This window comes from Pseudophryne corroboree, chromosome 1 (genome assembly GCF_028390025.1).
Source record: "Pseudophryne corroboree isolate aPseCor3 chromosome 1, aPseCor3.hap2, whole genome shotgun sequence".
Lineage (NCBI taxonomy): Eukaryota > Metazoa > Chordata > Amphibia > Anura > Myobatrachidae > Pseudophryne > Pseudophryne corroboree.
This window is the reverse complement of record NC_086444.1, coordinates 237167261-237239349: the sequence shown is the minus strand read 5'-3', so window position 1 is coordinate 237239349 and position 72089 is coordinate 237167261.

Sequence of the window (72089 nt, the reverse complement as noted above, 5' to 3'; positions counted from 1 at the left end):
CACCACAAAAAAATAAATTATAAAAATGTTAAAGTTGATATTGTTACTGTATTTGTGCTGTTACCTTTTGATTAAAGTACCGTACAGTATGTGTGATGTTGGCTTTCTTATTACAATACAGTATGTGTGATGTTACATGTTCCAAATGATTTTGTCCGTAAATAAAGTGTTTCTTAAAATAAACATGACGTGGTTTCCAATGTTTGTATTCCCAACTTCCTGTACTGTATAAATTAGTACTACTGTATGATGGGAATTCAATTAAGAGTGGTATACTGTATGTAAAACAACTTGGTTAGGCATCTTGCATTTCATATTTTAATAAAAACCACAGGAAACTTCTATTTTTAAAAGTTTATTGAAGAAAAAAAAGGTGTTTTTTTTTAAATAAAGTTTGAAAGTTAATTAAAACAAAAAAGTAGTTTGTTCTTCGTTACATTCTTTTCTTGTGTATATAGATATCTGTGGGGAAAAAAAAAAAAGTATTAAAGTAAAGACACTCATGTTCATTTGTTTTCCAAGAAAATTTGTGGAACCACACAGCCCAGCAATAAGTCATGCTGGGCTGTGTGGTTCCACAAAAGGCATGCGGTCCAAAGTGAAATAGTGGTGTCAGTGGTCAGCACTTTGACACGCTAACATTTGTGGAACCACACAGCCCAGCAATAAGTCATGCTGGGCTGTGTGGTTCCACAAAAGGCATGCGGTCCAAAGTGAAATACTGTAGTGGTGTCAGTGGTCAGCACTTTGACACGCTAACATTTGTGGAACCACACAGCAATGCCTGACACACACAAAATGCCTGACACACACAAAATGCCTGACACACACATGCTGGAGGGAAAACACATGTTTGCCAAACAGTCGACAGCACATGTCGGCCAGATGGCCTACCAAACTTGCTCCAAATCACCCCAAACTGGCCAGAAAGCACCCCAGCACACTCAGGAGGTACACCACAGCTAAATTAGGAGAGAATTTCATTACAAACAGCCAGATCTTGCAGATTATCTGCCAGATAATTGTATGGTGTACAGTATGCCTATCTTATACAGTAGAAAAAGATACTATACAATGGAGTACAATAACAAACATATTTATTAAAAAAAAAAAAAAAATTAAAATGCTCTTAATAACAAATTAAAAAAGTGGTCCACTAAGAGGTGGACCACCACCCGCAGGAGCTGGATGGCACGCTGCAACTGTTCTGTGGGAAAAAGGACAAATACTGAATACTTTACAGTGTAGTAATGGCAATACAGTACTTTACTCTATATTAGACAATCTTGTTATTTACAATGTACAGTACTGTATTGTCAGTACAGTAAATCAAACACTACTGTATGCTGTCGAGGTAATTTAAACATTGCTTTAGTTTACCTCTTGTATAAGTGGGCTGCTGCCTGCCCGCTTCTGGGCCAGCCCACCTATCTTGCCCCTGTCTGGGGCCCCCATAAATCATTGGCACTATATTGGAGAAAAAAAAACATTTAGTCACATTCAAATACTAAACAATTATTACTGTATACTGTAGGTACAGTATTATACTGTATTGCTGGTATTCAAAATATAAAGTACTGTACAAGAGTTTAGCTTCAATAGGTCATAAACAAATTGTCAAAGGAATAAAACACCACAGTACAAATACTGTAGACATTTATGTATTAGCAGTCATGACATTTCATGACCGCTTCAGAAAAAAGAGGGTTACAGTACTGTAGGTGGTGTTGTAGGGAGTACTATCAATAATAGTGGACTGTACTCAGAGCCAGCCATAAATAATATGATTCCCTAGTCAAGTTTTTGGATGCTGCCCCCTTGCACAGATGCTATTTCCGCCTCTGACCCTGTACCCCTTTCCCAGCACCATCACCCCTCAACCATAGCAGTCCTCATTTTGGTGCTCCTCCAACCTACTGTATGTTTAAAATAGCAACAGTGTGCACATTCGGTGTGCATCCCAAAACGGTGCATGTTCTTGCTGGGAAGGGGCATGGCCACACAGTAATTCCCCAATCTGAAATGACGCCACACAGTACTGCAACTTTATTCACAACATATCATGCAATAGTGTCTCTACATTACTCCTCAAAGTATTCCCACTTATTCACATTGCATCACATCATATTGCTCTTTGTTCACATTAGACCACACAGTAGTGCCCTTGCTACAGTATATGTTACACAACAAAGTACTGTATACACATAATGCTGCACATTAGTAATGCATTTTGTATGCACAGAATATACTGTAGGCATGCTGCATATCATATTAATCAGCAGAAGCTGCTTGTGCCCCTAGGCATTTGGCAAGTATGCCTATGCCTAGGGCAGGCTCAGACTGGAGATCAGTACGTAATCCCGCTGGACGGGATCCCGGCAGTCAAAATACAGACGCCGGAATCCCGACCACACAATCCCGACAGGGGCGGCGAGCGGAAAGCAGCCCCTTGCATGCTTGCTTCGCTCGCCACGCGGTGGGCACGGTGCCTCGCTACGCTCTACACACTATTATATCAGTAGTCAGGAAACGCAGCATGCATTTGTGTAGTGAAGAGGGTGAAAAAGGAGAGAAAGTACAGTATGTACTGTAAGGTTATGTCAGAGGGTGTGAAGATGATCAGCTCAGTGTTATACATGTTACAGTAAGTTAGAATACAGTACAGTGCATTATGTATTTCTATTTTATTACCAGGTGTCTCCTCCACTGGTTGGCGACGGACTGTAAAAAGATAAAATACAGTTAGTCATATCAGTTGGACTTAAAGTAATGTTGGAGAAAAAAAATACTGTAATTGCAGTACCAACTATTGCTACTGTACAGTATATTTATTTACCAAAATGGTATTCTGGCTCGTCGTCTGTGGGTAAAAGAGAAGAATATTATAAGATACAGTATACAGTAAAAAGTATAGTAATAGTACACTAGTGTCCAGGCCTAGTGACAGGTGGGTAAAAAAAGGTATGCTTGTGACAGGCATGGTGATTCCAAGGGACCCCACCGAGACCATCAGAAAATTTGTGAGTGGCCCGTATGCCGGTGATTATGACTAGACTAAGGTAGCAACTCTTTTTTGCTTTGAATTATGCATACTGTACAGTACTGTACTGTATGTGCATATTGTACAGTACACTTAAAATATTTAGCTTGGGCCCTCCCACCCACCCTTATGTTGTATAAACAGGGTCTGCCACACGACTGTGGCTGAAATGACTGGTTGGTTTGGGCTCCCACCTAAAAAAGAAGCAATCAATCTCTCCTTGCTCAAACTGGCTCTACAGAGGCAAGATGTACCGGACTGGACTTACTTAATGGGTGCAGTGTGGTGAGGGACAGAGAGTCCTGGTCCTCCTCCTCCGCCACCGCCTGTGACAGTGTAGGGCCTGTGAAAGCAAAAATTCCATGAAATATACTTTTGTATTCTGTGTTGAATACAGTAAAGCAAAAATTCAGTCAGGAATTGGAGGAGGAGAGTAGATTTCGCACACAGAGACGAGAATGTCGAGGCCAGAATCAGGGGGTAGTGGAGGAGGGTTAGGATACCGTACCTCACCCTGTTGGGATTGCTGCAATCAGGATGCCACTGTCGGTCACCTGACCGCTAGAATCCTGACTGCTGGTCATGCAAACCCAACCCATTGGTTTAACACAATGTACAGTACAGTACAATACTTTAGTTTACTTACCAAGTTGGGGAGAGGGCTTCTTCTCCCCTTCCTCCTCACTGTCAATAATTACTGAGTGGAAAATAAAAAAATATTATAAACAAAATACAGTAGAGTACAGTTACTACAAAATTGCACAGTAGTACAGTGCTACAGGAGGCAGAGATATATTCATAATACAGTAGGAGCAGAATGACTGTCCAGTGGTAGGGGACATACAGTACTGTACTGTGCCTGTATTTAACTCGTGTTGGAGGAGAGGCGATTTCGCACACAGAGGCGAAAAGGGGTCTTCACAGTGAGGGAAATACTGTACAGTACAAGTTTGGAATTCCCTGCCTGAAAAGTAATAAAAGTGGACTTGGTCAATACTTTTAAGAATGGGCTTGAGAAAATCCTACTGTACTTACTATACTGTGGCTCCTCCGACTCAGAGTCCACGTAAGTGACATCTGTGTTGAATATAAAAAAAACAAAAAGAAAAGTCAATGGGATTTCTGCAATCAGGATACCGCTGTCGGTCACTTGACTGCTGGAATCCTGACCACTGGTCACGCAAACCCAAGCCATTGGTACTGTTAATAAATCAATGAATGTAGAATGTAGAGTACTGTACAGTAGATTACAATTCTTACCAGGCTGGCCTGAAGGCTCCCACATTTCCTCCTCCTCCTCCTCTGGCTCCGTATCAATAACGAGGCGGTCTGTGTGTACAAGATAACAAGTATTGTAAAATAAAAAAATTACAGTAATACTGTAGGAAACTAGTGTGTCTGTAACAAAAATAATGATTACCACTTCCGGAGCTCTGCTGGTCAGACGGTGGTGGTGGTGGTGGTGGTGGTGGTGGTACTGTGAGAAAAAACAACAGTGCTGTAAGTGAAGCTGTCAATTTGTAACATGTACTATACAGTATCCAGGACACATGTACAGTAGTGTAATGATGACAGTCGCACCAGAATTCTCGTTACACAATACCTGGCAGTGCAGGTGGTGGTGGTGGTGGTGGTGGTGGTGGTGGTACTGTGAGAAAAAAAACAACAGTGCTGTAAGTGAAGCTGTCAATTTGTAACATGTACTATACAGTATCCAGGACACATGTACAGTAGTGTAACGATGACAGTCGCACCAGAATTCTCGTTACACAATACCTGGCAGTGCAGGTGGTGGTGGTGGTGGTACTGTGAGAAAAAAAACAACAGTGCTGTAAGTGAAGCTGTCAATTTGTAACATGTACTATACAGTATCCAGGACACATGTACAGTAGTGTAACGATGACAGTCGCACCAGAATTCTCGTTACACAATACCTGGAAGCGCAGGTGGTGGGGGTGGTGGTGGTGGTGGTGGTGGTGGTGGTACTGTGAGAAAAACAACAACAGTGCTGTAAGTGAAGCTGTCAATTTGTAACATGTACTATACAGTATCCAGGACACATGTACAGTAGTGTAATGATGACAGTCACACCAGAATTCTCGTTACACAATACCTGGCAGTGCAGGTGGTGGTGGTGGTGGTGGTGGTGGTGGTGGTACTGTGAGAAAAAAAACAACAGTGCTGTAAGTGAAGCTGTCAATTTGTAACATGTACTATACAGTATCCAGGACACATGTACAGTAGTGTAACGATGACAGTCGCACCAGAATTCTCGTTACACAATACCTGGCAGCGCAGGTGGTGGTGGTGGTGGTGGTGGTGGTACTGCGAGAAAAAAAATAACAGTGCTGTAAGTGAAGCTGTCAAACGTAAATTAACAAACAACTATCACTGTAATTTACCATCCTCATCCCGTAGCGCAGCACGGGTATTCAGCTATCTACAATGTTATTTATACTGTGTGTTTAATATTTACAGTTAGTTTTGTAAACAGACATTCTTAACATCACGGGCAACCAGATCTCACAGGAAGTGTCCCACCCTCTCTCCCATCCGGATTGCAGCGAGTTATCTGTGATGGTCAGGACAGGGGGGTGGGACTATAGAAATCACTATGTACTAGTGTACACTACTGTATTTGACAATACTTACCAGCTTGGCGGCGCCTGTTCCGCCTCCTGTGCCGTCGTGCTACCAGCCCTGTAAAAATATATATACAGTATAATGGCAGCATACTGTACAGTCAATGAAATTCAACATTGACAGCATCTTTATGACATCACAATCAATGGAATTGTTCATTCTAGTACCCTGCACCTAATCACTCAGGAGGGCATAGTGTACTGTACTGTCTTCAAAACTTAAGGGGGACATTTCTAAATGTGACATACAGTACACTTACAGTATCGCTACAGTACAGTAGGTCCAGGGTATTAGACAGAACACTACCTTTATAGACATTGTAACACACATTAGCATTGCCCTTATAAACATTATGACACACATCAGCATGCAGCCCTCCCACCCTTAACCATCTCAGTACTGTTCATTACAGTATAAATTGATTCCATGACAGATGATGCAGCACTCACCTGAATTCATCTTATTCACGTCATGTCACAGTAGTGCAGTTTATTCACGTCACAGTACTGTCCTTGATTCACGTTGTGTCACACAGTAGAGCACCGTATTCACGTCACAGTACTGTCCTTGATTCACGTTGTGTCACACAGTAGAGCACCTTATTCACGTTACTGTACTGTACGTCACAGTAGTGCAGTAGTATATCCACATTACGTCACAAAGTAGAGATCTGCCACAGTCATGAACCTTATAACACATTATGCAAGAGTAATGCACGTCAGAACACATTAGGCCACTGTAACATCCCTTAGAATAATTTCTGCCAAAGTAACATCCCTTAGAACACTGTACTATCTGAAACACAAATTTCTGCACACTGCACGACACACTGCAATTAAACCACACAATGCACTGCACGACACTGCATAGTGTATGCACTGCGTGATATGACAAACTGCACATTACACTGCACATTTCCCTGCAAAATATGATACAATGTACACTGCACAAAAAACTGCAATTACCACATGTGTATACAGTACACTGCACGACAGTGCTGGCCCTAGCCAGATACAGATTAGAGATGAGCGCCTGAAATTTTTCGGGTTTTGTGTTTTGGTTTTGGGTTCGGTTCCGCGGCCGTGTTTTGGGTTCGAACGCGTTTTGGCAAAACCTCACCGAATTTTTTTTGTCGGATTCGGGTGTTTTTTTCAAAAAACACTAAAAAACAGCTTAAATCATAGAATTTGGGGGTCATTTTGATCCCAAAGTATTATTAACCTCAAAAACCATAATTTACACTCATTTTCAGTCTATTCTGAATACCTCACACCTCACAATATTATTTTTAGTCCTAAAATTTGCACCGAGGTCGCTGTGTGAGTAAGATAAGCGACCCTAGTGGCCGACACAAACACCGGGCCCATCTAGGAGTGGCACTGCAGTGTCACGCAGGATGTCCCTTCCAAAAAACCCTCCCCAAACAGCACATGACGCAAAGAAAAAAAGAAGCGCAATGAGGTAGCTGTGTGAGTAAGATTAGCGACCCTAGTGGCCGACACAAACACCGGGCCCATCTAGGAGTGGCACTGCAGTGTCACGCAGGATGGCCCTTCCAAAAAACCCTCCCCAAACAGCACATGACGCAAAGAAAAAAAGAGGCGCAATGAGGTAGCTGTGTGAGTAAGATTAGCGACCCTAGTGGCCGACACAAACACCGGGCCCATCTAGGAGTGGCACTGCAGTGTCACGCAGGATGTCCCTTCCAAAAAACCCTCCCCAAACAGCACATGACGCAAAGAAAAAAAGAGGCGCAATGAGGTAGCTGTGTGAGTAAGATTAGCGACCCTAGTGGCCGACACAAACACCGGGCCCATCTAGGAGTGGCACTGCAGTGTCACGCAGGATGTCCCTTCCAAAAAACCCTCCCCAAACAGCACATGACGCAAAGAAAAAAAGAGGCGCAATGAGGTAGCTGACTGTGTGAGTAAGATTAGCGACCCTAGTGGCCGACACAAACACCGGGCCCATTTAGGAGTGGCACTGCAGTGTCACGCAGGATGTCCCTTCCAAAAAACCCTCCCCAATCAGCACATGATGCAAAGAAAAAGGTTAGGTGGTATACAATTATGGACGGACTGCCTGCCGAGTGCAGACACAGAGGTAGCCACAGCCGTGAACTACCGTACTGTACTGTGTCTGCTGCTAATATAGACTGGTTGATAAAGAGATGTCGTAGTAGTATGTATGTATAAAGAAGAAAAAAAAACCACGGTTAGGTGGTATACAATTATGGACGGACTGCCTGCCGAGTGCAGACACAGCGGTAGCCACAGCCGTGAACTACCGTACTGTGTCTGCTGCGACTGGATGATAAATGATATAAAAAATATATATATATCACTACTGCAGCCGGACAGGTATATATTATATATTATATAATGACGGACCTGCTGGACACTGTCTGTCAGCAGAATGAGTTTTATTTTTATAGAATAAAAAAAACAACAACACACAAGTGAAGTCACACGACGAGTGTTTAACTTTTTCAGGCAATCACAATATAAGTATACTACTAACTATACTGGTGGTCAGTGTGGTCAGGTCACTGGTCAGTCACACTGGCAGTGGCACTCCTGCAGCAAAAGTGTGCACTGTTTAATTTTAATATAATATTATGTACTCCTGGCTCCTGCTATAACCTATAACTGGCACTGCAGTGCTCCCCAGTCTCCCCCACAATTATAAGCTGTGTGAGCTGAGCAGTCAGACAGATATATAATATATATAGATGATGCAGCACACTGGGCTGAGCCTGAGCAGTGCACACAGATATGGTATGTGACTGAGTCACTGTGTGTATCGCTTTTTTCAGGCAGAGAACGGATATATTAAATAAACTGCACTGTCTGGTGGTCACTCACTATATAATATTATGTACTCCTGGCTCCTGCTATAACCTATAACTGGCACTGCAGTGCTCCCCAGTCTCCCCCACAATTATAAGCTGTGTGAGCTGAGCAGTCAGACAGATATATAATATATATAGATGATGCAGCACACTGGGCTGAGCCTGAGCAGTGCACACAGATATGGTATGTGACTGAGTCACTGTGTGTATCGCTTTTTTCAGGCAGAGAACGGATATATTAAATAAACTGCACTGTCTGGTGGTCACTCACTAGTAAACTCTCTGCACTCTCTACACTTCTACAGTACTCCTCCTAGTCCTAAACTCCAGTAAATCTCTCTCTCTTATAATCTAAATGGAGAGGACGCCAGCCACGTCCTCTCACTATCAATCTCAATGCACGTGTGAAAATGGCGGCGACGCGCGGCTCCTTATATAGAATCCGAGTCTCGCGAGAATCCGACAGCGTCATGATGACGTTCGGGCGCGCTCGGGTTAACCGAGCAAGGCGGGAGGATCCGAGTCTGCTCGGACCCGTGAAAAAAACCATGAAGTTCGGGCGGGTTCGGATTCAGAGAAACCGAACCCGCTCATCTCTAATACAGATACAGCCGCAGTCACGCAAAATATAGGCATGCCGCATATCATTTTAATCAGCAGAAGCTGCTGGTGCCCCTAAGCATAGCAAATGCCCTAGGCATTTGCCTATTGTAGTTTGCCTATGCCTAAGGCCGGCTCTGCTGCACGATGTGATTCACTATGCATTACACTCACTGCACAATACCATATACTGAATGTACACTGCATGACACGCTGCAATTACGCAGCACGATACACTGTGATACATTGCATATACTGTACACTGCATGATACTGTACACTGCACAATCGTAGACCACGTGGATTGTAAAGAACTACTGTATATACACAAGTTTAAAAAAATAACAATTGTTTTTGTAAAACGCATGTCGATCTTTTTCCATGTCAACTTAACGACCATGTCAACCTACAGTAACTGGTGTCAACCAATTTCAAAAGCCGCACCATCTAGGTCGACGCAAAAAAACAAATTGACCTTTTGACCCGGGTTAATGTTTGGTCCTTGTTTAACCATTTGTTTACCACAAATACTGTACAGTGCTGTATAGACCGGATACCTGCTGCTACAGCAGCCCCTGCTATAATGTACTGTACCTGTAACTACAGTAACTTAAAGTACAGTAATCTACAGTAATGTACTGTACTTACAATCCCTTATGGCCTGCAGGCGTCGTGGGGTCCTCCTCACGAGGTCACTCCATCTCCTCTGGAGTGACCTCACCGTTCTCCTCCGGTTGTAAGTCCGGAGGATATCCCTGCTGGCCCTCCTATAAGCTCTCACCTTCTCCTCGTTGCTGGCGAGAGTTCTGTCCCGCCAGCGAACGAGGAGACGCAGCTCACCCAGAGCATAGGGACGGTCCCGTACAGCAGCCATGACCGTCCTTATGCTCAATGAGCGTCTCAGACGTCGTGCGCCTCAGACGTCGTGCGTCTCAGACGTCGTGCGTTCCAGGCATTCAACGTACAGTACTGTAGTTACTGTACTTTGTGACAGTTTCCCTTAGTTTTAAATATGCCCTTTCTTTGACCACAGTATTTTCCACTGTCTTGCCCTACGCCCTTCCCTCCTGGGAGCCTTCACAGGTCTTATGCAATACACAAATACCGAAGATGCACAGTCCGTCAGAATACACTCATTTCATTCCCGCTGTTTAGGTGCATTTAGCGTAAAGAATCGCTCCTGCAGATGTACTTTGATTTATGTGAAACCTGTGTGCATCCTTCCATTGACTGTCTTACAATGTAAATAAAATAATACAGTGCATTATTACAGAAAAAAAAAAAAAAAAAGAAAGAAAGCACATCAGGTCTCGAACCCAGGACCCCCAGCGAGGGAGGTGGGAGCCTTCACCCCTAGCCCACGACGCCTCATGAGAGATTTCCAATTTCATGTGTGAAAGTACTGCAAACAGCGCCCGGCCCCCGCCCCATTGCTGTTGGTTTATGCCTTAGAGGACTCGGACGCTCGCATTTGTAAAGCACAGTGTTTTCCTCCGCCTCCTGCTAGCCTGTTGCCCTTCCCCCATGGGAGCCTGCACAGATCATGCAGTAGACAGGGAGGGAATGCAGGTCATGTGCAATACACAAACGCCCACTGTAGTACTGTTTTGCTCACTTACAGTACTGTACTGTAGGTTGCATTTAGCGTAAAGAATCGCTCCTGCAGATGTACTTTGATTTATGTGAAACCTGTGTGCATCCTTCCATTGGATGTACTGTATTGGAGAGAAAAAAAAAAATGTTACAGTGAATGTCACGGGAACACATTAAAAATAAGGTTGGCACTTCCTTCCCATTGGTGTTGGTTTACAGTATGCCGTAGTGTACTCGGACGCTCATGTAATTGCATTTCAAAGGCACAGTATTTTCCATCGTCTCCCCCCTACCCCCATCGCCCTTCCCCCCTGGGGGCCTGCACAGGGAGGAAATTCAGGTCCTGTGCAATACACAAACGCTGAAGATCTACAGTACTGTTTTGCTCAGTTGGTAGCGTCAGAATACACTCATTTCATTCCCGCTGTTTAGGTGCATTTAGCGTAAAGAATCGCTCCTGCAGATGTACTTTGATTTATGTGAAACCTGTGTGCATCCTTCCATTGACTGTCTTACAATGTAAATAAAATAATACAGTGCATTATTACAGAAAAAAAAAAAAAAAAAAGAAAGAAAGAAAGCACATCAGGTCTCGAACCCTGGACCCCCAGCGAGGGAGGTGGGAGCCTTCACCCCTAGCCCACGACGCCTCATGAGAGATTTCCAATTTCATGTGTGAAAGTACTGCAAACAGCGCCCGGCCCCCGCCCCATTGCTGTTGGTTTATGCCTTAGAGGACTCGGACGCTCGCATTTGTAAAGCACGGTGTTTTCCTCCGCCTCCTGCTAGCCTGTTGCCCTTCCCCCATGGGAGCCTGCACAGATCATGCAGTAGACAGGGAGGGAATGCAGGTCATGTGCAATACACAAACGCCCACTGTAGTACTGTTTTGCTCACTTACAGTACTGTACTGTAGGTTGCATTTAGCGTAAAGAATCGCTCCTGCAGATGTACTTTGATTTATGTGAAACCTGTGTGCATCCTTCCATTGGATGTACTGTATTGGAGAGAAAAAAAAAAATGTTACAGTGAATGTCACGGGAACACATTAAAAATAAGGTTGGCACTTCCTTCCCATTGGTGTTGGTTTACAGTATGCCGTAGTGTACTCGGACGCTCATGTAATTGCATTTCAAAGGCACAGTATTTTCCATCGTCTCCCCCCTACCCCCATCGCCCTTCCCCCCTGGGGGCCTGCACAGGGAGGAAATTCAGGTCCTGTGCAATACACAAACGCTGAAGATCTACAGTACTGTTTTGCTCAGTTGGTAGCGTCAGAATACACTCATTTCATTCCCGCTGTTTAGGTGCATTTAGCGTAAAGAATCGCTCCTGCAGATGTACTTTGATTTATGTGAAACCTGTGTGCATCCTTCCATTGACTGTCTTACAATGTAAATAAAATAATACAGTGCATTATTACAGAAAAAAAAAAAAGAAAGAAAGCACATCAGGTCTCGAACCCTGGACCCCCAGCGAGGGAGGTGGGAGCCTTCACCCCTAGCCCACGACGCCTCATGAGAGATTTCCAATTTCATGTGTGAAAGTACTGCAAACAGCGCCCGGCCCCCGCCCCATTGCTGTTGGTTTATGCCTTAGAGGACTCGGACGCTCGCATTTGTAAAGCACGGTGTTTTCCTCCGCCTCCTGCTAGCCTGTTGCCCTTCCCCCATGGGAGCCTGCACAGATCATGCAGTAGACAGGGAGGGAATGCAGGTCATGTGCAATACACAAACGCCCACTGTAGTACTGTTTTGCTCACTTACAGTACTGTACTGTAGGTTGCATTTAGCGTAAAGAATCGCTCCTGCAGATGTACTTTGATTTATGTGAAACCTGTGTGCATCCTTCCATTGACTGTCTTACAATGTAAATAAAATAATACAGTGCATTATTACAGAAAAAAAAAAAAAAGAAAGAAAGCACATCAGGTCTCGAACCCTGGACCCCCAGCGAGGGAGGTGGGAGCCTTCACCCCTAGCCCATGACGCCTCATGAGAGATTTCCAATTTCATGTGTGAAAGTACTGCAAACAGCGCCCGGCCCCCGCCCCATTGCTGTTGGTTTATGCCTTAGAGGACTCGGACGCTCGCATTTGTAAAGCACGGTGTTTTCCTCCGCCTTCTGCTAGTCCTCCATTCCCATTATGCATTAGCGAACTCAGACGCTCATATATTTTAAAAGCACGGTGTTTATACATTGTACTGTACATTCTTCCTTTTACACAATTACTGTAGTTGCGTCTCCATACACATACAGTACTCCATACTTTTTCCACCGCCTCCCGTTACGCCTACAGTATTGCCAGAGCTGTAGATCAATCCGCCGCTATACTGTACGATCGAAAGTACTGGATTAGTGGAGCATTAGCCACACAGTGGTGGAGATGTGTAATGCATGATGAGTATCTAGATCGCCTCAACGCGCCTGCCTGTGATTAAACTCAGCTATCGCATTAGCGTGACTAAACGCCCGTCTCGGCGGAGAAACAGTCAAGATAAAGGTGGCTACATCTGTATATACTGCAATAAAAACTCACTCTGAAATGTGAGAGGCAACACGTCCACCTTGCTTGTGTCTTGATGCACCATTTATCATCATACACCCACTCACACAGGCTGCAGTCAAGGGTTTTAAATAGGCAGTACAACAATTACTGGCAGTATTAGCATAATTGACACCTGTGCGAATTACCGCACTGGAAAATACACGCAGCTATAAATCGTTAGACACCTGTGCAAACACACATGCCACCAGCAACATGGCTACTCGTGAGCAGATGGCAGCAGAGATGGACCAGGTGCAGCTGCAGATGTCCGCTTTGACACATAGGCGCCTAGCGTTGCGGAGGCAAATGCTGGAAGCTGCCAGTGCGGATGTTGAAATTGCAGGACCCAGTACTGTACAAACTCCATCTACTGATACCCAGGAGTTAGGATTGAATCCCCTGCCAGACATAGATACTGGGGAAACTGAGGGAGATTCAGGCCTACCATCTCAAACACAAAGTACACAATCAGCTAGTGAAGAGGAAGATGGTGAGGAGGGACAGGACGATAGCTCACAGGCTACATCCAAAAAAAAAAAAAGACAGCCCCCCTTCACTAAGAGTTACGTGTTTTGGTCACACAGGCCATGGAAAAAATTAATCGAGGCAGCAAAAACATGGGTGCTGCATCCAAAAATCGAATCTGGAGGGACATCACTGATTCTGTTAATGAAGTCGGCTCAATAGTCCGCACCTCACAGGAAGTTAGAAGACGGTAAGTGTATATTGACACACCATTTTCTGAGCCAAGTATTATTAAAAACTTAGCTAGATGTGATGTTGCCTATAGCAACCAAATACATAACATGTGTACTATCAATTAAAGCAGGTATTCATAACTTTTATGTCCCTTGCCCCTAATTCTAATCACATATGTAGTTGGGCCGACTTCAAATCCCACCTGAAGGGCAAGAGGTCTGCGGAGTGGAATGCCTCGAGGGCAACAGGGGGAGGTCCAGCTGCCACTGTGGAATACACAGATCTTGAGGAGATGGTGATGGACTGTGTAAGCTATGAGGAGGGGTTGGGGTGTCTCATATAGATAAGGACCTGCCTGAAATACTGAATGCACATGACTTGCCAGGTAAGTTTACACACACATTCCTAAAATACTAATTTAGTGGTTCCAAAAGTCTCATGTTGTTTTTTTCTGCACTTTTTCCACTCATTCTTCTATTTGCTTTGAACATAACACAGTACAGGTGGGTGAGCAGGTAGAGTCACAGGAGGGTTATGTGGCTGAGGCTGAGGTGGGGGGACCTAGTGTCTCTGCCACTGTGGGACCACAGATTCCATCCATCCAGATTCCAACTGGCCCCCCCACCCAACCCTCTGCTCTCCCAGACATCCTGTCTCAAATTGCCAGGTATGGTGAGAGCCTGAATGCTTTTCAGGACAGGATGATCCGGGAGGTAAGCCAGATACCTGTCCGGCTCACTGAGCACAGAACCAGTGTGGAGCAAGGTGTAGCTCTACTCTGCCAAGGTCTGGCAGAGATCAGGCAGGGCCAAGAGCAACTCGCCTCCTCCTTCCAACAAATTGCCAATTCCATTCTGCAAGGGCTCCAGGACATCGCTGTCTGCCTTGCCCACAGTGGCAGAGAGCCAGCCACATCTGCTCCCTCCCCTCCCTCTGCCCAGGAAGAACATCCCACTGGGCAGGGCCCTCGAAGGTCGCTTCGCAGACCGAGCCGTGAAGAACAACATCAGGCGGGGAAAAAGAAGAGAAAGTGATGTCTCTCCAGATGGGCAGCACCCATGTTTTACATGTTGCCTCAATGTTGTTGTTTTTTGCTTGTGTGGCCAGAATGTACAACTCCCTCAAAGTGAAAGGGTATATTTGTGTTTATTTAAATTGTAGCCTGTGAGTTATTTTCGTCTACACCTGAGCCATCTTCCTCTTCCTAGCGTGCTGTGTATGGTTGTGTTTGTGTATTGGTTCCAGAATCGACCTCAGTTCCCCTAAAAGTTTCATCTGGCTGGGGGTTCACAACATATACTTAGTAAATATTAAACATCATATTTTGTCAGAAGATGGTGTCACCATAGTACTGGGTTCTGCTATGTCAAATTTTGCACTGGCATCTGCTTGTTGCTATGTCCATCTTTGTATGTGATGCTCATTTGTAGCCATGATGTGTTGCTGCTTTACTTTATTTTTTGAAGTAAAAAAAAAACAAACAAAAAAACTTGTTTGTGTGTTTTATTAAAGGTTATGCACTCTGGAAAACTGTGCCCTGTAAACTTTAACATGGCATATTGACATTTGTGGAACAAGGGAACAATCAGAATATTCATACAAACATTGAATATTATAATGTAAAACATGTATGCCTTGCACAGCACTTAAGTGGCCATATATAAAAAAAAAAATTGGAACTTGGGTTACTAGGGGCAACATGGCATAGTATTAGATATGGACACATATTCCCACAAAAAATAAAAAATGGTATTAAGTAACATTAAGTGTAGGCTGCATTATGTTGCTTATGTTATTTGGTATGTACAAAGGAATATGTCTATGTCGAGAAGATTTAGCTGATGTAGTTTATAAGTTGGTTTATTCACACTTTATTAAATTTAATAGTATTAAGCATATATTTAAAACATGCAGTTAACATGGCATTTAGTACTGATCCCATTTAACCAAATAAATCAAATACAGTGCATTATTTGTGAGTGTGTCAGATTTATACGTGGTAACAATAAAAATGTTATGTGGGCATACAATTGCTGTTTGTAGTCTTTTGTAACTGCAGTGTTTGGCAAGTAATTGGTCAACAGGTGAATTCATTGGCCAATTAATTGCTAATTAGGGCAGACACACTTGTAACAGTACTTCGCAAGTGCTGAGTAGCTGCAGACTTACTCCTCGGCTGCGACAAGATAGCGAACATTTGTTGTGTAATTTTTACCATCGGCTACGCATTTCTGCACAAAACACGCCTACTGCCGGTTGCCTACTCCCACACAAGCAGCCCACTTTCACGCCCATTTCGTTAGATAGCGAAGCCGAGCCTCTGTCACGCCTCCATCACTTCCTGTTTTCGGTGATGTAGTACGAGCTGATTTTCAGTTAGTAATTTTGCACAAGCGTCGTGTCGCTCCCTTTGCGCACGCGCATTTCTGCTTTCGCGCATGCGCAGTTTGCGATTTTTTGCCGTTTGCGATGCGATGAACTGCTGCGAACAACTCGGAATGAGGGCCATGGGCCTGTGTGTCCCCAGCATTATTAATAATAGTGATCGGAAATAGGTGAACTGTTTTTCTGGTTCCTAGTCAATGCAACAGAAGAACTGTTAACATTGTTTTACAAAGCATTTATCACTTCAGGGAGAATGCGTTATATTTAAAGAGTACCCAACATGAGCATGTACGTAGACCAGAGGCGTAACTAGGGTTTTTGGAGCCCAGGGCAAGATCAATAATGGCGCCCCCCCAAAAAATAAAAATAAAAAATAACTACAAAAGGAAAGTATGTGCACATACCACCGGTGTCACTGTATATAAAGATGTCAGGGTGTGTATGTATAAATGTAGGTGTGGTGGTCGAAGTGGAAATTTTGGAGGGGGGAATGAAAAAGTGTAGATAGTAATCATGTTAGCGCCGAAGGCGCTCGCGCTCCAGAATAGGGGGCGTGGTCACTCAAAAGAGGCGTGTCCTTCAGTGTAGTAGGACCCCTTATACTATCTAGTACTGGTGCCCCTTTTACATTATAGCACACGGTATGAGCCAAAATTCTCATTATTGCACACGGTATGAGCCAAAATTCACTTTACCCCACATGGTATGAGCCGAAATTCACATTATAGCACACGGTATGAGCCAAAATTCACATTACAGCACACGGTATGAGCCGAAATTCACATTACCCCACATGGTATGAGCCAAAATTCACATTACCCCACACAGTATGAGCCGAAATTCACATTATAGCACACTGTATGAGCCGAAATTCACATTATAGCACACTGTATGAGCCGAAATTCACAATATAGCACACGGTATGAGCTGAAATTCACATTATAGCACACGGTATGAGTCGAAATTCACATTATAGCACACGGTATGAGCCAAAATTCACATTACCCCACATGGTATGAGCCGAAATTCACATTATAGCCACCGGAGCCCGCACCCCCAGCGTTTGCGATGCGATGAACTGCTGCGAACAACTCGGAATGAGGGCCATGGGCCTGTGTGTCCCCAGCATTATTTATAATAGTGATCGGAAATAGGTGAACTGTTTTTCTGGTTCCTAGTCAATGCAACAGAAGAACTGTTAACATTGATTTACAAAGCATTTATCACTTCAGGGAGAATGCGTTATATTTAAAGAGTACCCAACATGAGCATGTACGTAGACCAGAGGCGTAACTAGGGTTTTTGGAGCCCAGGGCAAGATCAATAATGGCGCACCCCCAAAAAATAAATAAATAAAATAAAAAAATAACTACAAAAGGAAAGTATGTGCACATACCACCGGTGTCACTGTATATAAAGATGTCAGGGTGTGTACGTATAAATGTAGGTGTGGTGGTCGAAGTGGCATTTTTGGAGGGGGGAATGAAACAGTGTAGATAGTAACCATGTTAGCGCCGAAGGCGCGCGCTCCAGAAAAGGGGGCGTGGTCACTCAAAGGGGGCGTGTCCTTCAGTGTAGTAGGACCCCTTATACTATCTAGTACTGGTCCCCCTTTTACATTATAGCACATGGTATGAGCCGAAATTCACATTATAGCACACGGTATGAGCCAAAATTCACATTACAGCACACGGTATGAGCCGAAATTCACATTACCCCACATGGTATGAGCCGAAATTCACATTATAGCACACGGTATGAGCCAAAATTCACATTATAGCACACGGTATGAGCCAAAATTCACATTACAGCACACTGTATGAGCCAAAATTCACATTACAGCACACTGTATGAGCCGAAATTCACATTATAGCACATGGTATGAGCCAAAATTCACATTATAGCACACGGTATGAGCCAAAATTCACATTACAGCACACTGTATGAGCCGAAATTCACATTATAGCACATGGTATGAGCCGAAATTCACATTATAGCACACAGTATGAGCCGAAATTCACATTATAGCACACTGTATGAGCCGAAATTCACATTATAGCACACTGTATGAGCCGAAATTCACATTATAGCACACTGTATGAGCCGAAATTCACATTATAGCACACGGTATGAGCCGAAATTCACATTATAGCACACGATATGAGCCGAAATTCACATTATAGCACACGGTATGAGCCGAAATTCACATTACCCCACATGGTATGAGCCGAAATTCACATTATAGCCACCGGAGCCCGCACCCCCAGGAGCGCGCGGGTAGGGCCGGTGCCGCTGAAACCCTGTCGCATGGGGCGAGCGGGCCGTGCAGGTACCGTTGGCGCCCCCCTCTGCTGGCCCTGTGCTAGTTATGCCTCTAGTGTGATCTATGTCACTGTGTTGTTGAACAAATAGGATAGACAGCCTGCCGCTATACATGTCCCTTTAATTTCCACACAGATAATACATAGACAGGCTACCTTGGAGCTTAAAGCATAAACACAAGTAATTGTATGTCCGTGCAGCCCGCATAGTAAGGGGACGGTAGATAGCTATTTGTAATACATGCTGCGGTGTGACAGAATTAGCAGCTTCTATCAGCTGTCCTGCACAGGGTCAGAGGCAGAAGGGTAGTAAGCGAGAGTGCCGGGCTGCAGGGACAGAGCCAGTGGAAGCGTAACCTACCAGCACCGACATAGCTCTATGGCAGGTGGAGAGGGTGAGCGCGGAGTACAAGCGCCAGGAGATCATCATCTCACCCGGGTGCGGCGCCGGCCAGGCTCCTCTACAGCGCGGCGGGCACACACTGCCCTCACAGCCGGCACACAGAGGCGCCCCAGCCAGGCGGACATGCTGCTGCAGACAGGTGAGGTCACTTAGATTGCACACACACGCACAAGATATGGACTGCAGGGGGCGGGGAGTAGGGGGAGGCTCCTAGCTGCCGCTGCCTGTACAGTGTGACAGGCACAGCAGCTGGGGGAGACAGGGAGAGCGCCGCGGGTAGCGCTGGCGGCGCCGAACCCTGTCGCATGGGGCGAGCGGGCCGTGCAGGTGCCGGTGGCGCCCCCCTCTGCTGGGGCTACCACTGTGCCCAGGGCACTTGCCCTGCTCGCCCCATGCTAGTTACGCCTCTGACGTAGACAAATGTTTAAAGTATGAGTCGTAGGTTTTTTTTCTCTTTATCGTCTGGTATTTGTGTCTCCAGACTTGATTATTTACTTCATTTTAATGACAATAATAATACTACCACTAATAAAATGAATAATAGGGTTATATATATATATATATATATATATATATATATATATATATCACTTTTTCCCAACAGGACTGAAAGTGATTTACATTTGCATTTATAAAAAAAACCCCAGAAGATACTGTACAAAATAAACACAAAGTATCAATAGCAGACAGAAAAGAGAGCTAAACATTTTTACTTTTTATATTAACAGATTGGGTATCTGCACACTCACTATGTATTTGTTTATTGTATTTCTTGTGAGTGTATGTGATTCATATATTAATTATATATTTGAGTAAACAGTTGAGTTTGTTTTTGAAGGTTTCTATAGTGGCAGCCTAATGAACAGTTCCAGGAAAGAGTTCTAACCAGTCAGAGCTGCAAAATAAATGCTCTTCCTTCAGGTGAATTAAAGGAGCTTCTAGGTATTGCTAATAATTATTCATCTGCAGATTACAGTAAAGGCCCTTACACACTAGAATATTTTTTCCATAGATATGAGCAATAATGATGGTGGTGAATGATCAAATTGTTCCGATTGTTCAAATCGTTGCATGCAGCTCAATCCCCTCAATCCCAGAAGAGCAGATTGTTCATCATTCAGATAGTTTGTAATACCGCTTTTACACCGCCAGCATATAACACGGGTTATTGTACATGAGCGTGCATAACCCGTGTTGCTGCTCGGTGTAAAATGGCAGAGTTGGAATAATCCGGGTCGAGTGACCCGGTATTCCAACTCGAGTAGTTTGCATGGTTGAACACATGTAAACTGTGCAGTGTAAACAGGAGCCGGATCGCACGACCCGGCTTCCCGTTTACAATGAATGGATGTGATCTCCAAGCGCCGCCCCCGTCACGTCACTGGCAACGTCACCAACCCGGCAATATGCTGGGCTGGTGACTTCGGTGGAAAAGGGGGCTGACACGGGTCGTAGCCGGGTAGCTCCCGTGTCAGGCTTCCGGCTGTAACCTGCGATTTAGATATAAAAGAGGTATAACAGAGCTCAGTGTGTACACTCAATCTTGTTTGTCAAGGAGTTCAAGGGAAGTCGCTCATCTTCCACGCTGTTCAGCTTTCAAGTCTTCCAGTGTGTATGGGTCTTAAGGAAGGGAGGATGGGTTAGTGGTGATGGGTGGGTGTGGTGGGTTGTGTAAGGAATCATTTTTTTTTTATCTGAAAAGTGTAATAAAACTTCTTTTCTTATAATACTGCTTATTTTGCCCTCATATGTCTTAAAATAATTATATCCTCAGGGCTGACTTTGAGGGTTAGTCGATTTTTTTCATTGGGAAATTTCACTATATTTCAACAGAGCTACTGATACAAAAACAATTCCCTTTTCCAAGTGGTTCTGGTTTTGCATCCCTGGAATTTAAGGAACACATCTAGAAATACACCATCTCCATTCCATTATTTAATAATCTAGCTTCACAAAACTGAAATATATATTTATTAATGCAAGAAACAGACAGAGAAGGGAACATCAATATTAGATACTGGGATTTTTAATCTCTCAGATTATCAATTGAAACCCAATGAAACTAGATTACTTGTAAAAGGGTTGTTGTTTGCGCCTAATATTGAGCCAAATAACTTCAAACTTTTTGTAGATGCTAATAAATTTGTACGTAGCCTTACTTTAAAGAGACATTTTTGTAAAACAGGATAAAAAAGGTGATAATGATGAGAGTGGATTAGTAAATGAGAATAAAACGGGACTAAAAGAGGGATCTAATTTTTATCCTTTAGAATCTAGGGGAAGTTATATAGAAACGTATTCTAAATTAATATTAAAAGATCTGGAAGAATTATGTAATAATAATCGGAAACAGAAAGATAACCTAAGAAAAGATGAGAGATTAGCTATTAAGAGATTAGAGAAAAATCATAATTTGGTTATAAAGATGGCCGACGGGGGGGGGGGGGGAGGGGGGATTGTTATTTTAAATAGAGCTGATTACCTTGAGGAAGCCTTCCGTCTATTGAATGACGAAGTTACATATACAAAACTTACCACTGATCCCAGTGGAAGAATTGTAGAGGAGGTTAGGTCTCTGTTGGAGGAAGGCTTCATTAAAGAGTGTATTACAAGGGAAGAAGTGAACTATGTTTCAAACCCCTATCCCAGATTAGCGATCTTTTATTATCTCCCCAAGATCCGTAAACAATTAGAGAGAGCTGGTGTACAATAGATGTTGAGTCATTGTACACCAGCATAGCACATAGAGAGGGCATCCAGGCTGTTGATTATTTTTTAAGAATGGATAATGAAGTAAGAGATGATCTAAGGGAGTTTATAGTAAAATGTATAGAATATGTATTGAAAAATAATTTTTTCCTGTTTGAGGGACAATTTTATAACCAACAGTGTGGCTGTGCCATGGGAATGCCCTATGCGCCGAGCTTTGCAAATCTGTACTTTGGAAAGTGGGAATCGGAGGTCATTTTTGAGAATAATCCTTTTAGGGAAAATATAGTACAATTTAATAGGTATATAGATGACATATTAGTGGTGTGGAGGGGGAGTAGAAAAGAATGTGATGATTTTTTATGTTATATTAATGATAACAATTATAATTTAAAATTTACCTCTAACTTTCAAAGTAAAAAAATTGAGTTCCTTGATTTAGTGTTAGACACAACTGACTGGAGTTCTGGGAGGAGTATTAATAGTTATACTCATATAAAAGAAGTAGATAGTAATAACTATATACATTATAAAAGTTGCCATTTGAAGAACTGGGTAATAAATATTCCTTATTCCCAGTTCTTGCGTATAAAAAGGAATTGTTCGGAGGTAGACATGTATGAGAAACAGATTGAATTATATTAAAAATGATTCCTAGAAAAAGAATATCCGGTAAAACTAATTGACAACTGTAAGAAGACAGCTGATAAGTTAGAGAGGAACGAACTGTTGATATATAAAGAAAAGAAAGATTCTGCTAGGTTCTTTACACCGTTTGTAACAGGTTTTAATGTTAAAAATAGAGAGATAAGAGATATTTTGAGCAAACATTGGGACGTTTTAGAACTAGATCCGGTATTGAGAGGTATACTCCCGAAAAAAACACAGGTAGTTTTTAAGAGAGCAAAAACTCCAAAGAATGTGCTGGCACCCAGTAACCTACCTATGATCAAGGACAACCAAAGGTTAAAAGATGTACATGGATGTTATCCATGTAACCATTGTAAGGTATATATAAGTATAGTAAAGATAAAAAGAAGATTTGGAATACAAATAGAACTCATTATTGGAATATAAAGGTGTTGATAAACAAACTTATGTCATACAGTATATCTTCCAGAGTGCCAATGTGGTGCCCGGTATGTGGGCAAAACAAAAAGGCAATTGAAGATACGGGTGTTAGAACATATGAGGAGTATTACGAACAAGTTAACGAACCATTCTGTCCCTAGACATTTCTTAGCGTGTAATGGTGGATCCCTGAGTAAATTTAGTTGTAAGGCTATTGAACATGTTACCCCAGATATAATGGGGGGGGGATATTTTAAAGAAATTAAGCAAGAGAGAAACATATTGTATACACACATTAAAAACACTTAGTCCAGATGGAATGAATGAAACATATGACATTGTTCCTTTTTTGCACTAAGTCCGCCCGGACTGTTCGCTTTGTGGTGCACAGTTGTTGGTCCATGTGACCCTGTGTTTCATTGAGAAGTGTACAAGATCTGGGCTGTGACCGCTTGCAAGACTAGATGTCAGTATGTAGTAATTCAAGTGTGTGTTAAACATTGGGTCTGATATGGTATTGAGCATGTTAGGTAATGATATATGTGTTTACCTAGAGGAGGAAGCTGGCAATGTGTATGTTTTTGTTTATATATATATTTTTCATATGGCTTATGCTCTTGTGTTTAGAATTAGGAAGATCCAATGCATAATGCTTATGAAATGATCTTGCATTATACCTTTTTTCCTTGTTTTCCTCTTTCTCTCCTTTTTATGTATATACGTATATTATATTTTCTGTATATTTTAATTTATGATTTTTTATGAAGCATGTGGGCTACGCTTTATATTATGAAATTGTTATGTATTCTAATCTTAGTGCGGTAAACTACATGTCATGAATCAGCTGTGCTTTAGTTACTATAAGGATAACAGGTAGATGAAAAGCACTTTGTGCGCAGAGAGTGGGTTTTACTATGTAGTTTAATATTGAGACAGAATGAGATAATTAGTTCAGCTGATTGGTGGCTGTTAGAAAAAAACACCTTGTGCGCTGAAAGCTATTTTGTTTTATAGTTAAATATATGGACATGGTGAGATAATTGGTTACAGCTGATTAGTGATGCAGCCATAGCCCGTATTTTATAATAAAGATTTATATATATGTGTAGTTTGAAAATGTTGTATAAATGTATGTGTATATGTGTATGATTTTTATTTTTATATAACTGTGAATCTGCTATACTTGTAACTAGCGGTAATATAGAAGCCGGTAATTAAATATGCTAATGTGAATGTAGAGTATAAATAGCAAAGTTTCATCCCGGGTAGCCACACCCCCTGACGAAGCCTCAACGATGAAACATGTTGGCGTGATAATTGGACGTTGGATGTAATCACGTCTTTGCTGACCTGATCCTGTGAGGTCCCGAGTAAGAGATCGGTGAATTAGCTGTGACCAGCGGCCGCTCCCCTGGTGCTGTCCGGAGGCGCCCGTGTGTGAAACATCGAGCCGCTTGTTCTTTACTAAGATGTATGTATGTAGATGCTTTTGTTAATTAAATCCGATTAACTGCTTACTTACACTCCGCGCTACTCATTTGTTTTTTGCATGTACTTTTGCTAAAGCCCGTGGTACGGCTTTTCTTGGAGGAAGCAGCGAAGGATCTAAAAAGAGTTGGATCAGGAACTGAAATTATTGGACTTTCTCAAAAGTTTCTGGACTGGTTTGAATATAGCGCAATTATTTCTCTCTTTTTTACATATATTTATTAATGTTTGATTTTTGGGTTTTTAGTGATATTGTATTCAGTTTGCATTTGATTTTGCAATGTGCAGATTTACTAAAGGCAAAATCGAATGATAAAATAAATAGAATATAAAACCAAATCCCATTCAAAAATGAATGTCTGCAAAACTTCAGTATTTTTACATTGACAAATATAGGACCCCCTGATTTACTAACATTCGATTTGAAAAACAAACACAAAATCGACACACAAATCCCCCTAATAATTGACTAATAGCAGACAGGCGATTCTAGCTTCTACACAACATTCTACTCCCTAAACCTTCATTATGATGCCTACAAAAAAAGTAGAGCTGATGGACACTATGCCGATGTTTTTGCAATTGAGCAATTATTGGTACAGATATGTCCACTTAGATAATTGCTGCGATGTGTACACATCACGGTATGACTGGTGTGGGATAGTGGGAGCACGTATAGGCACACTCCAACTTTCCATTAGAAATACACGAGAACTGGATGCTGCAAATGAGCACACCGCATCGCGACAGTCCTATGAAATGCTGCTATGCGCAGCAAAGATTTAAAAAGACACATCTGTAAATTGTGCATGCATATGCTTTTCACTGCGCATGCAACAAAGTCTAATACTGGGTACGCACTAATAGATATATCTACAGATGAATCGGGCAGTGTGTTATGCATACGAACTGCCCAATCCGTCATGACTTACGTAACGAACTGGGCGGGCATTTACATGCGCCCGCTCAGTTACGCTGTCAATCACCATCAGCTTGTGCAGCGAGTATTTAGGGGTCGGCTGACCACCCATTCACACGGCACGATGCACTGATATGTCGGTCATTGGCTGTACTGCAGGGCTGATGCGATATGTTTGTGAATGACGGTGTACGCACCTTTATAGCAATGCGGCTCGCAGCTCTTACCTTTAGGCATAGTGATTGACATTCAGGCACCATTTGTGGGTATGGACGGGGGAGTGGTGGCAAAAGCGCAGGCATGTCGCAGATGTTTTTGGGGCATGTTGCAGGGTGCGCTTGCGAATCTGTACTCAAACAGCATGTCTCTGGCATCTCTGTTCAGGATGCCATGCTGTGTGGCTGTTGATTTAATCGAGCTGACGATTATTGAAGGATGTGTGTGTGCGGAGGGAATGTGTACACAGTTGCTATACCTTTGTGATGGCTCCACTGGAAGTCTCTGTACTTCTCAGGGCTGCTGGGTGTTTTGAATAATTTTGAGCATCCTCAACGTGTACAATCACAGGTGCAGTCACCATAGCGTCTGTCAATGAATCAGGCCAGATATTACTAATACTGTAAAGGCTCTATGTGACAGGTCCAGATTAAAAGATTATAGATGTTTTCATGAATTTTAAAAAGACACCATGAAACACTTGAGGATCTGTGCACATCTCTAATAAAAAGGGACCCAACCATGTGGTTCACTGTGGCTGTTGGAATTACTGGCTTCATTCAGAGATGGACCCAGTGCACATTGCTCCTGTTTCTTTAGATTCCCCGCCCTTAAACAGTGACAGGCTGTGACTTACATGGCACTATGTGCGACGACGCTTGATCCATTCTGCATATGCACAGAATAGGTCTTGTGCATGTGTAGGTCCCCCACCATCGGAGATGTACACAAACCAGAATTAGACGAACCACAGCAGCTTCTTGCATGTGATAGGTTTTGACTGAGATACATAAGAAAGTGTTTATTTCATTTCATTCTACTTTAAATTTGATTTTATAGGTAATTTTATGTTTGATTTTTAAATGAACATCCAAAACTGACCAAGAAACCACTAGGCAAATTCAATACCCATCGGTTTCAAAATCCAATTTTAGTAAATTAATGATTTGGACAGTGAAAAAGAATGTCGATTTTGAGTCGATTTAAGTCGACCTTAAAATCAAATACAAAATCGAACATTAGTAAAAAAAACCCTAAATTTCAGTTTCTTGCTGCTCTATAAAACTAAGAATACAAGTGTGTCTACACTAGAGTTGTGAGCTGGCCCTAAAGATTTGGATTTGCCAAACAGCCGTGACGGGATTTGGATTTGGATTTTTTTCCAAAATTGACTAAAACCGCCAAAATCACATAATGTTTGCTTTTTTTGGCCCTAGAGTATTATTAACCTCAATAACATTAATTTCCAGTCATTTGCAGACAATTGTGACCACCTTAATGCTCACAATGTTGTTTTCAGACACTTTAGGTCAAAGTCTGCAGCCAGCTGGCTGGTTACTTACTACTAGGCGACAGAGCTGCGGCACAAACAGATAGCAGTTTGTAGCATATCTATGAAACACTGCCACAGAGCAGTGGGATAAATGAATGGTGGTGCAAGATGGAATTGTCCCACCCACCCTTATGTTGTATATTAAACAGGACATGCACACTTTAACAAACCAGTCATTTCAGGGACAAGGATGGCCACACTTGTGGATGAAATGTTTGGTTTGTTTGGGCCCTAAAAAAACAAGTTAGCAATTGCCTTAAAGCAACAGCTCTACAGTGTCTACAAGATGTCATCACCACTGCCATCCTCATCAGTGTGTACATCCTCCTCATCATCATACAATATAAATTCCTCCCCACTGGAATCCCCCTGTCACAACTGAGGGCTGGAGACCGTGACTGGGAGCCTCAGTTGTAGGGGTTGACGGGTACCTGAATGTTGGAGGAGCGATGGGACTCCTGGACATGCGTAAAGACAGTAGCAAGGATGCCCGAAGGCATGACTGTGAGAGGTGCGGGGGCCTGCGGGTGCGTGTGGTGGTGCCTGCTGCCGTGCAGGTGTAGACTCGGTACTCACCAGGCGCCGCTCTCTCTCACCTTCAGGTACCGGAACCTTCAACGGACCTGGAATTCTTCAGTCGGATCCGGACACGGCGATTCCCTCTCGGAGCTGACCGACGACCTAGCTGAGGAGAGAAGGGTTTACATTAAAGGGGGTATCGACCCTTCTTCCGCTGGAACAGGGGTTACCCCAGGGGTGGCCGCGACCTTCACCGGCTGGGTGAATGGTCATCACCGGCACAAAGCCTCAGCTACCCAGATTTCACACACTCGCGCTTTCGCACGTAGTGTGATGAAAAGGGATTCTCACGTCCGTGAGCAATCCCGATTCCGGCGCTCGGGGACAAACAAGGGACAAACGCACACGAATGCTACTCACCGTCACAAGTCTTGCACTCCGATCTTCTCCACTTACAGGTCCCTGTAAGGAGGCAAAGAGAAACAGCCGTGCAGGGCCTAACTCTACCCTAGTGTCACACCCTATACTAAATACAACGGCAGAGCCCTCAAACTAGCTCTGTGGGTGTGGTGCAACAAAACTATACAAACACAGACACTTTGCCCTGCACGGTAACAACATACATCACAATATCGGAATGCAATATCACACGGTGTTGTCCCTTTTCTACCCGGCTCAGAACACCCAGTAGTGGGGACCGCACAGCTCACCCACCTACCGTACTCTCAGGGTGGCCTGGGCCTAGCGCCACCTGTACTCACCTCGGGGAAAACACTGCTTCGCTGGGCCTAGCGCCCCCTAACTGCGCACAGGCCGGAGGCCTGACTTCGCCCATGGGCCTAGCGCCCGCCTAACTTGCTGCCCGTTGGGTGACCTGGGCCTTGTGCCCAGGGTCACCTTATCTGTACCTACTGGCCAAAATACGCTAGGGCCTAATGCCCTCTATCGTCCCACAGGCCTAGTGCCTGATATGTGCCCCGGGCCTAGTGCCCGCCTAACTGCCCACAGGCCTGTGGCCTGACTATCCTTATGGGCCTAGTGCCCAACCTGTGCCCCCAGGCCTAGTGCCTGCCTATCTTGGACACGGGCCTGGAGGGCCCGACTACATGCCCCACGGGCCAGGAGGCCCGACTCAATGCCCACGGGCCAGGAGGCCCGACTCAATGCCCACAGGCCGGGAGGGCCTGACTGTGCCCACGGGCCTATTGCCCGAACACCCGGTGGTCTAGCGGAGGAGAGGGGGGGAGGCACCTTAGAAGGGCCTACCTGCGGTGGAGAAGGCTGCAGTGGGGAACTGCACAGCTCAATTGCTTCCCACCACTGCAGCGCTTCTCGGCCTGGAGGAACTCTTCTGCCGGTCCTGGCCAGCGGCGCCGCCGTCTCCTCGCCGCTGGACATCTTCCCGGAGCCCGACGTCTTGCGGCCTCTTCAGCGGCCACCGGAGCTCTTCTTTCCACGGCCGTCGTCTTCTCCTCTGCGCCGGATGCTCTTCTGCGCTCCGGCGCGCCGACGACCTCCTCCGCTGCTCCCGCACGTGTCTTCTGCCGCTCTTCGGCGCAGCCTCTCCTTCAGGCTCCCGCCCGGCGTCTGACGTCAGACGCCGGGGGCGGGGCCTATGACGCGGCGAGCGCCGATTGGCTCGCCGCGCCTGTTCCTGATTGGCCAGCGCCCCGCGAGCCGTGATTGGCTCGCGGACGGCGCCGGATTCAAAAAGCCGCGGGCGGCGCTTCTCATTGGCGGCCCCAGCGGCGCCAAGTTTAAAGCGCCGCCGCGCCGCTCTCCGCCGCCGACAGCCTGGTGCAGGGAAACATCCGATCCCTGCACCAGGCACCCGCCGCCGCACACTCCGCGCTGGGGACAGACAAGCTGCCCCAGCGCTGCCCCCAGCTAGGGACAGCCACATGGATGTGCCTACAGGGCACATCCTTACATTCCCCCCCCCTTTTTCCTTTGTAGTCCCTACAAAGTTCCTCACGACTTCCCTTGTCCGCGGGTCAGGGAATTCCGAGGTCCCTCCGGCGAGGTTGTGTTCGAGGGCCCAGCCTGGACCGGCCGTGACCCCACACCCTTCCTCCTCCAGCTCCGGGTTCCTCTCACGTCCTGACCTCCATCGGCGGATCCTCTGGGGGAGTGGCATCTCCTCACGGTCGCTTGACGTTGGCCACCAAGGGGAATCTTCCTCCACGGGGACAACAGTCACCCACTCTTGGCCTCCGATATCGTCTGTGGCTTCGTCCCTGTCTTCCGGGTGTGGTATCGACCACCACCCAACAGCGGAATCCTCCGGGGCATCCGTTTCCTCCCGGGCAACAGCCACCACGTGTCGAATTTCCTCGTGGGGCATCTCCAAAGGTCCTGTCTCTTCCTCTGGAACGGGTCCTCCCACGGCATCACAGTCCTGTCCCTGTACGTCGGTCCATTTCGGCACTCCCGGTAGGTATTCTTGCTCCAGGACTATCTCCTCCTCTTCACGGAGGGCATTCAACTGGGAGCATGACTCCACCCGATCCTGCCAGTCACTCTCGTCGGCGCTTCCGACGCCAGAGTCGTCCTCCATCTGTTCTGGGAGGGATTCGTCGGCGGACAGCTCACCGTAGTCCGAGTCCTCCTCCGATATCTGGACTGGGGTATTACTTTCCTCCTCAGCGTACTTCTTCGCTTCCGCTGGCACCTCTGCTTCCTCAGCGTACTCCTTCGCTTCCGCTGGCATCGTTACTTCCTCAGCGTACTCCTTCGCTTCCGCTGGCATCGTTACTTCCTCAGCGTACTCCTTTGCTTCCGCTGGCATCGTTACTTCCTCAGCGTACTCCTTTGCTTCCGCTGGCATCTCTTGGTACCCAGGACACTCCTGTTCCGCACGTCCTGGTCGTGGACGGTTCCATCGTGGAGAGATTCCGGACGTCTCAGTCACTGGGTCTTCACGCTTTCCCTGGCAGCGTGGTCTCTCCACCTCCCAGTCGTCCACCTCCGCCTCATGCGGGAAAGGATTCTGCCTTACTGGGGTCACTTTCCTGGGACAGAGTAGGTCCGCGGCATCTTCCCAGGGGCACTCACTGGCCGCATGTCCTGGTCGCTGACACTTCCAACAAGGGAGGGCCACTGCCACCTTCTCCAAGACGGGTTCCTGGTCCACCTCCTTCACTGGGGAATCTTCACCCGTTGGTTCCGGCTCAGAGGAAATGGGCACCTGTGAACTAACTTCAAGCAAGGCCTTCCGCTCCATCTCCCTGGTTTCCTCCTCCCATCTCTGGGCGCGACCATCCGCAATCATCCGGTCTTCATTCCACGGACAATCGGGAAGCGCATGTCCTCTCGCCTCGCAGAGCGCACACACAGGCTCTGCAGCCACCCGATCCCAAAGCTGCTGACGAGACTCCGTCATCTGCTTCACCGTGGCCTCGTAGTCCGTCCCGTCTTCCGTCCATGGACATTCCAGGAGCCGATGTCGGGGATCTCCACAGCTTTCACACCGGGAATCAACCTCGTCTTCGCTCAACTCTTCGTCCCAGGGACAACTGTTGTGCTCATGCCCGTAGTTTCCGCAGAGCAAACATCGGGACTCTTTCTTCGCTTGGCCCTTCTGACGTCTTCGGTCCGCTTCCTGGACCACCTTCTTTGGGGACGTCTCTCGCCAAGTACACTCGCCGGCAAAGTGTCCTGTTTGCCGACATTTCTTGCAGGGCGTCACAGCGGCCTTCTTGCGCCCCTTCTCCCGGCGCTCTTCTTTTAAACGCTGGACCGACCGCTGCACCATCTTCAGGATGTCTGCCCCAGACACCGTCACCCAGTCGCTCTGGTCCGCACACATCCGGGGGTGAGTCTTCTCCGGAGCCGTCCGCAGGGAGGTGTTCTTGGTGGCGTTCCACATCGTGTCCGTGATCCGGTCTCTTTTATCCTGCCGACTACGCCAAGTGTGAGAGGTGCGGGGGCCTGCGGGTGCGTGTGGTGGTGCCTGCTGCCGTGCAGGTGTAGACTCGGTACTCACCAGGCGCCGCTCTCTCTCACCTTCAGGTACCGGAACCTTCAACGGACCTGGAATTCTTCAGTCGGATCCGGACACGGCGATTCCCTCTCGGAGCTGACCGACGACCTAGCTGAGGAGAGAAGGGTTTACATTAAAGGGGGTATCGACCCTTCTTCCGCTGGAACAGGGGATACCCCAGGGGTGGCCGCGACCTTCACCGGCTGGGTGAATGGTCATCACCGGCACAAAGCCTCAGCTACCCAGATTTCACACACTCGCGCTTTCGCACGTAGTGTGATGAAAAGGGATTCTCACGTCCGTGAGCAATCCCGATTCCGGCGCTCGGGGACAAACAAGGGACAAACGCACACGAATGCTACTCACCGTCACAAGTCTTGCACTCCGATCTTCTCCACTTACAGGTCCCTGTAAGGAGGCAAAGAGAAACAGCCGTGCAGGGCCTAACTCTACCCTAGTGTCACACCCTATACTAAATACAACGGCAGAGCCCTCAAACTAGCTCTGTGGGTGTGGTGCAACAAAACTATACAAACACAGACACTTTGCCCTGCACGGTAACAACATACATCACAATATCGGAATGCAATATCACACGGTGTTGTCCCTTTTCTACCCGGCTCAGAACACCCAGTAGTGGGGACCGCACAGCTCACCCACCTACCGTACTCTCAGGGTGGCCTGGGCCTAACGCCACCTGTACTCACCTCAGGGAAAACACTGCTTCGCTGGGCCTAGCGCCCCCTAACTGCGCACAGGCCGGAGGCCTGACTTCGCCCACGGGCCTAGCGCCCGCCTAACTTGCTGCCCGTTGGGTGACCTGGGCCTTGTGCCCAGGGTCACCTTATCTGTACCTACTGGCCAAAATACGCTAGGGCCTAATGCCCTCTATCGTCCCACAGGCCTAGTGCCTGATATGTGCCCCGGGCCTAGTGCCCGCCTAACTGCCCACAGGCCTGTGGCCTGACTATCCTTATGGGCCTAGTGCCCAACCTGTGCCCCCAGGCCTAGTGCCTGCCTATCTTGGACACGGGCCTGGAGGGCCCGACTACATGCCCCACGGCCAGGAGGCCCGACTCAATGCCCACGGGCCAGGAGGCCCGACTCAATGCCCACAGGCCGGGAGGACCTGACTGTGCCCACGGGCCTATTGCCCGAACACCCGGTGGTCTAGCGGAGGAGAGGGGGGGGGGCACCTTAGAAGGGCCTACCTGCGGTGGAGAAGGCTGCAGTGGGGAACTGCACAGCTCAATTGCTTCCCACCACTGCAGCGCTTCTCGGCCTGGAGGAACTCTTCTGCCGCTGGCCCGTCCTGGCCAGCGGCGCCGCCGTCTCCTCGCCACGTCCAGCCGCCGCTGGACATCTTCCCGGAGCCCGACGTCTTCCGGCCTCTTCAGCGGCCACCGGAGCTCTTCTTTCCACGGTCGTCGTCTTCTCCTCTGCGCCGGATGCTCTTCTGCGCTCCGGCGCGCCGACGACCTCCTCCGCTGCTCCCGCACGTGTCTTCTGCCGCTCTTCGGCGCGGCCTCTCCTTCATGCTCCCGCCCGGCGTCTGACGTCAGACGCCGGGCCTATGACGCGGCGAGCGCCGATTGGCTCGCCGCGCCTGTTCCTGATTGGCCGGCGCCCCGCGAGCCGTGATTGGCTCGCGGACGGCGCCGGATTCAAAAAGCCGCGGGCGGTGCTTCTCATTGGCGGCCCCAGCGGCGCCAAGTTTAAAGTGCCGCCGCGCCGCTCTCCGCCGCCGACAGCCTGGTGCAGGGAAACATCCGATCCCTGCACCAGGCACCCGCCGCCGCACACTCCGCGCTGGGGACAGACAAGCTGCCCCCAGCTAGGGACAGCCACATGGATGTGCCTACAGGGCACATCCTTACATGACCACGACAACTGGAAATATCTTTCAGTGATTTTATTAAATGAAAGTCATAAAACGTGCAAAAACAATAGAAAGTCACAAGTGGAAATTTAGGTGTGCAACTGGTTAATACCAGTAACCTGGAATGTAGAGAAAAGTTCTGTAAACTGTAAATGAAGCTAGGGTTCGCTGGAAAATTGAAATAGAAGCTGGAGTGCGCTGGAAAACTGTAGTTGTTGAAGAGTGGCTGCTGGAAAGCCGGAATACAGACACAGGTGAGTAAGGTGATGTTGTAGAGGGTTAATCACAGAGGTGTCGTGTTACACCACAGAGTGTAACACAGAGGAGTCAGGCTTGAATGCAGGAGAGTTCACTGGAGAATCTGTAGAAGACTGCACACAGGAACCACTGGAGACAAATGAAGCACTGACACTATCTGGCCCAGACACAGGATACTTATACCTGCAGCTATGCAGGCATTGGCTGGGCAATTATGCAGATTTCAGAGCCAGTAGATTGGAGGAGCTGGAACATGTGATTGCATCCAACATGGCTGCGCCCATGCTGGAAGTAAGATGGAAAACCTGGTTTGGAACACAATGTAGAAACATAGTAGTAATGGCGGCTCCGGCCGCAGAGGACAGGAGACGCCAAACAACAAGTGCATGCTGAGACACGTGGAAGGCAGCGGAGGCCGTGGAGGGCGTACAACCAGAAGGGAGATAGTGTCTCAGTACTCGGATCGTGACAGTACCCCCCCTTTTAGGAGTGGCCCCAGGACACTTCTTAAGTTTTCCTGGCCATCTGGAATGGAACTTCTGGATGAAGACTTGTGCCAACTTGGAAGTGGGGAATCCATGACAGAATCCATCGAGGAATGAACCCACGGACGATGAGGAACGGACAAGGAAACCAGTTGCCTAGTGGGTGACTGGCGGGATACTTTGTGCTGGGCAGATTTTGGGCAGGAGGCCACAAATTCAGCAAAGTCCTTTTTTAGGGTCGGCCACCAGTTTGACCTGGAAACGACTTTTAAGGTCTTGCGTATGCCCGTGTGTCCGGCAAAGCGAGAGGAATGTGCCCGATGCAAGAGCTTCCTCCTGAAAGCCGGCTTCACGAAATTTTTCCCTGGCGGGGGCATAGATTCCATCCTCACTGCGGAGAACGCCACTGGATCAACAATACAATGCTTGACAGTAGACTCAGACTCATTTTCTTGCTCCCGGGAGCGGGAACGGGCATCAGCCTTGTGATTCGGTGACCCTGGACAAAACTGTAGTTTGGAGACTTGGCACGAAGGAGACGGGACATCAGAAGACTTGTAGGAGGATATGCGAACTGGAAGCTCTTTTTGGAGACAGGTCTCTGAGCAGGAAGGACCCCATGCCAGGATACGGGTCGACTTCCAATCAACTTGAGGATTATGCAGACATAGCCATGGAAGGCCTAGGACCACAGGATGGGTGGCCCTGGGGATAACCTGGAAAGAAATCAACTCTGTATGCAGATCCCCTACCTTCAGCCGGATAGGTAGGGTCTTGTAGGTAATCACCGCATTAGGAATCCTACTGCCGTCCACGGCAGTTAGAGATATCGGTGATGACAGTCTTTCAGTGGGTAGAGACCACTGCTTAACGAACCTCTCTGTAATAAAGTTTCCGGCTGCTCCAGAATCCAATAAGGCAGTGAGATTCTTAGTACGCTAAGCCACCTGCAGAAAAACGGAGAGATTGCAGTTACTTGGAAATGGAGAGAAATTCGTCACTCCTAGCTGGTCTTCTCCTTGGTGGGCTAGGACTTGAGGTTGTCCCGGACGCTTGGGACAGGACTTGATAACATGAGAAGATTCGGCACAATACAAACAGAGACGCTCAGCAAGACGTCTACTACGCTCTGCCTGAGATAAACGAGAGCGACCTATCTGCATAGGTTCCTCCCTAGACGGAGATGGCTGACGAGGAATGGAAACAGTAGGAATCCTGGGAAATGTGGATCTTCCTCGTTCAACAGCCCTTTCACTGAACCGTAAATCGACCTTAGTGCAGAGGGAAATGAGCTCGTTTAAAGTTAAAGGCAAGTCTCTAGCAGCGAGCTCATCTTTGATACGCTCGGATAGCCCTCCCCAGAAGGCTGCATAAAGAGCGTCATCATTCCAGGAGACTTCAGATGCCAAGGTCTGGAATTGCACCAAATACTGACCGACAGTTCGCGTCCCCTGACGCAGCCGAAGGATCTTTGAAGAAGCTGATGTCACTCGACCTGGCTCATCGAAAATTCGTCTGAATGTTGCCACGAAGTTAGCATAGGATGACAACAGGGCATCAGACCTTTCCCATATAGGTGAAGCCCAGTCTAGAGCGGCACCAGTGAGTAGAGAAATAAGGTATGCCACCTTAATGCGGTCAGTAGGGAAACTGCTGGGTTGCAATTCAAATTGGATCTCGCACTGGTTTAGGAAACCCCTGCAGGCTTTAGGGGATCCATCATATTTAGCAGGAGTCGGCAAGTGAAGATAGGGAGCAGGAACAGGTATGGTGGGTGGGGACACCACCGGAGGCGCTGGAGTCGACACACTGGACGCCCCTAATCCACGGAGGGCCGCTTGAATTTCATCCAGCCGGGAGGAGAGGTCCTGGAGACAGCGAACAACATGACCTTGAGCCGCCTCCTGACGTTCAAGGCGGATTGCTAATTCTTGTATCAGCCCATTCGCTTGGGCCTGATCTCCGGCTGGATCCATTTGGTCAGTGCTTACTGTCACAACTGAGGGCTGGAGACCGTGACTGGGAGCCTCAGTTGTAGGGGTTGACGGGTACCTGAATGTTGGAGGAGCGATGGGACTCCTGGACATGCGTAAAGACAGTAGCAAGGATGCCCGAAGGCGTGACCACGACAACTGGAAATATCTTTCAGTGATTTTATTAAATGAAAGTCATAAAACGTGCAAAAACAATAGAAAGTCACAAGTGGAAATTTAGGTGTGCAACTGGTTAATACCAGTAACCTGGAATGTAGAGAAAAGTTCTGTAAACTGTAAATGAAGCTAGGGTTCGCTGGAAAATTGAAATAGAAGCTGGAGTGCGCTGGAAAACTGTAGTTGTTGAAGAGTGGCTGCTGGAAAGCCGGAATACAGACACAGGTGAGTAAGGTGATGTTGTAGAGGGTTAATCACAGAGGTGTCATGTTACACCACAGAGTGTAACACAGAGGAGTCAGGCTTGAATGCAGGAGAGTTCACTGGAGAATCTGTAGAAGACTGCACACAGGAACCACTGGAGACAAATAAAGCACTGACATCTATCTGGCCCAGACACAGGATACTTATACCTGCAGCTATGCAGGCATTGGCTGGGCAATTATGCAGATTTCAGAGCCAGTAGATTGGAGGAGCTGGAACATGTGATTGCATCCAACATAGCTGCGCCCATGCTGGAAGTAAGATGGAAAACCTGGTTTGGAACACAATGTAGAAACATAGTAGTAATGGCGGCTCCGGCCGCAGAGAACAGGAGACACCAAATAACAAGTGCATGCTGAGACACGTGGAAGGCAGCGGAGGCCGCGGAGGGCGTACAACCAGAAGGGAGATAGTGTCTCAGTACTCGGATCGTGACACCCCCATTACAGATGTCTCTGTATTTCAATGTTTTTGCTGGCACAGGTCTTCCGAGTGGAATTTCCTGTTCATTTTGATGAACATCATCTTTTCCACATTTTAAGGAAGTAGCCTCCTATGCCGTTCACTCACAAGGTTCCCAGCTGTGCTGAAAACTCTCTCCGAGTACACACTGGAGGGTGATCAGCTTAAGTAATACAAAGCCAGTTTGTACAAGGGCCTTCATATTGACTTTTTTTCCTTCCAGTATGCCAAGGGACTCTGTGACATGCCTACTTTTATGGTGTCGTGAAAGTAATCCTCCACCATTCTTTGGACGGTGACTGTATCAGTTGGAGTTATGGTAGAGGTGTCACTACTGGGAAATTCATCTGGACCTGACCAGATGTCAAAATGGTCTTTGGACTGCTCTGCATCCCCACTAAGTCTTTTGGGAAAACACATTTTTTTCCGGGCTGTTTCGGAAGAAATTGAAGGAGAAGACATCACTTCAGCTGCCAACTTGCTCACCAGATGCTCTTTACATCTCTTAAAATCTGTGTCATTTGGAAAGAAAGACAATGCACACGACTTGAACCTAGGATCAAACATGGTTGCCAAAATGTAGTGATCCGATTTCAAGATATTGTCAACCCTTGTATCCTTGTTTGGCAAAAAAAGGGCTTGAGCTACAAGTCCGGCATATTTTGCAGATTGCCTTGTTTTATCTCCTCCTTCAATTTCTCCAGTTGTTTTTCCAAAAGCCTAATTAGGGGAACCACCTGGCTTAAGCTAGCAATGTCTGAACTGACTTCACAGGTGGCCACTTCAAAAGGGTTTGAGCACCTTGCACAAGACAGAAAGCAATTTCCAGTGTGCTGGGCTGAGGTATGTACCACCCCCTCCTCTCCCAAAGTTATGGCTTGTTGTATAGCTATGAATGGCTTTCTGCTGCTTCTCCATCCGCTGAAGAGTGGAGTTCCACCTTGTCACTACCTCTTGCTTCAGTTGATGGAAGGGCAGATTCAACTTTTCTTGCAGCTGCTGCAATCTCCTGCATTCGGTTGTGGAATGCTGAAAATGCCCCAAAACCTTTCGGGCCACAGACAGCATCTCTTGCACTCCCCTGTCATTTCAAAAAAATGGTGAACCACCAGGTTTATCGTGTGAGCAAAACAGGGGATGTGTTGGAATTCACCTAGCTATAATGCTTTCACGATATTATTGGCATTATCCAAAATTACAAATCCTGAGGAGAATCCAAGTGGGTTAAGCCATGTCGCTATCACATCCCTTAGTTTTTATAAGAGGTTGTCAGAGGTATGCCTCTTAGTAAAGCCAGTGATACACAGAGTAGCCTGCCTTTGAATGAGCTGGCGATGTTTGCTAGATAGTACTGCTGCTGCTGCTAAAAGTTATTCAACCACCCAGTGGGCTGTCACATTCATATGATATTTAGTTTGCCAACTCCTGTTTGTCCACATATCTGTGGTTAGGTGGACATTTGTTTTAGGCTGTGAATGAAGTTTTTCTTAACGTCCTGGTACAGCCGAGGAATGGCCTTTCTGGTAAAATGGAACCGAGATGGAATTTGGTAGCATGGACACGTGGCCTCCATTAACTGCGTAAAGCCCACTGAATTCATGGCAGATATTGGATGCAGATCTGTTACTATCCAAACAGTCATGGCGTCAGTGATACGCTGTGCGACTGGGTGAGAACTGACATACTTGTTTCTCCTTGCCAAGCATTGCTGAACAGTCAATTGTTTTTTGGAAATACTACTAGTACTAGCAGTAATCTTGGTCCACTTCTGGGATGATGAACTACCCCCAGCAGCAGGAGCAGCATCAGCAGGCCTTGCGCTTAAGGATTCTTCTGTGGAGTCCTGGAAAGGGGAGGATTCACCTAGTATTAACAAATTGGTTTCATGACCATCTCTGGTCAAAACTGAGGATATTGGGGTTGAGGATGAAGGTGTTGGTAGTGGAGATTGCAGGTGCTGGGTTCTAGTAGAGAGAAGGGAGACATTTGCAGCTGGAGTGCTTGTTGTTATTTTCTTAGCACCGGTTTCTGACACCCTACACCTACCATGAGCTCGCTGCACATGACGTAATAGGTAGGAGGTTCCTAAATACTTAACGTCCCTACCTCTACTTATTTTGTTTCCACAAAGGCTACAGGTGGCTTGACAAATGTCAGGATTTGGGTGAAAATAATTCCACACATTGGAGGTGGATTTGTTGGTCCGATGCCCAGGCATGACAATGGCTATCTTATCATGGCCAACAGATGCTTCCACTTGGGCCTGACTTATACACACAACATCCTCATCCTCAAGATCCTCATTAGTGCCATTGTCTGCTACACAAATACCCCCCTCATCCTCTTGTATCTCCATGGTGGCATCTTCAACAGCTAGATCACCCGCAATGCTTATGCTGGTGATCTAGCACAGAGGGAGCAATAATGGTGGAAGGCAGCTTCTCTGAGAGTTTAGGCTCACACATAGGATTTGGGGACGCAATTGGACTCTCCTCAGGGATTTTTGAAATGTCTGTTTCTGAAGTTCGCATAGTTTGTTTTGCTGCCTTAGTGGTTTTCAGTTTTTGTACACCTCTAAAGTTTGAGTGACAAGGTCTTTTATTGTCATTAGAGGCAGTAGATGCCTCACTAACAGTTGCAAAATCATCAGTCATAAATATAGGCCAAGCCCTGAGTCTTTCCTTGCCACTGCGTGATGTGAATGGCATGTAAGTTTTTCTGCATGAACCAACTTTCTTTTTCTTACTGCTTGAGGTCTTTTTTTCTTTACCAGTTGTGTAAACTGTCTATGACCTTGAGCATCAGCTTTAGTACTAGATGACATTAAATCGGCATCATGACTGGTGGAAGCAGCTGGAGCGCTAGTATTTGGTTCTGTAAACTGATTGTTATCCATTTTTGAATTCACAGATCACAATTCATAAATCAGGGGTGTAGTACATAAAACAAACAATGCAAAGATGAGCAAACTAATACATTTTATTTGGGGTTTTTTTGGGGGTGAAGCAGATTATGCCGCACTGTATTGAGTCAGACCGCTTTAACACACGGTACTAAATACAAGTAACTATGGTGTACTAGTGTGCATTTATTTTGCACACAACAAACAATGTAAAGTGCAATTAATTGTTTTTTATTTTTGGGGGGACGCAGCTTGTCCCACACTGTGTTGAGTCAGACCGCTTTAACACACAGTACTAAATACAAATAACTATTGTGTATAGTGTGCATTTATTTTGCACACAACAAACAATGTAAAGAAGAGCAAAAAAAAAAAGATTTTTGTTTTATTTTTTGAGGTGACGCAAATTGTGCCACACTGCGTTGAGTCAGACTGCTTTAGACACACGGTACTAAATACAGGTAACTATGCTGTACTAGTGTGCATTTATTTTGCTCACAACAAAGAATGTAAAAAAGCAACAAAAAAATAGTTTTTTTTGTTTTATTTTTATGGGGGGACGAGCTGACACAGCCCTGATTGACCCTGACACACCCAGATAGCAATGTAATGGACGCACTGACACAGTCTGATTGAACCTGACAGACCCTGATGGCCACTGACTGACAGCACTGTGATGGACGTTCCACTTCTAACACAGCCCTGACAGACCCTGATGGCCAGTGGCAGCAGAGACTCTGACAGCCTGCCCTGAAAAGGACAGACTGACAGCACCGCACAGCAGAGCTCCTCGCACCGTGGAAGCATGCAGGAAAATGGCACCGAGCCATGTGACATCGAGCCTTTATACACTCGAGGTCTCACGAGAAATCCGACGCGGAATGATGACGTTCGGCCTCTTGCGCGTTCCCGATCTTGTCATGATGTTCGCGGGCTGGGCTTGCGAACTCTTGAGCCAGGCATGTTCAGAGCTGTTCTCGGAATCAGAACTGCTCATCTCTAGTCTACACTGTCTTGTGCAAGCAATATCCTCACTCTACCCAATGCCTGGGGCAAAAGCTCTCTTCCTAAAGGCTGCGATTGTTGGGGGGGGGGCAAATTATCAGTAACTGCAAAATATTGTGGAGTGGAGTGTGAACAGGTAGAACGTGGGCTGCCCCGTAAGCTGCCCTACTTAGTAAATATTTATACATAATTAAAAATAAATGCAATACCCATAGGCATTTCTATAATGGGTGCAGTGTGTGCGGTGCACATGGGCCCCTAGGTATGGGGGGCCCACACCGCAGACACTGCACCCATATAGTATACTTACCCCTCTGGAGTCCTGCAGCAACGGCCCTGCAATGTGGGCACAAATCACTTGTAAAATGGCCGCCGCTGCCATTTCCGAGTGATTTGCTCATGTGCACTGAAGATGTCCCCGCAAACATGGCGCTGGTGCTATGTTCCTTGAGACCTGCACATTTGCAGTAGACTCTGGAATTATGCCAGAGACTACTAGTTGCCAGAGAGGAGGATGCAAATGAGGCTGCACACAGGTCTCCTCCGCTCTTAAAACGCCCCTGGCAATGTCATAGCTCAAGGCTTGTTATTTTATTAGGGTATATTAAACTAAACTACCAATCACCAAAATGAGGGCTTATAATCAAACAATGAAAATAACAAAATTGGATGGCGGGGGTGGCCCATACTGTTATTCCTAAAAGCACCCTAACCCCTAAACCCACCTCTGATTCATCCTAAAATTGCTGCCTTGATCTCTTTCTGAAAGCAGACATGGTTTAAGACTTGGCCGTTGTGGAGTTTCCCTCCACCTCTAGCACCTAACAAATTTAGTATTCTTTATTTAAGCACCTACTGTCACTCATGTTCCATGTTTTATTTTAGACAATGGCTGGATTACCATTACCTAGGAACAGACAGAACCTGCTCTTCAGAATAATGCACACACATAATGGATAGACTGAGAGATGGACAACTGAGCCACATCTGGTGGCAACAACTATTTGCAGCATCATCTCTGGTTCTAAATGATGACAATTGAGCCATATTTGTTAGTTGGAACATAGATGACCATATCTTGTTATATTATATTAGAGCCCTATTTGGTGCCCATAATAATATACTGAGCAATAACTGGTGGCAACAATAAAATGCTCTGCCATATCTGGAGTTAACTATAGAAAATATATACACATAGCCAGGGCCATCTTAAGGTATAAGCTCACTGGGCCGTTGCCCAGTGCCCCACAACTCTAGAGGCCTTCAAGCAGGAGTGGGCTGGGCTGGGGCTGGGGACACATATTGGGAGACAGGTAGAGAATACCACCCAACTGCCTCCCAGCATGCAGCCAGACACTGAATGACTGCCAGCATGTTGATTGGTGGATGGCAGTAGTCACACTTACTCATGGGTGTGAGAATATCGACCTTAATTGAATTGACACCAATGTGTAACCATCCAATAATCATGATTTTTGATAGCAAAAACAGAGGGAGCTTGCTGATCTGGGGTATGGACTCTGTAAACTGTGAAGTGGCTTGGCAACTTGAGGTGTCATCAATATTTATAATCCTTTAGTTTTGATTATTATTTTTTTTACAATTAAGTTTGGGACATAAACGTAGATGCTGGACGTAGTACAAAAGAAATTGATAGCGAAATTAACAAAAACATAGTTATTCCAAACAAACTGTAAATTGATTTTATAATTTAGTAACTGAAAGCTCCAAGTAAAATAATACATTCACTCTCCCTTTAATTTTGCACATTTCTTAATTTTGGCATGCTTTTTGTAATAGAGTGCCTTTTATGACTTTAATAGACCACAAAACATTAGGTAAAATGCATAATTGAGTCTAAGTAATAAAAGATATCTTTTTAAAAGGCGCTCATAAATAAATCATGTATAATTCTTATCACTGAGCAAATACCCTTTCAGACACGTAAACTGTAAAACATTTTCAAACCTTTAGGAAGAGGTTTGAATGGAATTAATGGAACACTTTGACGTGCTCATTGTTTCTTCTTCACAGTAGTATACATTTGCCTTTGTCAATAAATTACTTCTACCTTTTGAATAAATACATCCCATATATTTTAGTAGGAAATTATTGATTTAATTCCACATCTATCGCTCTGAAATAATACTTGGCCACTGAGAATTCTTGCATAGCTCCATCTTTAATGTTAATAACTGTCGGATAGTACATTTTAGCCTGGCATAGGCTAGTGCTGATGTGATTCAATCATATAAAAGAATAGAGGCTTATATACATTTTAGTTCCAAAATATTTTCCATAATACACAACAACATAAAACTTTTTTCTTTCTAAGTAATCTAGTCATATAGAGAAAAATAATAAATGTTCTCAGAACAATATGGTAAAAATAAAATTTTAAAGGCTGGCATACAATAGTAATATAAAAGAGCAATAAAGAAAAGTAGATGCTAAGATAATACTGAATTAAATAAACAGATATCAGTGAAGAATATACAAAAAAAACCCATAATGAGATAAAAATAAATCTAAAATAAATGTACATAAAAAGTATAAATAGTATAATAAAAGTAGATCAAACTGTGTGCTGGGTAATGTGCGAAGGATGCAAATAAATCCAAAGTCTTTCTGTCGCTAGTTTGTTACTTCCTCAGTTCTATTGGACATTACCTGTTACCAATCACTCTCTGATTGATACCTGCTATTACCTGTTGCCTAGACTTGTCCACTATTTGGACCTGATTCTGATTTGGAAGTAAAGCATCTGGAAAAAAAACATACTGCAATGCAAAAGGAGCAATATATAAAACATTTATAAAATATATAAATTTATAAATATATAAAACATTTATATTTTTTCTGTGCAGGGTAAATGCTAGCTGCTTTTGCATGTAGCCTGCAAATGTTAGCCAGCATTAATTCTACACTGAAATTTTGACACACCCCACCAAAATCTAAATCTCTCTGCTTATGTAACATCTGCCCCACCTGCAGTGCAGCATGTTTTTGCCCACCTTCTTGACCTCATGTGAATAATGGATTATCCCACTTTGCAGATTAGCTGGTAATCTGTGGTCCGGAAGTGCAATTAACTGTAAAACTTGCAATGTGATTCCAGCATAAACACTTAGTACCTGGTCAGTTCTCATCTCAGAATATAGGTCCCTTTCCCATAGAGCTGAACCAAGTTGAACCCCAAGCCTTGAGTACATAATAGTGGCAGTCTATGATTATGAAGACAGATAAATGGTAAATACCAGAACTCATTTAGAATGGGCCCCAGTGAGAGTAGATAGTAATAAGAGAAATATCACATTCATGGCAAAAGTTCTTGACAGGCAGCAATCAAGAATGGTCACTGTCCAGGCATACGCGCACGCAGGGGGAGTTTCTGAGTACCTAAAAAAAAACCCTGGGCCGGCGATGTATCACACAGCTCACCGATGTGGTTTTTTTTTATACATCAGTCCCCGGATCTCAGGAAGTAACTCACTGTGCAGCTGTATCCTCCGTCCATACATTCTGGCTCCTGGCTGCATGTAGAGGTTTCAGCTCCTCCCAGGCTGTTCACGTGGGTGGAGCTTGAGAGGCAGCAGCGACAGACTGTCATCACTCCCCAGTCCCACACTTTGCACACTAACTTATCAGCTGCAAGGTTTGTGTTTGTGTAGTTTAATGTTGTTGCGACATGGTTTGTCTTTCAAGTCGCTAACCTTACCTTGGTGGGTGATAACCCCTGCGTGTATAGCCTTGTGGGACACAATCAGCTCATTGTGGGGGCTGACTACTTCCTCCATTTTATTCTCCAGATGGTCAGTGCACCCCCCAAAACCATTTAAAGATTGTGGGCACGCCTGGAGGGTGGCACGGAAGTGAGCAGCAACCTCCTCCTTAAATATAACAGGAGACATTTCATAATGCCCACATTAAGAGGATCATTATCACAGATTGACCCTGAAGGAGTAACCACAAGAGTTGGAGATGGGGCAATGGCATTAGAGGACATGGCAGAGAAGTTTTTATGAGAGTTAGATGTCCTGGCTCCTTTAGGTTTAGAGGCTTGTGGGGATGGCTTGGAGAAAGCAACCTGAGAGACAGACTTAGACACCTTGTATGTTTTAGTAGGCATAATGAGGCTGAGGATCAACAAAATAGAGTCAGTAGGTTATACGACATATCAAAAAATGATGGCTCCACTGGATTTAGAGCTGTAAGACCATCTCACAAATAACAAAGGTGATAGGAGACTTTAGAAAAGTCACTGCAACATGCAGAGAATCTTACATTATAGCGCACAAATGCAAACATTGATGTATTGGAATATCAGAGAGCAACACAATGAAAGCAGTGTAGTCAGAAGCACAGGTCGTGTCTATTCCTCCTAAAACTACTGGATTTTGGACAATTTTCAGCAATACGGTCTTTGTGTGGAAGTGCAGAGGAGGTTTCACTCAAGCATGAGGGATTTCACAGCATTACTGTTGAAGAAGAGGGGAGTGAGATGCACAGTTCTGTGACAACTTTATTACCTCAGAATGAGATTCAGTCTGGAGGGCACTTGGAGAAGGACCACAGAAAATATCAAAGGATGCAGTAAATGCCCTCAGAGAGGGGGAGAGAAGGCACCAACACTCACTCAGAATAGGAGAGCACAAATAAGCATTCAGTTCAGCTTGTATTATAAGCTGCAGTGCTTCCAAGATGGCTGCCAGCTCTTACACAGCTTCTGTTCCCAGTGAGGATAAAATGACCACAGCCCCCTGTAGCAGGCTACTGGTTGGTATTTAAGCTACACTGCATGCTCTGGGAAGTAGGCACCCCGCTCCACCACTTCCCTGCTATTCCTGTGGTCTCAGCGCAGGATTTGCAGCACCCAGACATCCACAGCTGGACACCACACTGTAGGACAGACCAAGACTTCAGTAGACATGTTAGGATGCACCTGTAGGGCACAGCTGGGAGCCTCCCGTTTAGCTGGGATGATGCCCAGGGGTCACCGGAGCTTGTCTATAGCCGCAGGCACCAGTAAGAGGCAGGGGGACTCCCAAAAAGGTACAATAAGGGCCAGGTAATAGGAGCCCACGGGAGACTCATTTGCTTCCTTCAACTTCTAGGCCATGTCCCCATAACACCACTGTGTACAGGATCGCGCAGAGCAGTAAATAGATTAAAAAAATTATAAAAAAGTGCAACTCTACCAGTGATTTTTCAATAGAAATAATTATACTTTATAGCAATTTTAAAACACAAGCATAAACAGTTCATATAATAATACAATAAAAAATATACATCTACTTTCTCAGACTTATCCAGTTCATGATTCTAACACAGACTTGCAACACATTAATAGAAACTAAGTTGCAGCTGTTACTCGCTTTCTCATGGAATGTCAGTCACTATTGTATCAATTATTTAAAAGTCCAGATAGTAAGTAACTTATATCGGTAACATTCCGGCTAAGTGGCTGGGATAGAGAATATGAAAAGTCGGTGAACAGTTGGCTGTAGTATCTCTTTTGTGTAGCCTGCTGTTTTACATACTCACAGCACCAGATATGCAGTACCGCTTTGTCCACACTTGTATAGGTAGCCGCCCTGCCCGCATCCAAATTGCCGCCTTCGCTGGGTCAGATTCTCCCCTGGCGGTGAGCGGTGCCTGAGTGCCGTGAGTCACAGTTCTTAGATTCTCAGACTGCGTTTTTTTTCCGGAGCCGGCAAGGAAAACCTTAGATGCTGGTGCTGTAGATAAAACCACAGCTTCACCAGTCCTGCCACCGTCATGTTAACAGGCCAGATACAGTAAGGGTGTGTTCTAATAGGTCAAGTACAGATAGTGCGTGAACCTTGCCAAGTACAGTAAGGGCAGCCAAGTACAGTATGGCATGCTCTAACAGGCCATGTTCAGTACGGGTGTGTTCTAACAAGTTAAATACAATAAGGGCGTATTCTAATAATGCAGGAAAAAGAGAGCAACCCAGTGGCGCAAAAGTGAAAAGACAATTTAGAACAATTTAAAACACGTCTTCCCTGTAAAAATGTCCTCAGTGTTTTCTTCAACTTTTATAGTTTTCTTTTTGAAGATCCACTCTGGTGTAAATTGTACCTCGGACAAAAGAATAATTTCCTTAGTGCAACACTGTGATTAAAAGTGGGTAGCACTCCTAAAAAGCATATAGTGTTTACACTCACATTTCATTAAATATATAATTGCCCATAATCCTCCACATCTGGAGTAAACTTCTTTTAATCCTTCATCCAGTATGTAACTCAAAGGTAAAGGAAAGGGGTTTAGTGCAACACCGTTTGTTAAAAACAGAGAGAATTTATTCAAGGTCGTATTCTAATAAGCCAAGCACAGTAAGGGCATGTTCTAACAAGTCAAGTATAACAGGTCAAGTACAGTATGGGCATGTTCTAACAGGCCAAGTACAGAATGGGCATGTTCTAACTGACCAAGTACAGTAAGGGCATGTTCAAACTAGTTAAATCAGTAAGCGCATGTTCTAACAGGTCAAACACAGCACAGTGTGTTCTAACAGGTCAAATACAGTAAGCGCATGTTATAATAGGCCATGTACTGTATAGTAAGGAAAGTGAGGCAGCGCTAAACTACAGAACAGATGGATTGTCGATAGTGGAACTATTTTTTTCTAAAATGATTAAATTACATAAAATATAAAATCAATACTGCTTATAGTCACCATGGATGATCTTAAATCCTGCTTGTTCCTATAATTGTCAAGCAGGATTTATGATCATCCATAGTGACTAGAAGCAGTATTGATTTTATATTTTATGTATTTTAAGCATTTTAGGATAAAATTGTTCCACTATTGACAATCCATTTGTTTTGTAGTTTAGTGCTGCCTCACTTTTGTTTCGTTTTTATGTGGTATTTAGGTCCGACTAACCTAATTTAGGCAGCAGCTTTTTCCATATCAGAAACACAGTCCTTGGTTGCGCCCGATTCCACCTGTTGGTAGTTCTCTTTTGCATGTATAGTAAGGATGTATTCTAACAGACCAAGAACAATAAGGGAGTGGTCTAACAAGCCAAATACAGTAAGGGTGTATTTTAACTGGTTAATAACAGTAAAGGTATGTTTTAAGAGGCCAAGAACAATAAGGGCATGTTCTAGCAGGCCAAGTACAATAAAGATGTGTGCTAACAGGTCAAGTAGAGTAAGGGCTTGAACCCGTAGTTGTGGATACATACAGATTGGGCAAAAGACTTGCACATGCCAAGGAAAGCCATGTTATTTGCTGGTGATCACAAGCAGCTGCTAATACTGAATAACGTTGATGATGTAGATAATGATGATGATGATGATAATGTTGATGGTCACAAGCACTGGTGAGTATTTTGAGGCTGGTCATCTGCATATCCTCTGCTGATAATGATTGGTACTTTCTTCATTGCTGGGGCAAAGTTTATAGATTATGCTTTTCTGGACGTGTAAGCATATTTTTGTTCTGTGTGTGTGTGTGCAAGATGGGGAGCTATTTCTGCTCTATTAGAGAGGTATACCAGACACATATACTAAACTTACCAACTGGAACACAGCTCAAGCTCTCAATATTGGGGGAAATACACTATTTGTTTAGAGTAATTTTAACTAATTTATGCCTATTTTGTGACCACTTTGAATCACTCTCAGAAGTTTATCTGCATCTTTTTATCTGTATCAGTTAAATTCAACCCACAAATTTACTGCAGTGCTTATTATTCAGGTGAACCTCATCATGCATCACAGTATCTCACTGCTTCCAGAGTGAAGGACAGTCATTAATCATATGTTTATCATACATTATACAGAACATTGTAAAACAACAATGTAAATTCTATATAAAGCCAGTGGCTGCTGTATCCAATGTATCTGTTATTTCCAATTTATTGATTGCACCATTCACAGATGATTCATTTTGCTGCAAATATCATAGCGGACAGGAGTCTTTTGTCTAAGAGATCATGAGACACAATGGTCAGATCTAAATACAAAGGTGGTGGAACAATATTGCTTGTGATGTAAAACCTCAAGGTTTTTCCTTGCAAATACTTAATTTAATCTATTTATTGCATTCAGTGAACATGTTCTAAAAGCTATATTTAGATAGATAGCCAAGTAGATACTGTAGATAGATAGACGGACGGACGAACAGATAGAGGGGGGGAATTCAATTGCAATCTAATTAGAGTCCTTTTTTAACACTCGACAAATTACCTGTTTTCGGGCCTACAGTATGTGTTTTCTCGGCTGCAATTGTGAAAACAAAGCATTTATCAGGGATTTTTTTCAGCACCTCAGTGAGCCCCAAACAAAAATCCCTGATAAGTGCTGGCATTGGGCTGACTTCGGGGCTAATTGGATAGCCCCTGGGGATCAATTAGCCCTCAGTAAATTACTGTGGGCACTTGAACTCCACCCTTTGGCTATGCACACACTAGGACGACATCGCAAATAATGCAATGTCATCAGCGATGGGACGCGGCATCAGCAAGTGCATACACACTTGCCAATGCCGGCAGCGACGAACAATGGCAGGGGAGAGGAGTGGGGGTCATGCTGCATTCGGTAGCATGTCCCTTGCTGTTGATATCACCTGTAGGACCAGCATGCAGGTCTGTTGGGGGATGTCGCTGATGATTCGTGGGAGCGTGCATTATCAGCGACATAGTGCATACACACTGGACAATATCGTGAACGATGTGCCCAAATTGGACACATTGTACACAGTATCGTCTAGTGTGTACGCACCCTTAGACACACAACATAGATACAGATGTCGTCATGCTCATTGTGGCTACATCTGCGGCAAACGGGCACTCTTGGCATGGCTAGGTGCGTCCGCATCTGGCCATGCCAAGCTGTGTCTATTGCTGCCCCCATTCATACAAATGCTTGTGCACGCGGTCTTGCCTAACAAGGCGCGATCACACCAAGATGTAGCCACGATGAGCGTAGCTACATCTGTAGATAGATAGATAGATAGGGAATGGACACCTGATAACCCCTCAAAACTCCCACCCTGCTTCCCCTCCTTGCTGTTAAGGACCTGTTACATTATGCCATGTTACTTCCTTAAGGGGGACATTTACTAAGCAGTGATAAGAGTGGAGAAGTGAGCCAGTGGAGAAGTTGCTCATGGCAATCAGCACTGAAGTAACATCTATAAATTGCATACTATAAAATTAGTACGGCCACTTATCCTCTTTCTGGTCAGAAATTTCAAGGTCGCTGCCCTCTCATCCACCGGCCGCTGAGCTAACAAAAACCTTGAGCTCATGACGGTGAGACAGTAGAAGCAATGTACCATGGCATACTGATCATCTTTTTTACTCTTTCCTTCTTTCTCTCTATACCAACTATAAATGTCGGGCTACTAATGAGCGCATAAGATACCATATAAATATGATGGGCATTCTGCTTCTCTCAACACTGTGTATATACCATTTGGGCAAATTTTGAATTTTTATAATTATACATGTGTTTGAGAATATAGGAGCTGACGTTCGGTAAATCAATACCTATTCATGATATGGTTGTTTAAACAGTGAGAGATCATAATTGGTTATAAAAAAAATCTGAATAAAAATAATTAAAACAAGCTCCTCGGTGAGCAATCAGTGTTCTCTGAGCCAATAAGCTCCATAGTGAGCAATCAGTGTTCTTTGAACTCCTTGTGATAGACAAGTGATCCCAAGGTGTATATGAATAAACCTGTGTGTGTGTTTATATATTTTTCCTTTTCAAATTCCTATTAATTTTAAAGATACAATTAAAGGTTATATTTTAATGATACCTAAGGGTATATCTGGCCCTATTTATATTTCAAAGAGTGCCCCCAAGATAGAGTCTTCTTTTCTCTTTCTAGAATACTATAAAATTATACAGAGCTGCTGATTGGTTGATGGGGTAACTTCTCCACTGGCTCACTTCTCCGCTCTTATCACTGCTTAGTAAATGTCCCCCTAAGTGCCCATACAGTATTTGTCATATGCCATTGCTATTTTTATTCTCTTATATGCTGTGTTTATTCGTTCTATTTGACCTATGATAAAGTTGTTTTAGAAAAAAATAATGGATACCTGAAATCACTTTCTCCCACACATTCATGTACATACAAGGACTTAAAAGTCAGAAAATATGTTTTATGCCTTTGCTACTGCTCTGGGCAATTTTCAGTTATAAGGAAAGATTTATCAAATCAGAGATAAAGTGGAGAAGTTGCCCATAGCAACTATTCAGTGTCTGTCATTTTACGGGATGTGCTAGAAAAATGACAATTAGAAAATGACTGGTTGGTATGAGCAACTTCTCCACTTTATCTCTCTTCAATATTTGATAAATCTCCCCTAAAGTTTGTTGTAAAAGTCATATTTTATACAATGTTAATTTTGGTGATGAGCTCATGTTTTATCTGAGAAGTAAGGTAATTGACCATTAATCTGTGATTGTTATGTATATACTTTAATCGATATGTCCCAGCTTCCCAGATCCCTTACTATTATTGTGATTTAATCAATTTAACCTTGAGTATTTAATCAGTGGAAGAACTGGAACATTGCTTATAAAACCACTGTTGTAAGAGCTCCCGAATTTAATGTGGTTTTTTTTTTCTCTGGGTTGGTTTCAAATTCTGATTGACAATTGCCCATGTGGAATTAATTGACCGATTGCATAATCTATTAGCTATACTCAGGACTGCAGAAGTCTTCACTTTTCACTCTCCAGCTTGAACACGATACTCATGTGGGAAAATTACATAATGTCTACATTCCGCATATTTATTCAGCATGCCTGCATATTTCTTAATGATGTAAAACTATGGACTGTCACTTTAGAAAAACAACCTACAACATAACATATACTCAACCTTTGTCTCTATGTATGTATGACTGGGTTGTGCTAATAACAATCATTGCTATTTGTACCATCATTTTACATTCACATATATTTTTTTCCAAATCAAAACATAAGTTCCCTCCCCCTACATTTTCATACTTCTTACACTTTTTTTTTTTTTTTACCCCAAAGCAGTGATGCTGGTGGCACTTCCAAATTTACCATTGGCTGCTGCAAAGAATCCCTCTACTGGTCTCCTAGACCATTGGGACAAGATAAGTACTTTTTGGGTGAGGGCGCTATACCCACCATTGTAGAAAATTAATGCGGCTTGTATTCCGCAGTCTAGCTGCTATTGAGGGGACAAGCCCCAGTCATCCTCGACAGTGAAGGGGTTTAAATGCCAAAGTGCTGTTAAAGTGTCTGGTGTGATCATCCATTCACTGCAATGATTGGCAAATGCTCAGTGTTCAAGTTGTATACACCCATTTACAAGGGTAAATTTAATTATCATCTTCATTCCAGGAGGAGGAAGCAGGGCCATGCACAGACAGACACTGGACACAGGTGCCCCCTATCTGCTCTCCGGCATCGCAGGTAATGCAGCTGCAACTAAGGATCTCCTGCTGGAACCCCCAGTCACAGGCTGGGCAGGAAGGGGGGAGGGGATAGGAGGGTGCCACCTGCTCCCTGGGACAGTGTAATTTTTAATGCTGTAGGGCTGGCTACCTGACTACATAAACGTCTGGCAGATGCAAAAAGAAGTGCTGCTGCTGCTGTATCATTCAGTAGCCATAGGCTCTGCCCAAGTTTCTCACTGGTCAATGATTCCCTGAGTCCAGTCTTTTATATTTCAGTGGGGGTACAGTGTTGTGAGAAGCAGTCACAGTTTCAGGCAGCTGATTGGCCTTACAGCACGGCTGCCTTATGTGTTATCATCTAACATCATTGTCAGCAGGAAGTGCCTTGAGGAAGGTCCGTGGCTGTCCTGACACAGTGATGGATCTCTCCAGTCTCCACTTGTAAGGGCTGTGCACTGTAGCTGTAGTTTGCACAGCCGCTTCCTCCTCCATCCGCTCGGCAACCCTACCTCACACTGCTTCAGGACCTCTTCCTCAGCTGCCTGTAACATCAAATGCAGTAAGTTAGTTGATCCATGTGGGTATTTTGGTTCAACTGCAGTTTGTTTGCTGGATCAGTGGACAGAGACATTATACATTACTGGACATATAGAGAAGGTGACATAGGTCAGGTGAGATAAGGGCAGAGGTGTAGCGTGTATCCATGGTGCCCGGAACTCATGCTGGCTGCAGCGCCCCCTCCACCATCCCCCTCTTCCCAAATGTGCTAGGAAGGAGGCGTGTCCAGCATATGGGATTAAATATAAGGGAAATAAAAATAAACTGGGACATGGAGGGCTAGATATATTTCACCCTGCTGACGTAATCCCACAAATGGAATCCACAGTTTTGTGTGTACTAAATTAAAATACACCTTACATATATGGTGGTTTCTTTGCAATGGAGAACCTCTGAAGAAAGTGATTCATCCTGAGCAGATAGTGTCTTCAGTTGGTATCCACTATTCATGTAGGAGATGACATGGTATGGAAGATGCCAGTTTGTGTAGGAATATAATCAATTTCAGCATCATACAACAGAGGATCAACCAGACTGTGTCACCTCCTGCCCCGTGTCCCCTCCAGCCTTCTGACCCATATCTCTCCAGCCTCCTTCCCCATCTAATCAGTCACCTATCTTATCAGTCTCCTCCCCGTCATTCCAGCCTCCTGCCTTCCTGCTAGTTGCCCCATCACTCCAGTCTCCTGTCTTCCCAGCCGCCATCCCCTGTTTCACTCCTTCCTGACTTTCCAGCCTCCTGGCCTCTGTCACCCCAACCCCATCTCTCTGACCTTATAACTGTAGCCCTAAGCCCCCTGATACTCCAGCCTTCTGCCACCCATCATTCCAACCATAAAACCCCCTGTCACTCCATTCTCCGTTGTCATCGCTAACCTGATTCCCTCCGACTTCCATTCTATTCACCCTGCTGCATGCTCATCTTCCTGCTCCCCTTCTTTCAGCAATGTGTCCCAGGTACTCTCAATGCATGACACCATGACATCACACGCACCAGTAACAGGAAGCGGCTGCCTGCATCCCTGTAGCTGGCCCCCGGTAGGCTGTGTCAATCTCCAAATTGTATATTCAGCACTCCGTAGCATAAAAAGCACACAATAGATAGGTGCCCTCCAAACCACAATGCAAGCGGTACATATATACAAAACAGATGGCAGCACTCGCGGACTTTCAAGTACAGGTCAGCAGACCAACTTGCACAATTCAACCGTTTTGGTTTATTGCAACCTTCGTCAGGAGGATATATATATATATATATATATATATATATATATATATATATATATATATAAATAAAGCCTGCTCCCTTCCCTACACACATACTTACGTGGACAGTCTCCACCCCAGACACACACACACTGGGTCTGCAGACTGTCCTCCCCCCACATATATGCATACCCTCCAACTGTACCTTTTTGGCCAGTACAGTACCGTTTTTTAATGATCTGTACCGGCCAAAAAGGGCTTTGTACCGATTTTTAACTCACCAAATTTCCATTAAAAGTATAGGGAAAGGCCCCCTTTACCCATGGCCATGCCCCTTTTCCTCATTTGTATCCGTTTTTTAGTGTAAAATGTTGGAGTGAATGATATATATATATATATATATATATATATATATATATATATATATATACACACACACACACACGGACTGCAGGCGGTCCCCCCCCCCCTCCACACACACACGAACATACATACTGGGACTGCAGAGTGTCTCACACACACACTTTGATTGTAGCATACATTGCACGCACATTCCCTTCCCCCTTTACCCCCATTCACACACACATACACTCGGAGCGCAGATCACGCACACTGACCTTTGTATTGGTGGGTGGTACTGGCAGCTGTGGACTAGTCTGGAGCTTAGGACAAGTGGCTGCCGAGGCGGAGTGCAGGTAGTGAGACACAAAAGGCTAATGGGAGCTTCCAGGTCCCTCCGCAAAGCTAAGAGACTGCAAGGAGCTCCTGCAGCTGCGCAGATAATCACAGTGAGAGCTCTTTCAAGTTGACAGTGCGGCGACCTCTAACATTTTCAGCGCCTGGAGCTTGCGCTCCAGTGGAACCGCCCTCCCTATGCCCCTGGATAAGCGATATTGCATGCCTCTATTTTACACCATTTAAAAAACAATAAACACTCAGGTTTCTTTGAAGAACCATACTCAAGGATGGAATTACAAAATATATACCACATTTAACTAATGCTATATTTAAGGACTGGCTGGCAACTTTAAACGGTTCTGGTATGAATGGTCGACCATGTTATGGTCGACAGTCATTAGGTTGACCACGATTGGTCGACATTGGCATGATTGACATGGACAAATGGTTGACACATGGAAATGGTCGGCACATGAAAGGTCGACGCATGAAAAGGTCGACTGGGAACCCCAATTAGTGCACCGCGTCCGCTCGCCATGCTTCGGGCAAGGTGCCTCGCTCTGCTACCGCTGCACTCAGCACAGATTACCGTTCCCAATCATAGACCACGTGGATCGTAAAGTATGGAGAAGTTACCAAAAAGAGATTTTTTTTTAAAAAAAACCTCATGTCGACCTTTTCATGTGTCGACCTTTCATGTGTCAACCATTTTCATGTGTCGACCATGTGTCCATGTTGACCATGTCAATGTCGACCAATAGTGGTCGACCTAATAACTGTCGACCATAACATGGTCGACCATCCAAACGGATACCACTTTAAACCTGAGGGGCAAAAACAAGCAAGTAGCCCCATCTTTTCTTTCCTTGCATTGTTCAACAGAAATGATGATAACTGTGTAGACATGGGTGGTCATTCCGAGTTGTTCGCTCGGTAATTTTCTTCGCATCGCTGCGATTTTCCGCTAATTGCGCATGCGCAATGTTCGCACTGCGACTGCGCCAATTAAATTTGCTATGCAGTTAGGTATTTTACTCACGGCATTACAAGGTTTTTTTCTTCGTTCTGGTGATCGTAATGTGATTGACAGGAAGTGGGTGTTTCTGGGCGGAAATTGGCCGTTTTATGGGAGTGTGTGAAAAAACGCTACCGTTTCTGGGAAAAACGCGGGAGTGGCTGGAGAAATGGAGGAGTGTCTGGGCGAACGCTGGGTGTGTTTGTGACGTCAAACCAGGAACGACAAGCACTGAACTGATCGCACTGGAAGAGTAAGTCTCGAGCTACTCAGAAACTGCAAAGAAATTTCTATTCGCAATTTTGAGAACCTTTCGTTCGCAATTTTGATAAGCTAAGATTCACTCCCAGTAGGCGGCGGCTTAGCGTGTGCAATGCTGCTAAAAGCAGCTTGCGAGCGAACAACTCGGAATCACCCCCATGGTTTATACATCCATGAAATGCACGAGAAACTGTTCTATTAAAGAGCTATAATCAAATACAACACCTGTCAAAGCAGATAATATTCTAGTGACCTATTTTCAAAATACAGCATTCTAGTGACTGCTATGTAATAGAGATAGCATTCTAGTGACCAATATACAACAGAGACAGCATTCTAGTGAACAATGTATAATAGAGTATTCTAATTAATTATATATAATTAGTGATGAGCGGGTTCGGTTCCTCGGAAACCGAACCCCCCGAACTTCACCCATTTTACACGGTCCGAGGCATACTCGGATTCTCCCGTATGGCTCGGTTAACCCGAGCGCGCCCGAACATCATCATCCCGCTGTCGGATTCTCGCGAGATTCGGATTCTATATAAGGAGCCGCGTGTCGCCGCCATTTTCACTCGTGCATTGGAAATGTTAGGGAGAGGACGTGGCTGGCGTCCTCCCCGTTTGTGCTTATTGCTTAATTGTGGAGACTGGGGAGCAGCTGTATTATATAGGAGGAGTACAGTGCAGAATTTTGCTGATCAGTGACCACCAGTTTTATCCGTTCTCTGCCTGAAAAACACTCCATATCTGTGCTCAGTGTGCCGCATATATCTGTGCTCATACTGCTTTATTGTGGGGACTGGGGACCAGCAGTATTATTTAGGAGGAGTACAGTGCAGAGTTTTGCTGACCAGTGACCACCAGTATATGTTGTCTGCCTGAAAAACGCTCCATATCTGTGCTCAGTGTGCTGCATATATCTGTGCTCACACTGCTTTATTGTGGGTACTGGGGACCACCAGTATATTATATAGGAGGAGTACAGTGCAGAGTTTTGCTGACCAGTGACCACCAGTATACGTTGTCTGCCTGAAAAATGCTCCATATCTGTGCTCAGTGTGCTGCATATATCTGTGCTCACACTGCTTTATTGTGGGTACTGGGGACCACCAGTATATTATATAGGAGGAGTACAGTGCAGAGTTTTGCTGACCAGTGACCACCAGTATATATAGCAGTACGGTACGGAAGGCCACTGCTCTACCTACCTCTGTGTCATCAAGTATACTATCCATCTAGATTCTATACCTGTGGAGCATTTTAGTTTTGCAGTTTGCTGACAGTGACCACCAGTATATATAGCAGTACGGTACGGAAGGCCACTGCTCTACCTACCTTTGTGTCGTCAAGTATACTATCCATCTAGATTCTATACCTGTGATGCATTTTAGTTTTGCAGTTTGCTGACAGTGACCACCAGTATATATAGCAGTACGGTACGGAAGGCCACTGCTCTACCTACCTCTGTGTCGTCAAGTATACTATCCATCTAGATTCTATACCTGTGGTGCATTTTAGTTTTGCAGTTTGCTGACAGTGACCACCAGTACATATAGCAGTACGGTACGGAAGGCCACTGCTCTACCTACCTCTGTGTCGTCAAGTATACTATCCATCTAGATTCTATACCTGTGGTGCATTTTAGTTTTGCAGTTTGCTGACAGTGACCACCAGTATATATAGCAGTACGGTACGGAAGGCCACTGCTCTACCTACCTCTGTGACGTCAAGTATACTATCCATCTAGATTCTATACCTGTGGTGCATTTTAGTTTTGCAGTTTGCTGACAGTGACCACCAGTATATATAGCAGTACGGTACAGAAGGCCACTGCTCTACCTACCTCTGTGTCATCAAATATACTATCCATCCATACCTGTGGTGCATTTCAGTTGTGCGCAGTATATATAGTAGTAGGCCATTGCTATTGATACTGGCATATAATTCCACACATTAAAAACTGGAGAACAAAAATGTGGAGGTTAAAATAGGGAAAGATCAAGATCCACTTCCACCTCGTGCTGAAGCTGCTGCCACTAGTCATGGCCGAGATGATGAAATGCCATCAACGTCGTCTGCCAAGGCCGATGCCCAATGTCATAGTAGAGAGCATGTAAAATCCAAAAAACAAAAGTTCAGTAAAATGACCCAAAAATCAAAATTGAAAGCGTCTGATGAGAAGTGTAAACTTGCCCATATGCCATTTACGACACGGAGTGGCAAGGAACGGCTGAGGTCCTGGCCTATGTTCATGGCTAGTGGTTCAGATTCACATGAGGATGGAAGCACTCATCCTCTCGCTAGAAAAATGAAAAGACTTAAGCTGGCAAAAGCACAGCAAAGAACTGTGCGTTCTTCTAAATCACAAATCCCTAAGGAGAGTCCAATTGTGTCGGTTGCGATGCCTGACCTTCCCAACACTGGATGGGAAGAGCTTGCGCCTTCCACCAATTGCACGCCCCCTGCAAGTGCTGGAAGGAACACCCGCAGTCCAGTTCCTGATAGTCAAATTGAAGATGTCAGTGTTGAAGTACACCAGGATGAGGAGGATATGGGTGTTGCTGGCGCTGGGGAGGAAATTGACAAGGAGGATTCTGATGGTGAGGTGGTTTGTTTAAGTCAGGCATCCGGGGAGAGACCTGTTGTCCGTGGGACGAATATGGCCATTGACATGCCTGGTCAAAATACAAAAAAAATCACCTCTTCGGTTTGGAATTATTTCAACACAAATGCGGACAACAGGTGTCAAGCCGTGTGTTGCCTTTGTCAAGCTGTAATAAGTAGGGGTAAGGACGTTAACCACCTAGGAACATCATCCCTTATACGTCACCTGGACCGCATTCATCAGAAGTCAGTGACAAGTTCAAAAACTTTGGATGACAGCGGAAGCAGTCCACTGACCACTAAATCCCTTCCTCTTGTAACCAAGCTCCTGCAAACCACACCACCAACTCCCTCAGTGTCAATTTCCACCTTACACAGGAAAGCCAAAAGTCCTGCAGGCCATGTCACTGGCAAGTATGACGAGTCCTCTCCTGCCTGGGATTCCTCCGATGCATCCTTGAGTGTAACGCCTACTGCTGCTGGCGCTGCTGTTGTTGCTGCTGGGAGTCGATCGTCATCCCAGAGGGGAAGTCGGAAGACCACTTGTACTACTTCCAGTAAGCAATTGACTGTCCAACAGTCCTTTGCGAGGAAGATGAAATATCACAGCAGTCATCCTGCTGCAAAGCGGATAACTCAGGTCTTGTCAGCCTGGGTGGTGAGAAACGTGTGTCCGGTATCCACCGTTAATTCACAGGCAACTAGAGACTTGATTGAGGTACTGTGTCCCCGGTACCAAATACCATCTAGGTTCCATTTCTCTAGGCAGGCGATACCGAAAATGTACACAGACGTCAGAAAAAGAGTCACCAGTGTCCTAAAAAATGCAGTTGTACCCAATGTCCACTTAACCACGGACATGTGGACAAGTGGAGCAGGGCAGACTCAGGACTATATGACTGTGACAGCCCACTGGGTAGATGTATTGCCTCCCGCAGCAAGAACAGCAGTGGCGGCACCAGTAGCAGCATCTCGCAAACGCCAACTCGTTCCTAGGCAGGCTACGCTTTGTATCACCGCTTTCCATAAGAGGCACACAGCTGACAACCTCTTACGGAAACCGAGGAACATCATCGCAGAATGGCTTACCCCAATTGGACTCTCCTGTGGATTTGTGACATCGGACAACGCCAGCAATATTGTGTGTGCATTACATCTGGGCAAATTCCAGCACATCCCATGTTTTGCACATACATTGAATTTGGTGGTGCAGAATTATTTAAAAAATGACAGGGGCGTGCAAGAGATGCTGTCGGTGGCCCGAAGAATTGCGGGCCACTTTTGGCATTCAGCCACCGCGTGCCGAAGACTGGAGCACCAGCAAACAGTACTGAACCTGCCCTGCCATCATCTGAAGCAAGAGGTGGTAACGAGGTGGAATTCAACCCTCTATATGCTTCAGAGGATGGAGGAGCAGCAAAAGGCCATTCAAGCCTATACATCTGCCCACGATATAGGCAAAGGAGGGGAAATGCACCTGACTCAAGCGCAGTGGAGAATGATTTCAACGTTGTGCAAGGTTCTGCAACCCTTTGAACTTGCCACACGTGAAGTCAGTTCAGACACTGCCAGCCTGAGTCAGGTCATTCCCCTCATCAGGCTTTTGCAGAAGAAGCTGGAGACATTGAAGGAGGAGCTAAAACAGAGCAATTCCGCTAGGCATGTGGGACTTGTGGATGGAGCCCTTAATTCGCTTAACCAGGATTCACGGGTGGTCAATCTGTTGAAATCAGAGCACTACATTTTGGCCACCGTGCTCGATCCTAGATTTAAAACCTACGTTGTATCTCTCTTTCCAGCAGACACAAGTCTGCAGAGGTTCAAAGACCTGCTGGTGAGAAAATTGTCAAGTCAAGCGGAACGTGACCCGTCAACAGCTCCTCCTTCACATTCTCCCGCAACTGGGGTTGCGAGGAAAAGGCTAAGAATTCCGAGCCCATCCGCTGGCGGTGATGCAGAGCAGTCTGGATTACTGACATGTCGTCTACTGTCACTGCATATGATTCTCTCACCATTGAAAGAATGGTGGAGGATTATATGAGTGACCGCATCCAAGTAGGCACGACAGACAGTCCGTACATATACTGGCAGGAAAAAGAGGCAATTTGGAGGCCCTTGCACAAACTGGCTTTATTCTACCTAAGTTGCCCTCCTTCCAGTGTGTACTCCGAAAGAGTGTTTAGTGCAGCCGCTCACCTTGTCAGCAATCGGCGAACGAGGTTACTTCCAGAAAATGTGGAGAAGATGATGTTCATCAAAATGAATTATAATCAATTCCTCCGTGGAGACATTCACCAGCAGCAATTGCCTCCAGAAAGTACACAGGGATCTGAGATGGTGGATTCCAGTGGGGATGAATTAATAATCTGTGAGGAGGGGATGTACACAGTGAAAGGGGTGAGGAATCGGAGGATGATGATGAGGTGGACATCTTGCCTCTATAGAGCCAGTTTGTGCAAGGAGAGATTGATTGCTTCTTTTTTGGTGGGGGCCCAAACCAACCAGTCATTTCAGTCACAGTCGTGTGGCAGACCCTGTCGCTGAAATGATGGGTTTGTTAAAGTGTGCATGTCCTGTTTATACAACATAAGGGTGGGTGGGAGGGCCCAAGGACAATTCCATCTTGCACCTCTTTTTTCTTTCAATTTTCTTTACATTATGTGCTGTTTGGGGACAATTTTTTTTAGTGCCATCCTGCCTGACACTGCAGTGCCACTCCTAGATGGGCCAGGTGTTTGTGTCGGCCACTTGTGTCGCTTAGCTTAGCCATCCAGTGACCTCGGTGCAAATTTTAGGACTAAAAATAATATTGTGAGGTGTAAGGTGTTCAGAATAGACTGAAAATGAGTGGAAATTATGGTTATTGAGGTTAATAATACTATGGGATCAAAATGACCCCCAAATTCTATGATTTAAGCTGTTTTTGAGGGTTTTTTGTAAAAAAAACACCCGAATCTAAAACACACCCGAATCCGCCAAAAAATTTTCAGTGAGGTTTTGGCAAAACGCGTCCAAATCCAAAACACGGCCGCGGAACCGAATCCAAAACCAAAACCCGAAAAATTTCCGGTGCACATCACATATATAATACACATAGCATTCTAGTGACCAATATACAAAACAGTTTGGTCAGATCGTGGGAACAAAATCACAAGTTCTGCAGGCACAAGTATACACTGAGTAAGAAATAGCCAGTGTGTGTGGTATGAGATGATCCTATAATTGCTCAGTCAGAGTGCTTACTGGATTGGTGGCACCAGATGGGTAGTGTGTTCTGGTCGACCTAGGCTAATAGGGTTCCATTCGCTCTGGGCTAATGCACTCAAAGCACCGCCCACCACCATCACCACATCACCACCAATAAAAGGTTTATTTGCAACAGCAGTCCTTGTTGCAATCTAATTGCAGCAATAAGTGCAATTCACCACCTCAAAAAAGCACTAGGATCCTGGTATTGCAATACAAAACAGACAGAATCCCAGTGACCACAATACAATGAGAGGTCATTCTATAGAGCACCATACAATACGAAGTGCATACCAGTGACTGCTATACAGTACAGAGAACATTCCAGCTCTGCCATACAAAACTAAGTTCATCTTAGAAACCATTATACAATATAATATCCCCAATATTAATTAACCTCTCCTAAAAAATCATTAACGTCTGACTCCTTAGGCATCATCATAACAACTTAATTAAACATAATGAACACATTTAGAATTATTAACTACCACATCCCCATTATTAATCAAAAAACATTACATCAGTTAATTATATTCATTTCAGTTACCCATTAATTATCTCCCTTGGTCTCTTCAAAATAACCTTATTGCAGGAATTAACCCCATTAAGATCATTAGCTTCTTCACCCTCCTAACAAAACCAAATAATTCTACCTAACCTCCTGATTCATGACACTTTACTTAATTATACTCCCTTTGTCCCTCCAGAACCATACACATGTATCTTCCTGTTTAGCTGCCTTACAGTGTGGTCATGGCATGAGTAGAAGTGAGTCACGCCAAGTGTAAGGGGACTAACCATCAGTGCGAATACATTCCAGTGTAACAATAGTCTGCATGACCCCTTGAAGGGGAGGGATTATGGGGGACATTTACTAAGCAGTGAAAAGAGCGGAGAAGTGAGCCAGTGTAGAAGTGGCCCCATCAACCAATCAGCAGCTCTGTATCATTTTATAATATGCAAATTATAGATGTTGCAATGGGCAACTTCTCCACTGGCTCACTTCTCCGCTCTTATCACTGCTTAGTAAATGTCCCCCTAATAAGTAATCTGTGAGTCTGAGGACCATCTGGGAAGGCCATAACCAATTCTATCCTAGTGGTGCCCTACTGGCACCCTACACTGCAGCTTAATCACACTGCTGTACATACTTTAAAAAAGTATGCTATATGCCTATATATAGCTGGTCTATGCGCATCGTCAGAATGTGTACATGACAAGACAATCTAAGCTCAGAAGATGTTGATGTACTCTTAAAGATGATATTAAAGAAGTAAAAAATAACCCTCATCTGCCAGTTGCATTCTTGCTATGCTAGATAGTGTGTCTGCTGTGCTATTAAATATACAGGGTGGGATGTACTAATGGGAAAATGAGGTAAAAACCCAGTTTTGGGGTTTTTGCTGCATTCTCTATATGTACTACCTGGTCTCAGATGTGGAGGGTAACACCAGCTATAGCTATGGGTTTCTTACTGCATCGGTTCTGTCAGAGCAAACAAACTGCAGTTCAACCAAAATACCCACATGGATCAACTAACTTACTGCATTTGATGTTACAGGCAGCTGAGGAAGAGGTCCTGATGCAGTGTGAGGGAGGGCCGCCGGGTGGATGGAGGAGGAATCGGCTGTGCAAACTACAGCTACAGTGCACAGCCCTTACAAGTGGAGACTGGAGAGATCCATCACTGTGTCAGGATAGCCACGGACCTTCCTCAAGGCACTTCCTGCTGACAATGATGTTAGATGATAACACATAGGGGGTCATTCCGAGATGATCGTAGCTGTGCTAAATTTAGCACAGCTACGATCACTCACACTGACATGCGGGGGGACGCCCAGCACAGGGCTATCCCGCCCCACATGTCAGTGCCGCCCCCCCCCCCCCCCCCCCCCGTAGAAGTCTAAAGGCATCACACAGCGGCGATGTCTTTGCACTTCAAGAGTAGCTCCCGACCAGCGCAGCTTTAGCGTGCTGGCCGGGAGTTACTCATCGCTCCCCGGCCCGCAGCGGCTGCGTGTGACGTCACTCAGCCGCTGCGGCCCGCGCCCTGTTCGGTCCACAAAATGACGGCCACACGCCGCCGTTCCGTCCCCCCCACCCAGCGACCGCCTCTGCCTGTCAATCAGGCAGAGGCGATCGTAGTGGCCCGACGGCCTTTGGCCATCTGGCATGCGGCGGCGCACTGCGGAACTGGCGCAAGTGCAGTTCTGACCCGATCGCACTGCTGCGATAAATTGCAGCGTGTGATTGGGTCAGAATGACCCCCATGAGGCAGCCGTGCTGTAAGGCCAATCAGCTGCCTGAGACGGTGACTGCTCCTCACAACGCTGCACCCCTGCTGAAATATAAATGACTGGGCTCAGGGAATCATTGACCAGTGAGAAACGAGGGCAAAGTTCACGATCACTGAATGATACAATCTGAGACGGAGCCAGCAGCAGCACTCGTTTTGGCAACTGCCAGACATCCATGTAGTCAGGTAGCCAGCCCCAAAGCATTAAAATTACACTGTCCCGGGGGGGTGCATCCTTCTCTTACGTGGTACATCTGTCCACCCCCCCCATCCTTCTCCCCAGCTGTTCCCCTATTCATGCAGGAACAGGCATGTTCTGTCTTCGTTGCGCTCGCCACGCTGCAGGCATGGGGGCTCTCTGCGCTCGCCACAAGTTATATTCTCCCTCTCTCATAGAGGGAGTATCACCTTCCTCACGGTATACCGGCGCCAGCATTGTACCGATGTGCGGGATTCCGGCGGCGTCATTGTGATCGCTGGGATCCCATGCGGCAGTATGTTAACGGTTTCCCATTTTTGATAATTCATTTACTACACATGGGATGTTTCTGGGGCTCAAAGTGACTGTAAAACCTTCTTAACCGCTTTTTCCTTACTGTGAGGAGTACCATAAAGAATTTCATCAGGTGAGGGTGAGTTAAGCCAGGTACATACTAGACAATATGCTCCAGTGTTTCCCCTTGAACTCCTGGACGAATGAGGTAGTGCGTACACACAGAACGATATCCCTGATGATATTGTTCAGTGACGCCATCTTACCCCTGTGCTGTACATGCATCGTCAACGACAAAGTTGACCTGCATGCAAAGACGACAGAGGCTCTCATTAACGACTCGCGGGAGCGCTTCGTTAATGAGATTGTGCGTACACACTGGGTGATATTACAAACTATATTGCTCAAAAGGATGAAAATGAGCAATATTTAAAATAATGCGTAGTGTGTACCCAGCTTTAGGCATTGAAGACTCTAGAATAGGGGTGGGCAAAATACGGCCCGCGGGCCGGATGCCGCCCGCAAACCGATCCTGCCCGGCCCACTGCCTCCCACCAGCGAGCAATGACAAGCGGCCGGACTGGCTGAGCTACTTGTTATTGCTCTGCACTGCAGTACCTCCAAGCTGCCGGCGGCGCCTCTCCCCTGCTGCTGCTGCGTTGTAGCAGCCTCCTCCTCCCGCCTCCAGAGTCCCCAGTGACAACGGCTGTGTTCAGCCGAAAAGGGGGCGGGGGTACATGGCGATGAGGGGGCGGGGCTACACGGGACCTCAGGGGGCGGAGCTACACGGGACAAGAGCCAGACTGCTACAGATCCATCCTTCCTGCCACTACTAGCCAGATCAGTAAGTTAATGGGAAAAGTGAGAGAAAGAAAGGGTGTGTGTGTGTGTGAGAAAGTGTGTGTGATAGTGTGCGTATATTTGTGTGTGCGGGCAGTGGCGTCAGACTGTTTTAGGTTTGGGGGAGAGATCTTTAGCTCTCACTGTACCAACCCCTCCCGTGTTCTGTCACCCCCCTGTGTTCTGTCACTGTGTCACCCCCCCGTGTTCTGTCACTGTGTCACCCCCCCTGTGTTCTGTCACTGTGTCACCCCCCCTGTGTTCTGTCACTGTGTCACCCCCCCGTGTTCTGTCTCGTGTCACCCCCACCGTGTTCTGTCACTGTGTCACACCCCCCTGTGTTCTGTCACCGTGTCACACATCCGTGTTCTGTCACTGTCACCCCCCCTCCCCGTGTTCTGTCACTGTGTCATCCCCACCGTGTTCTGTCACTGTCACCCCCCCTCCCCGTGTTCTTTCACTGTGTCACACCCCTTGTGTTCTGTCACCGTGTCACACATCCGTGTTCTGTCACTGTCACCGTCCCTCCCCATGTTCTGTTACTGTGTCACACCCCCGGTGTTCTGTCACCGTGTCACCCCCACCGTGTTCTGTCACTGTGTCACACACCTGTGTTCTGTCACTGTCACCCTCTCCCCGTGTTCTGTCACCGTGTCACCCCTCCGTGTTCTGTCACCGTGTCACCCCCACCGTGTTCTGTCACTGTGTCACCTCCCCGTGTTCTGTCACCGTGTCACCCCCATGTTCTGTCACCGTGTCACCCCCACCGTGTTCTGTCACTGTGTCACCCCCACCGTGTTCTGTCACTGTGTCACCCCCACCGTGTTCTGTCACCGTGTCACACCCCCCGTGTTCTGTCACCGTGTCACCCCCACCGTGTTCTGTCACCGTGTCACCCCCACCGTGTTCTGTCACCGTGTCACCCCCACCGTGTTCTGTCACCGTGTCACCCCCACCGTGTTCTGTCACCGTGTCACCCCCACCGTGTTCTGTCACCGTGTCACACCCCCGTGTTCTGTCACCGTGTCACCCAGGGTCGGACTGGCCCACAGGGGTACCAGGGAAACCACCGGTAGGCCCCACTGCCCGAGGGCCCAATCCTTCCTCTAGGGATCAGGTTCAAGACTGTGCGCTTGTACTATACATGGTAGATATGTTGCATTACACTGCACTAAACTATTGTGTATTTCAAGCCTCAGGGAAGGCTGGCCCCACCCCCTTTGAAGTATGGCCACACCCCTTAGTATGGGCCCCTATCACTGCATTCCCCCGGTGGGCCCATCATGCCCCAGTCCGACACTGGTTTCACCCCACCGTGTTCTGTCACCGTGTCACCCCCACCGTGTTCTGTCACCGTGTCACCCCCACCGTGTTCTGTCACCGTGTCACACCCCCCGTGTTCTGTCACCGTGTCACACCTTTCCCCAGGGGCCATAAGACACTGGATAATTTGCTTGCTGCACAATAATTATCCTAAATAAAATGTTAAGTAAAAAGGCTCTCTACCTGCCGTAATGTGTATAAAAGGGGCTCTACCTGGTGTAGTGTGTGTAAGTGGCGCTGTGTGGCGCAATTTGAATAATGGAGACTATTGTGCAGCCTAATATGAATCTGTATTATTTTTCGCCCACACCCCTTCCACATGAAGCCACGTCCCTATATTTTTGGCAAGTGGGGGGAGCTGCTATTTTGTATGTGGCCCTCGGATACTGACAGGAAATGTCAAGTGGCCCCTCAGGTGAAATAATTGCCCACCCCTGCTCTAGAATCTTCTGCTTTAGTTTGTTATGAAAGGATCTCTTTCATATACTCTCCTTTTCTCTTAGAAAACAGCTTCTTGTTTCTTACAAGTCTTCACTATTTAAGTTGTATCAAAATGTTGAGGTTATGCTGCAAAATTACATGCAGAGTTTGTACCTCCAGTGATGTGAAAACATATTTAAATAACTAATAATAATCCTTGTCATGCCCATTTTTGGCCATTATTGGCAAACGACGGAACGGGATAGAATGTGCCATGTGACAGAATGCGGCAGTTATTATTGTTTAATTTTAAGGTTACAGTTTCAACTTATGGAATGATGGATTACTACTTAATATTACATGTTTTTGACTGACAATACTTACTGTTTATTAAACATAGCTTTACAGTACTATAATAAAATATGTGGACTGCGCTATATTATGTATAAGCTGCTCCAATAATTTTTTATGGTAAAGAGAAGAAAATGGAATACTGCATCTTTAAATATGTTTAATGGTGCATAGCTGAAAAAATGTATTGTTTTAATGTTTAAGCTCTTTTGAGACAGTTTGTATTTGGGAACCCAGTGGTACCTTTTAGGGGTCCGCTGGTGTTATCCATGAGTGTGGTGCCATCCCTCCAAAAATGAGGAGACAGATGCTTAACTAGCTGTCCCTATACCGCCTTGCTTCCTCTGGTGCAGGTCACTTTGCTGTGGTTAAGTAAGGGACAGCTAGTTAGGCCTTTATTTCCAATAGCGGTAGCTAGTTTCATTAGGATTAGCATTTACAGAAATACTAGTGTTGCCAAATAGTTCTTTACCAGTATAGGAAACACTGATGTTTTTTACACCAAATTTACCTAGTGTGGTGAGAGGGCTTGTGTCTCACCACAAGGGCCAGATTAACAATGGGGCAGGTGGAGCTACAGCTCTAGGCCTCCACATAAAAATAGGCCCATCATCCTGGCAGGAGGATGATGACCAGCTGCACAGCTGGCCAAACAAACAGAAATCACAAGTATTAAAATAGTTTTTGTAGTTTTCTCACAAAATTATGCAATTTTTCTATGTGTATGCATTTAGGGAGACAGTGGGGCTCATATTGTATAGGGTGTACACGCTCACATGGCTCTGACAACATTCACACAGCACTCATCACAGCTCCTACCCTCTCAGTATAGGCCCTTGAAAATGTTCAGCTCCAGGCCCATGTGGCCCTTAATCCGACCTTGCTCACCACAATTGTCCACATTCTTGTGGAATTGGCTCCCTCTAAGGAAGAAGAAAACAAGGCCTGCAAATTCTGCACCTGTAGTGGACGTTTATAATTCCAGGCTTTCTAAATTACACAGCTGTAGCTGGAGAAACAGAGGTCCAGGTTTTCCAGCTCACCCAGAGACAGCAGGAAGTCATGTGAAGTAGAGGGGTTTAAAAATCCATCTTACCCACAATGCATTGCGCTGATGCCTGTTAGTATGCCAGTAAGCAGGGCTGAGTGTATAGCGCCAGGGACTGTGGACATTGGCCATGCCAGAAGAGCATGGTACTGTATGTGTAGCTGCAAGCCACTGCAGCAGAATGACTTTTGGGCACGGGAAGAGCTAGGACTCTTTATGTTTGTCTGTTTATTATCTCTATGTACCTGTGTGACCAGGCCCAAGACTGACTATGCTGTGCTACAGTGTCTGAGGCCAGTAAAGACACTGTGGTTGTAACCGGAAAACTTGCCTGCAAGTCCTTATTTCAGTACCCGTGTTACACTAGAAAAAGAAGTGATTTTGAAAATGTATTTTTTTGTCAGTTTGGTTTACTTTCTATGGAATTGGCCAGTATTTCCTGCATGTGCAACTGATGCACATCTCCCAGCTGTCCCAATTTTCACAGGACAGTTCCATTTTTCTTGGACTGTCCCACCCGCGGGGCACTGTGTCCCATGATGGAGGGAAAGTTGGGATACCCCTTACCCCTTGCAGAGCAGGTGACTAGATGCCATGGAGGTACTCAGGGAGTCAATGTTGCTCGCATCAGTGTTGCGGTTGCGACAGAGTGCGCAGTTGCTGAGCATATTGCGATGGCTTTGGTCGGTGTCTCCGTGCATTTCTGGCGGATGAAACACTAGCGATACCTCGCAGTTCCATCATTAAAAAAGATTGAAGCTGCATCGGCATTGCAACAACATCTGAATCAGGTCCCGTATGCCACGAAGATTATTGCAAAAGTACAACACACACGTGCCAGACTGCATTCTACTTGTTCTTTTCTTTTAAACACACATAAGGCGTTCCAATATGGAGTGCTCTTTTCAAGCTTGAAACTTGTTGGCGTTTCTCTGTGGACTTCTTCCAATGAAAGATCTATTTAGAATATTCTTTCTATCCAAAAGCTTGAGGTACTTGGGAGAGAAGGATCCAAAGCCTTCCTATCCTCACTGATATCAACGCTTAACTTAGTGCTTGCTGGTACAATTTGAATCCTGATATTTTTCAAATAAAAGTTGTTTTGAACTTGGCATTTTATTATTGTATCTTTTGTATGAAAACATTATGTAATAAGGATGATATACTCCTATTGGAGAAAGAGCATTATATAAATAATTATTATTATTATTATTATTATTATTATGTTTACTATAAATGCATTTTTTCTTTTCTACATATTTATTTATTTATTTATTTGTTTATTTATTAACATTTACTGATATAGCGCCAGCAAAATCTATTGTTCTTTACATTTGGGAACAAACCTCCATCTTTAGGACCTCCAGGAGTTCACATCTAAAGACACATACATATAGACTGTGACACAAGCTGCTTTGAAATAAGCTCAATGCCTTAGGGTTGTACCCTGAGAGTAATATCATTATAGCCCTCTATATGGGTAATCTGTATTATATCTATTTTGATTTTTTTTCTTTCTCACATGTCCACACTGGAAGACCCCCTTAGATCTTAATAAAGTAGGCAATCTTGCATTTGTGCATAGTATATATGTATATGTTTTGCCATGTCTTACTTTTATTTTTAATGTTGTCTAATTCTTATGCTCCAATTTAGTGGCAAGTATTGTACTTCCAACTTTGGGGTTGATTCAGTTAGATTCTACATAGTTGCATCTGCCATAGGGCTATGTACAAAATCCACAGGTGTGGGGTGATATTTGGTTGTGAGGGGGGCATTGTTGGCATTTCCACAATGTTATATTGGCAACTCGCCTCCTCTCATGTCTGATTGAATTAAAAACTTTGTTTCTTGTTCTGTTGTGTATCTAGGGTAAAACCTGCTAAAATAAAGGCAGCTTGTTGGCATCAGAAATGCTCTCATGGTGTTTTATTATTCTTCATTATTTTTATTATATAATGTTACCAGTAATTATCAACCAGTTCATGGAAAGATGGAAATGAGCCAGTACATTCTTTATAGGGTCATTTGTGAATGGAAAGAGTAATATGATAAGAAATGAAGCATGATAGGTCATAACACTTTACATGAATACTGTAGTCATAATCATAAGGGATATTAGTGATCTACAAATTATATTGATTAGAGGAACAATAAAGAAGAGAATTATAAATGTAAGTACCCAACAAAATCTTTCACTGCTGCGGACTGTATATGGCCGTAATTGACACATGGATTCGGTATATAATACCGGAGGTCAGGATCCCGGTGGTCAGGAGACCGATGCCGGAATCCCAACAGGCGGAATCCCGATGGCAAGGGCATTGGGCCTGGTGGCGAGCTTAGCTAGCTACACTATTATATTGCTCTTCGTTATTTGGTATGAGTGCCGCACCTCTGCAAATTGTGTATATATATATATATATATATATATATATATAAAAGCAACAAAACGAGGCGGCACTCAGATATGGTGTAACCAAATGTAACATGTATTCAAAGCAAAGGTCAACGTTTCGGGGACCTACTCCCCGTTTTCAGGACTAAAGTGCAAGTGCCAAACATGAAATATATATAGAATAACTTACCCCCAAAAGGCTCCCCCAACCACACACGCTGTCCGTGGCCATGCCGCTCGTTTCTCCACCGACACACTTCCGCCCTTACTCCAGGGAGCAGAAACAGTACAGGTGGACTCAATGATTCCCTCGGGCTCATTAACTTTTTATAATTAATACCAACAGTTGGTGCAAGTGTTTTAACATAATATTGACCTTGCATAATTATCAGGAAAATACTGATGACAAGCACGTTATTAGTGTCGTTATTTTATTCTAGATTTTCCTAGATTTTCCTAGATTTGATTAGCAGAAGATCTGTCCCGTCTTAGGAATAATGATACATTCCAATGATGTAATTGGCAATTAAGTTGTTGTTATCACTGACCTGGTTTGGAAGTGTTGTGGACTCGGGGTTTCTTCCGGTGACCGGGAAGAGGAACCGCTACTGGGTCGCAGTAGAGATGGCCGGATGTAGGTCTTCCTCATACAGGATTAGGACGGTAGGCAGGAGGCACGGGTGAATGCTTGAAGGTCTCCTGAAAGACAAGACTTGTAAAGGTGCTGATGAATTGGTGGAGAGTACCAAAAGCTGACTGTGAGCGATGTTGGGGTGCTGGAGGCACTGAGGTTCTAGAGGCACCGAAATGCTAGAGTTACTGAGGTGTTTGAAGGCGCTGAGGTGCTTAGAGACGTTGAGATGCTTGGAGGCACAGTGGTGCTGGAGGCACGAAGGTGCTGGAGGCACAGAGGTGCTGGAGGCACAGAGGTGCCGAGTGCTGAGGCACGGAGGTGCTGAGTGCTGAGGCACGGAGGTGCTGAGGCATGGAGGTGCTGAGGCACGGAGGCGCTGAGTGCTGAGGCACGGAGATGCTGAGGCACTGAGGTGCTGAGTGCTGAGGCACGGAGACACTGGAGGCACGGAGGTGCTGAGTGCTGGGGCACGGAGGTGCTGGGAAGCACGGAGATGCTGAGGCACGGAGGTGCTGGGAAGCACGGAGATGCTGAGGCACGGAGGTGCTGGGAAGCACGGAGAAACAGG